The sequence below is a fragment of the Electrona antarctica genome, assembly GCF_951216825.1.
Source record: "Electrona antarctica genome assembly, chromosome: 1".
In the NCBI taxonomy this organism is placed as follows: Eukaryota; Metazoa; Chordata; class Actinopteri; order Myctophiformes; family Myctophidae; genus Electrona; species Electrona antarctica.
This window is the reverse complement of record NC_136806.1, coordinates 26,817,734-26,878,681: the sequence shown is the minus strand read 5'-3', so window position 1 is coordinate 26,878,681 and position 60,948 is coordinate 26,817,734. Positions and strand designations below refer to the sequence as shown.

The 60,948-nt window shown below is 40.9% G+C and overlaps 4 protein-coding genes across 6 annotated transcripts in view; 2 read left to right on the top strand and 2 right to left on the bottom strand.

Moving 5' to 3' along the window:
- Positions 1–10,930: 10,930 nt before the first annotated feature.
- gabra4 (gamma-aminobutyric acid type A receptor subunit alpha4) lies at positions 10,931–24,866 on the bottom strand. The gene is made up of 9 exons (XM_079501454.1): positions 24,670–24,866; positions 24,317–24,435; positions 23,364–23,431; positions 22,877–23,097; positions 21,873–21,955; positions 19,503–19,646; positions 16,865–17,017; positions 13,843–14,099; positions 10,931–12,721 (listed from the first exon to the last, which is right to left on the bottom strand). Exons 1-9 carry the CDS (start codon positions 24,753–24,755, stop codon positions 12,161–12,163), a joined length of 1,692 nt encoding a protein of 563 aa, XP_079357580.1. The 5' UTR covers positions 24,756–24,866; the 3' UTR covers positions 10,931–12,160.
- A 5,396-nt stretch (positions 24,867–30,262) lies between these two features.
- Positions 30,263–30,761, bottom strand: LOC306919889 (large ribosomal subunit protein eL24-like; the record flags this gene model as incomplete). The annotated part of the gene is made up of 1 exon (XM_079496437.1): positions 30,263–30,761. The coding sequence occupies one exon, from the start codon at positions 30,759–30,761 to the stop codon at positions 30,285–30,287; it is 477 nt and encodes a 158-aa protein (XP_079352563.1). The 3' UTR covers positions 30,263–30,284.
- Positions 30,762–42,514: 11,753 nt separating this feature from the next.
- On the top strand, positions 42,515–54,608 carry ap1ar (adaptor related protein complex 1 associated regulatory protein). 2 transcript variants are annotated; one of them, XM_079509923.1, is made up of 10 exons: positions 42,515–42,749; positions 43,549–43,597; positions 43,693–43,719; positions 43,890–43,912; positions 44,009–44,105; positions 44,689–44,790; positions 46,547–46,611; positions 47,028–47,101; positions 47,362–47,484; positions 51,738–54,608. In XM_079509923.1, the coding sequence occupies exons 1-10, from the start codon at positions 42,679–42,681 to the stop codon at positions 52,007–52,009; spliced, it is 903 nt and encodes a 300-aa protein (XP_079366049.1). In that variant the 5' UTR covers positions 42,515–42,678; the 3' UTR covers positions 52,010–54,608. The 2 variants fall into 2 exon arrangements, with proteins under 2 accessions (XP_079366049.1, XP_079366048.1); XM_079509922.1 differs by having other exon boundaries at positions 46,544–46,611.
- Positions 54,609–59,285: 4,677 nt separating this feature from the next.
- The window catches only part of smad5 (SMAD family member 5), a 22,228-nt gene continuing 20,565 nt past the window's right edge, over positions 59,286–60,948 (top strand). Inside the window, exon 1 of one of the 2 annotated variants that reach the window (XM_079505567.1) lies at positions 59,286–59,524. The gene's annotated coding sequence lies outside the window, so the exon portion shown is untranslated. Of the gene's footprint in view, positions 59,525–60,267; positions 60,433–60,948 lie in introns of those variants that run through there. The other variant, XM_079505566.1, reaches the window with a different exon arrangement.

The following is a 60,948-nucleotide window of genomic DNA, read 5'->3' as shown; positions in this document are numbered from 1 at the left end:
AGCTTTGGAGAGGAGGGAGAAGAGGACACTTGGAGCATTGTCCTCAGTTTATAGGGGGAGGACAGATGTCCTGCGTTAGCTGATCTAAGTGTCCGGTAATGGGTGTAGGGGTGGAACGTCATGAACGTAGGGCGGTGTCATGCTCTTGATCACCTTTACGTCATCACCGAATGAATGAATATTTAATTTTTGTGTCAGGACAATTTCTTATAGGCTACATACATGTATGTATACATGCTGCACATTGTCACCTTGCTAAAATAATGGCCTATTGAAGTTTTTTTTTTTTTGCCATATCCTTATTGAAAAGATCATGCTGTTCCCACCCAGTAATGATAGCACATCTCAAGAGCCTAGAACAGCGGTTCCCAAACCTTTTTGGCCGTGCACCCCCCGTTACCTCCCAACCTAGCTGACGCACCCCCCACATGGAAATATAAATTGCATATCCACATATATGAACCTGAATATGGCATATACTGTATATGCAGCATAGGCTATATTCTGCATATACTTGCCATATATTGGCATAATATGTTAATATATTTAAAATAAAACCGTAGCACCACCATTAGCCTTTTTATTTTGCGCACCCCCTAGGAGGTGCTCGTGCACCACAAGGGGTGCATGCACCCCCTAGGAGGTGCTCGTGCACCACAGTTTGGGAACCACTGGCATACCCCCTTTTTGAAACTAGCTCCTCGCCACTCGCCCTACACACTTCCAATTGTTTTGAGCATAGATATATGAATAATAGAGACGGCACTGGAGGCGAGGGGAATCCCGGTGCCGTCTCTATTATTTATATATCTATGCTCAAACCAAGTGGAAGGGTGTAGGGCGAGTGGCGAGGGCTTAGTTTAAAAAAGGGCCCTAGAGTACAATGTGACTTTGCTAAAATGATTAGCCTAGTCTGGAGTAAGATACTTACTCTGGAGTAAGATACTTACTCTGGAGTAAGATACTTACTCTGGAGTCAGATACTTACTCTGGAGTCAGATACTTACTCTGGAGTCAGATACATACTCTGGAGTAAGATACATACTCTGGAGTAAGATACTTACTCTGGAGTAAGATACTTACTCTGGAGTCAGATACTTACTCTGGAGTAAGATACATACTCTGGAGTAAGATACATACTCTGGAGTAAGATACTTACTCTGGAGTCAGATACTTACTCTGGAGTAAGATACTTACTCTGGAGTAAGATACTTACTCTGGAGTAAGATACTTACTCTGGAGTAAGATTCTTACTCTGGAGTAAGATACTTACTCTGCAGTAAGATACTTACTCTGGAGTAAGATACACTTACTCTGGAGTAAGATACTTACGAGTAAGATACTTACTCTGGAGTAAGATACTTACTCCATTAATAATTTGGCCTAAGTCAGGTTTGCAATTGCCTATAAGTCAAAACACAAATTGGCCTTTTATAACTGGCAGGCGTTATTTGAGTACCACAGACGAAAAACAGTCTAAGGGCCGATTCATACTCCTATTTTAGAGCCGAATAAAAGTCGGTTCGGCTCTGGAGAGCCTACAATGTGACGTAATTTGAGGTCCGGGGGGGCGGGTACCGTCCTAAAGTCGGCTCTTCGGTGCTACTGAAAATTTCTGACGAGCCGAAATCATTTCGGCACTACAGCGCCGAAACAGCGGTAAAATAGGAGTATGAATCGGCCCTTAGTCCAAATTTCATTCTGACCCCTCCATGAAAAGGCCTCGTTGTCCTGAACCCTTATCTATCATTTATACATTATAGATCAATAGTGTGGACTTAGACTGTTATTCGTCTGTGGCATTTTGTATGTCAATAGTCATATATTGCTATAAATGTTTTGGGTGAAATAATTAAGAAATTGTTTGTTTTGGTTTGTTTTTTTATGTATTCTTAAAAAGAAAAGTGTTCTCCAGGCATCAATCATGCAAGAAGGATGTTCTGAAAATGCAAAATGCAAAAATTTGTATGGACTTCAAAACAATGATGTAAGGGTGATACGAAGGACAATAAAATGAATTCCCCACCTTGTTCAAATCACAATATTGTCACAGACATCTTTTATAACTCTGCTACCCATGTCTTCCTGTTTCAATATGGAATGGCAGAATACCCTCTGTCTTCCTGTTTCAATATGGAATGGCAGAACAAAACATTTCACATTTATAATCTTTTTTTAATTGAATATAGGCTATTCATGAAATTGGCTTTTGGCAAATTCTTTCAGCACAAACCGGATTTGGTTTTAAACACCTCCACATTCACAGTTATTGTTTAAAAATGATGTTCTTCCAGACCACATTCCTGTAATAAATAATTACATTTCAGAAACCCATTCCTCCAATAAACAGATCCCAATAAAAACCATAGAGTCTAAAAATCCACTAGGTGGTGTTGTATTATAAGATATGTCACTTGACTTGGGGGATGGCATTCAGGCATATGAAGAATGATGGACAATTCTTAAAGAGCTAAATGATTTTCTGTATACAGCCTCAGTGTGAGATGAATGGATCATTTAATTTTTTTTTTTTTACGAATTGTTATAGTTTATAGTGTATAGAGAATCCATAACAAAATAGACTGTTGGTAGAGCCTTAACTGCTCCACTCCACACCCCCACAGGGAGTGCAGTGCCCACTGCCCAGTGGTCGGACCCACGGTTGTCCAGAACCGCCACAAAAGGCCTCTGCCTGGGCTCTAGACAGGGCCCCTGCCCAGGTATCCATATATGGAGCTGGCCTGTTCTGACATCACAACACTCCATATTTGGGCATGCCTGACACAGAACTCCATATACATATATAATAGGAATATAGGAACACAGAAAGACAGATACAGAAATCTCCATATATAGGGCATAAAAGGGACACAGACAGATGGGTGTAACGGGTACTCTGACATGGGTACAATCCATAGCCGGGTGGGGCATGGATAATAATCTCCAACTTCCATCGTTACCGACTCTGTGCTCTACAGCCGGGCACAGGTCTAGTTCAGGCCAGAGGTCATCGCCATGTTGCATGGCTTGTGGTGGACCTTTGTCAACATTTCATTTTTGCCACGGACATACAATATGAGTGGACAATAATATTACCAGAAACACATTGATAGCCCTGAATGAACATAACAGGTCTGTAACTTACAGGTCCATTTGGTTCAATTTGAACACTCTCAGAGTTAAGGAGGTCTTTGCAAATAAAACATTTGAGAACCATTAGTACTAGTTGGACTCCTAATGTGCCATAGAGTTGTAGTAGTGTCAAACATATTCTGAAGAAAACCTGGAGACTTGACATTCAGTAAGTGGGTCAAAATAAGAACATTATAATGGTGTGTAAAACAGAAAAAAGACCACAGACACATTTGTACGGACATGTTGGTGACCCCTGGTCTAGTTGTTATTAATGTGAAGAGGCTTGTTATAGTGTTATCAACCTGTTATAGCGCCAGCATATAAGGCTGATTTGAAAAATGCGTATAGGTGGCATGTGGGAAAGTCCAAAATTGGCTCCACCTATCGTTACATCACAGAGAGAAAATGCTGTGTTCACCTGGGAGAAAGTGTGTCCAGAAAAGATACTATCTATCCCCTTAATGGTATCACTCAAGGAAGTATAACCTTGCTCCTCCCTCTAGGAGAGATCATCAGGAAACACAATGTCAGTTTGCATTCATAAGCAGACTACACACAATTATAAATGTCCGTGGAACCCCACAACTCAGATGCAGTAAACGCCCTCACCTCCTCTGACATAACTGAACGAATGAACGCAAACCTATACTAAAACTAAATGAAAATCAAACAGAGGTGCTAAACCTAAAAGGGATGAACTTTTGAACTGGAAACAAGGAAACACCGGCACTCAATAAATGTCCTTTTCACATGTCACTCTAACGAATGACCAAGAAACGCATTTCGGCCAGATGGGACTTCCTCAACGTTGTCAATCTGGCCGAAACACGTTTGTTGGTAATAAAGGTAATAAATCATGTGAAAAGGACATTTATTGAGTGCTGGCGTTTCCTTGTTTCCATTTGAATTTCTGAGCCTTGCACTTAGAAGAATACTCTTCGAATTTGGAGTGTTGCGGGTTGTCTGCTTTTACAGCCTTTCTACCTCTCAGATGAACTGTTGAACTCCCTATAGGAGTCAGGACATCTACTGTAGTTGCATGGGTCAAACCACAAGTACGTAACCCTCAGAGTCACTTGACTCAGATCTTAATTTTACATCTTATATCAATAAAGTAACCAAAAAGATTTTTTTTCCCATCTCAGATAGTCCCCTCCCTTGTCACAACCAGATGCAGAAGAAATTATACATGACTTCATCACCAGCCGCTTATAGTTCACTGTAATGCTTTACTCACAGTACTACCAAAATAAGCTGCAGACTAAAGTCACTAGACAGACTACAATTCATACACAACGCTGCTGCCAGATTATTAACCATAAAGAGAACACATCACTATAGTCCTGTACACCGTCCATTGGCTCCCAGTCTCCCATTGAATAGATTTCAAGGTCCTACTCATAGTCAACAAAGCACTCAATGGCCTATAGGCCCCGCATACATTACAGACAGACTTCATAGTTACACTCCATCCAGAGCACTGAGATCCTTGACACAAATCGGCACACACAAAATAAAATATAATAGGAGAGGCAGCTTTTTCTTTCTATATGCACCAAAATTATGGAACATACTTCCTGGGGAAGCTATAGAGAGGCTAATCACCAAAATGCAAGCACATTATTAATAATATGTTTCCTGTTATTTCCAGGATTTGTTATTATTTTACCCTATATGCCATTATTATGTTTTATTATGAAAAGTTCTGCGGCAATTGGGTCCAATCAGGATGGAATATGAAAAATCAGACACGTGTTGATCACATGATGATGGAGATGGATATAAACTCAGCGATTTGCCTGATCTTTGGACAACGTCTCTAGAAGTAAAAAAATATATATATTTTTGCAAAAATTGGGCTCCTAGTGGCGCTATGAACGGTTTGTGTGAAAAATCCAGGGCAGAGGTTCTGCTGCATTGGACTCGAGTCATGATGACTCGACTCGAGTCTGATTTGACGACTTGAAACTCGACTTGGACTTGGAAGACAATGACTCCAGACTCGACTCGACTTGAGACAAGCTGACTCGGACAACTTCACTGTTATAAATGCAGGTTTCATGTAATCATGTTGGGTCAAATTGATAAACTGCGTGAGCCACGCATGTTTTACACAGTTGAACAATAAGCTTGTCCGTCGGGTGCAAACTTCCTTTCCTACTTTCCTCTTACCTGTCTTGTTTTATTGTTCCAAATAAATTATTCCATTTGAAAAGTCCTTAATTCAGCAACAGCTTCCAACAACAACAACAACAACACAAGACGCTAACTTAAGTTGTGATCATCAAAAAAAAAAGGAAAAGAAAAACATCCACAGCTGAACATGGGGAGTTGACGACGCGTCGCGTTGTCTCTCACTCTATCGCCTGTAGTCAATTAAACATCGTTAAGCTTCCCAACCCAACGTCTTTAACCAACTACACTACAAGTACAACAGAACATTTTGATTTACAGAGCTTAAAATGAACTGAGACAAAATGTGTGGCAGTGAGTGACATGAGGTATTTATTTTTTCCTTAAGACAATTTAATGCAGACACAGGCCTGTACTTCTGTGTCTGAATGGGAAAGTCTTATTTCTTTATTTTTCCTTTTTAATTGTCATAATAATAATAATATATTATTATTATTATTATTTTTTATTTTTTTGTATTCTTTTTGTACTTGCTTTAGGCCTGTCTGTGCATGGGCAGCCAGGCAGGGCATCAGTATTATATTCATAAAATTAGACTGGATATTGTGATTTTACATATTGTAAATTGGCATTCGTTTGATATTGGCATAAGTGTTCTTTTCCTGTTTTTTGAGTGGTGCAACCACTATAGACAGCTATGTGTGACTTGTGTTTGTCCCTGTGTCCCTGTATCCGAGCACGGAAATAGCATAATTATTGTCACCACCATCAAGTGTCACTGTTGTGCAGCCTAACACACAGACAGAGGCCAGGGAGGAGAGCTTGTACAGTACAGTACAGTACAGTACAGTACAGTACAGTACAGTACAGTACAGTACAGTACAGTACAGTACAGTACAGTACAGTACAGTACAGTACAGTACTCGACAATCTTGTGACTCGACCCGACTTGACTTGACATAACCTTGTGACTCGACCCGACTTGACTCGACAACCTTGTGACTCGACACGACTTGACATAACCTTGTGACTCGACCCGACTTGACTCGACAACCTTGTGACTCGACCCGACTTGACATAACCTTGTGACTCGACTTGACTTGACTTGCCCACAACAGAAAAACTTGAGACTTGCTTGAGACTTGGACCAAATTACTTGCTACTCGACTCGGACTCGGATCGGAGGGATTCGTGCAATTGTCTGGAAGTACTGTTTCATGTCGATCAGGCCAAGGCTACTGTAGATTAGCTGTCCACAGACTGACTGAATTTTAACCCATTTAGGCCTGACCTCGAAATTAAAAAAAAAAATCTAAATCTGTTTTCTAAACCAAGTTTTCTGAAATAAATATTTTCACGATTTTTCAAAAATAGCAGACCTACAAGCTCGTAGCGCGCCACTCGGTGGCGCGCTATGAGCTTGTAGATCTGCTATTGTTCAATAGCTAAATTATAACATAATGTTTAAAACACCAAAAGGGGTTCCCGCCCAAAATGGGTTGCAAAATGCTCATTATGCTGAATTGGTTTAGATGAAACTATGATAGGCTCTTCGAGGATCACTGTTGAAAGATTTAATTGATTTGTGCTCCCCTTTAATCTAATTGATATTGATTCCTGATATGATGAATGGCATATAATTTCCTATTATTTTTCCTGTGTAGGCTACAGTATATACTGACTGCCACTGTGTAGGCTACAGTATAATTTATACTGACTGCCACTGAGTAGGCCTATGCTTCAAGTCAACATTGGTTTACTTTTGCCGTTCATGTTGCATTACCTTAGTTGTAACGTTGGTGGCGGATGAGGTGAAGCATAATTCTGCTATTGTACACAAAAGTGTCATAATGTGTGGAGATTGGTATTATTTGAACTGAATAATCACTGCAAATGTATTATGATAAAAATCTACATGCTTCTCTCATTCAGTCAAAGGCTATAGGTATCTTTTTCACCTCATAGGAATATGATGTGCTTGTTTTTTACTCAAAATCCTATACAAGCTGATCAGGAATGTGATCACGCTTTTGGCACACAGCTGCACACATGTAGCTTAACTGAGTTCTACTCATGGCAGGCAACTGATTTCATTGAATCATCAGACTAAAAAGTAATGCTGTGCAGCCTTCCAGGCTAGTTCCTGTTAGCATTTTATGGAAACTGACAAACTACAAACTTTGCAAGACTTGCCGGGCAACATAAGATTTTGATACAAAATATTTTATTGAGCATGTAATGTATGAAATGTCACCATAATCAAAATTTGTATGGTCATGATTCACAAGGAGCCTGGATGGCTTGATTCTTGGCTTAGAATAATTGATTGATTTTTGGAAATCTCTGGAAAAAATGAATGGGCTTTGTATCGGTGGAACCACAAAATGGCCACTACTGCTATGCCCTGGCCTGCATATCAGTCAGATCGGCAGTTCTGGACAATCACCTATCCGGTCCTCACCCTTCATCCCCACAACCTACTTCTGGTCTCCAGTAGCCTAAGTCACACAGATACAGAAAGTAATGTGAGATGGGCAGTCTTAGTTTTCTAATGTTGGTTTTGGATTTTAAGGAAGTACAGAGCTTGCTGACCCCCAGTGGAAGAATGTGAAAAGAACGCTCTGGTGGCAAGTTCTTTGCATATACAGTAACAATCTGTATAGTCAAAGTCATGCTTCCAAGAGCAGTTAACTGTAGAATAAATCTGTTTTTTAATTGAAGGGGAATTTTACTGCTGAATTGTCAGATGCAGACACTAGCCAATTATCACATTCTCACCCTGAACTGGAAATGGACTGAGATCTGTTCTAAGACACTGTGGATATATGTTTGGACATGCTATAAAAATGTAGTGCAAATTGCACTACATTGCACTACAAAATGCACATTTTAGATTTTACTTTATACACACTATTATAATGTTCTTATTTTGATCATAAGAGATAAGACCCAATTACTGAATGTCAAGTCACCTGGTTTTCTTCAGAATAGGCATGACTATGGCACATAGGAGTCCAACTAGTATACTAGTGGTTCTCAGATGTTTTATTTGCAGGGACCCCCATAACTCTCAGAGTTGCAGACCTGTTATAGTCATTCAGGGCTATAGTCCGGCAGTCAGGGTTGTGGAGTGGGAAATTTGGTATGTAGTATTTTTTTATTGGCCTAAAATATTGTCTATATACATACATTCATGAATCCACTTGCTGACCGGCTGTCGGTATTGAGCAATTTGTTTTATAGGGGTTTATATGTGATCCTATACATCCTATAAAAGGCAAGATTTTCAAAATGTCATTATGCAAACTAGGGGGTTTTCATGATTCTGAAATCTGAATCCATTCCAACCATTAGTTTTGCACAAAAACACCCCTTGGGCTAAAAACGGCCATAACCACTTGCCCAAATGTGCCCAAAATGAGCTGACCTTATCACATTTCATCACATTTGTGATGACGGCTATGGCCGTTTTTAGCCCAAGGAGTGTTTTTTATGTATGGTTGTAATGGTTGTAATGGATTCAGAATCATGAAAACACTCTAGTTTGACATGTCACATGCTATATAAAGCATAATGACATTTAGAAAATCTTGCCTTATAGGATGTTCTTCATATATGTATATAAACCCCTATAAAACAAATTGCTCAATACCGACAGCCGGTCAGCAAGTGGATTAATGAATGTATAGACAATATTTTAGGCTAATTAAAAAGACTATACCAAATTTCCCACTTTAAACAAAAGAAGCATGTTGGCTGCCGGACTACTATAGCTCTGTATGTGTTTCTGGTAATATTATTGTCCTCTCATTTTGTGTCCGCAAAAAACAGAATTTTGACATAAATGTCCACCACAAGCCATGATTCCTGCCTGCACATCACTGGACCACAGCATGGAAGGGAGTAATTAACCTCCCCTTATCCGCCCTGCATTTCTATCTTCTATAGTGCCTTACATTCACCTATTTACACACACCTTCACACACCGACTGCAAAGGCAACCATGCTAGGCACCAACCAGCTCATCGGGAGCAGTTAGGGTTCAGTGTCTTGCTTGAGGACACCTCAACACGAATTCAGGAAGAGCTGGGGATTGAACCCAGACGGTCACCCTATACCTCCTGAGCCCCGCCGCCCCTACCAGACTACTAGGCTGTATTTGTATCCTGACAAAAGTGCTGCATTAATTCCACCTAAGTACGTTTCCTTAAATTGAATGCTTTCACATAAGACACATAACTATCCTTCAAAAGGCTAACATCAGACATATAATAAACACAGATAACGGCATGAATCTAGATACTTTTACCAGGGATGTTCATTGTATGATTTATCCACTGATCCACATTAGACCAGAGAGATTGTGGTACACTTTTTACATCATGTTGACATAGATGAGCTGATATGCGATGTACACAGGTAACAGTAGTGTAGGGCAGGCAGAAGTTGAACGAGAAGCTGAACAGCTTGTCATTCAACGTCTGCCTATAAAAATGGTCAATGTTTACACTGAGTTAATACTCAGTATTCAATTTGTGTGGTTAAGCTGAAGGTTAGACAGTCTGTTTGACATGCAGTAACAAGCACAATTAGAGGAGTATGCCAACATTTCTGCACTAAAACCTAAAATGATGTCATATGCAGCCACATGCTGAAGTTTATTATGTTTTAATTTAATCAAATAATGTTAATATGTTATAGTAATGTCTGCAAATGATTATGAATAGTATGAATTATGAAAAGTTGGATAAAAAATAAAGCTAAAGTTTTCATCGCTACCAACCTGAGCTGTTTAATTTGACAAAATAGCATGTTGAGTTTGACAGGTCTGTCTCTCATGTTGCTCAGGATTGCTGAAAAACACAAGACCACCCCACCAATGGCATACCTCAATCATACACTGATATTTAGAGGATTTAGGATGAAAAAGAACAGAAATCTGTTGGTTGACCAGGTCCTCATCAGTATGCGAATGTCACACCATCATGTGTCTGCTTTGTACACACAAAAGATGTGTGTATAGAAGAGAGCAGGGGGGGGAGAATAAAGGGAGAGAGAGAGAGAGAGAGAGAGCAGAGACCAAATGGAGGTAACAAGAGCAAATTCAATTTCACACATGAGTGCGTTTGGAAGAGGTGAATGGCGGTGGCGTACACCACTGACTTGTCCATCAGCCTGTGTTTCTGGCTGCTGTAGTAGAAACATAACTCCTGATAGACAAACAGAGCAGCTAGCAAGGGAACAACAATGACCTGTGTGGATGATACGGCTATTAGAGCAGGAAACAAGGCCTCTCCATCGTGACTCAAGAAAGACACCCACATGTATTGACAAGACAGCTCCCTGCGCAGATGGAGTATTGCCTAGTAGAAATGCTCAAATCATGGAGATGGAAATATAAGAAAGGCAATGGGACAATGGATGCTAGCGGGAGTAGCGGCGGGAGTGTAACGTTTCAGGTGAGTCAGGGAAGAAGAGGAGATAATAACTGACTTTGATGTTGTTGTCACTTCCCAACGCCAAACACTCCATGACAGGACTCCCTCAAATTGATGTTTGAGCTCTTCATTCATCACTATGCTCATTTAGCCCGTTAATCCTCAAACATTACTCAACACAACTCCAATGGCAATTACTGAGGGTAAATGGTTCCCAACTTCAGTAGTGATGCATTGAAACAAAACATAATACAATTAGATTTTAACATAAAGGGATATGGGAAGTCCCAAAGTAGATTTATGCTATTATCTGCATAATACAAACAGCCCAGTCATAATCTTGTATTGTTCATGCCGGCATAATTTCAATCACGACACACAGCCCTTGTCAGCGCCTGCTGCAATTCTGACAGTAAACTAATTTTAATTGTCTCTTTAAAGTATTTTATTCTATTGAACAATCTCGGTCTACATTTTGGTAACCCATCTTGGCAGGAAAGCTTAAGACCTAACATCAAAAAAATAAAATATTCTGTCATTACCAGTCTGTTAATACTAAATTGAGTCTCCAAATGTCTCAGTTTTAGTATTTCAATTCAGGATACATTGTTGCGATAATATATTGTGTATATGCAGGATGATTTGACAAGTTATGTACAGTACATGAGAGACTGTTCAAAGTTACCATGCACATGGTAGAACTGACACCACTTTATAGTAAAAGATTTGCACCATACAGTTGGCTTCTGAATGCTCAGTCCAACCATAAACTACAGTATTAACTATTTAATTATTGTGACTTAAATAGGTTTTAATGTCGAATATTCAACTATTATAACTTTGCCATTTCTAAATTCCTTCCAAACAGAATGCGTCTTTATATTTAGATTGTTAGATTGTAGAGTTGTTACATACCAGAGACTTTCAAATTCATAATTATTTCCATCCTGGGTTACTTACTGGAATAAAGCAGCTGGCTTCCATGTAAGTAGAACTATGATAGTCAATATAAACTTTTAACCTAAGAAAATGAGACGTAACAAAACAGACCAAACAAACTTTCAGGAGATCAGTGTGTACCCGCCAAACCTCTTGCCAGGTGCAAGGTACAAAAATAGGAAAATGATTTATTTCGGTGGTGGGCCAGAAGTGCTCATCAGGTAGTTGAAGCCTTGATGTTGTGGTTAAAGTCAGTAGTAGCATGACTATAAAGAGGAAAGGGACATATTCCATTGTATTCCATTGTGAATTGTCAGATTCCATTGTCAGATGTTTTTAGTTTTAGCTGATTTTGTTCCGATGCTTGCTGTCTGAGGACCTTAAGAAAGTGAAATAAATGTATTATTGTTGTGTTTTCCAGGATGTGGAAGAACTTGTGCACAGATAATAGTTTCCTGTTTGTCTTCCGTCAAGATCAAGAAAATTATCGTTCATCCGTGCTCCCGGACCGTGAATTAACCACCTTTCGCCACCATTGTGTCTTTTGATAAGTAAACTACCCAGTAGACCATATTAAATGCCCCAAATGACACTGGGAATAGGATTCTTGCATACTTGTCAATTTTACTGGTTCCTCCCATGCCGGCAGTGCTGGGCTGAGAACACGGCGACTGCTTCGGCTCTCTTTTCCCCCCTGGCGTCTGGATCTGGATGCGCTCCAGCCTGGGCCCTATGAGGTACTGGAGGGAAGTGGAGCTTGCGTGCTGTTTGGACGGCGTGTCCACTGTCACGTCTGGCGTGGAAGGTGGAGGTGGGGGTGTGTTAGTGTCCAACAGGTTGGAGGAGGAGCCGGCCACGCTGAGCACACTGAGTTGGCTTTCAGATTTCTCTGGGCTGGAGTGCGAGAGTGTAGACAGGCTGCCATTATTGGTCCCTGTGGCGGAGGACCGCAGCCGCCTCAGTCCCCCTCCTGTGCTGTAAGTGCCATACTGGGCTCTCGGGGTGGTGTCACGTAGTTCTGGCTGAGACATGTAATTCATCCTTTTCCTCAAGTTGCCATTTGTGTCTGGATTTATCTGTAATGGAAGAAAAAAGGACAGGAATGTAGTTACAGGAAACGTGTCAAAACTTTTCTTTATCACCGATTCTTCTTCACCTTGACTATCCACATAGCATGCATGGAGAAGGCCTGGGCCTATAATCACAACCAAATGTAGTGATATTTCAAGTACACCTAATTTGGATTAATTCTTATTAAAAGTCACACTTCAGGAAACTGTGTTATTGTAAAAACTAGGTAAGGTCATACAAAGCTCATCATATTGATCTGATTACAGACTTATTCTCAACACAGATGGCCCTTATCTGGAAGCATACCGTACTGTGTGCAATACAGATGTCACTTACCAAGGATTTCATACAAGCTTAAGATATAAAGTAGGTAGAACTGTATCAGGCGGTAATGCAGTATAGCATCAAAGGGGCTTAGCCTTTGAAAGCTGATGTTTTCAAGCAGGGCAAGTGAGATGCTGGTACAGTACCACCGCATTTGCACAGAAATAATCCCCCCTCAAAGCCCACTGAAAGGACTCAATGTTATTGTGTCCCATGTGCAACAGGGGAAATAGTGGGCCTGCTTTTTATGACACGCTGTGAGGGGGTAAGGCTTAGAATCTGGAAGCACCAGCACACTGACCCCTGTTGCCATGCTCTGCAGTAGCTCCAACAGGGCATTGCTCTTGAGGAAAAAAGTGTATTAATCCCCCGAGCACCAGAGTCATACTGAAACCTATAATGTACAGTACAGATGTGCGAGGGTTCCGTTGCCGTGGCAACCTGCTAATCCACTGAAATGCTGTTGTCACTAAACTGTATTCAGGCACGATTACTCCACACTGGGATTTGTACTTGAGGGCAACTTAAAGTAGTCAGGATAAAACTGACATATATGCATTGCATTGAGTTTAATTTACCACTGGTCAGCTGACAGAATGTATTTTATTAAGAAGCATTAATTTGGTTTTAAAAAGCAAATGATTATGGCTACATGCAGTACTATAGATACAATCGCACATGCACGGTTTAATGAGTTTAATGAGTTCTTGTTATGATCGTGTACTTTAGAACAGGGCTCTAGTCTAGACCAAAGTATTGTCTCTCATGATTAGATAACACTGGGTTCAATGAAAATCTTCACCTGCAGTGCTTCTCCTATGTCCTTGTCCTTGACAGGAGTGCATCGGGGGGCGTTTGGACACCTGGCAGGTTTCTTTTTGTCCCTCTCAGTCTGTGCATTGGTGAAGTAGTTAACAGCTGCAAATTCAATGAGGGCAGAGAAGACGAAGGCGAAGCACACGGCGATGAACCAGTCCATGGCGGTGGCATAGGACACCTTGGGGAGGGAGTGGCGGGCACTGATGCTAAGTGTGGTCATTGTCAGGACAGTAGTAATGCCTTCAGAGAAAAGAAAACACTGCAATTAGTATAGATTATCACCCAGACATTTGTTGTTGCCTATGGTTATCACACATACCCATAGGCTTTTTATTTAGCTCAAAGGCAACACAAAATTGCATTATATTATATCAGTAAAGCAACCATGTTTGACATATCGCACACAGTGACAGTTTCAGCACGCGGTGGCACTTGCACTGATTATTCCATTGCATGCTGTATCAGCTCTAGGGCTGATAACAGTTACCAGCCCTAGGGGCTGATACGGCTTATTACCCTCTCAGTATTTTTCCGTCATTCCTGTAATGTCCCGTATGGGGAAATAAAGGCTAGGTATGTGATAACATCATAAAAAGTGAAGAATCTATTATTATTATTGTCCATGGCTGTTATTAGCCTTTTGCTAAGTGGATAGATCTGGGAATCGGAAGATTGCTGGTTCGCACAAAATAAATGTATGTAAAGGTCTTTCACAATGCATAATGTAAAACCTGTGTTCAACCTGGTCTGAGCAGAAGTCACGTGGAGCAACAATAACAGAAGGTGATAAGCTTCCACCAACACAATGCATCTTTGGAATTATTATTAATAGAAATACCGGTAATATGATTTGCAGAAAATCTCCCTCATGTGCAATTCTAGAACAATCTGTGTGTCAGAGTCCTCGACCAACAGGAATTTATCCCCTGTGCCCTTATGTGACCGTCACATAATTACCTGTCAATCAAAAAGGTGCAGCATGATGTTGACAAGTGAGCTGCTATAGGGCTTGAGGCTTCCCATCTAGAATATTAACCATCCAACCTGGCAGCCCTATTTTAGGCATGTCATTTGCAGACAACAATTTTTCAAAAAAAATACATTTACAAAAAAAAACAGTTTAAAATAGAGCTTAAGTGGTTAACCTCAAATACAAGGCAGTTTCATTAGGTTAATTGTCCAAATCAGGCATGCAGTCCGTCCAATCGTCATATGAGATGATTGGTCTCTAAGCCAACTAATCTGGGAATCATTTTAATGACGCTATTAGAGATGGACATGCAAGCTTTCTCTCATCTGTGGTGCTAATGTGTCTGGTATGAAGCCCTCTGGCATTAAATAGAGTTTTATTCCAAAATGAGATATTCACCATTTGGAAAAAGTGACAGCCACAAGCTGCATGTTATGTACCATCGGCAGCTGAACTTTTTAACAAGTGATGATGGTACTTCTTAAAGGCTAATAGAACAGCTGTGTCTTTAGTGGAGAAAAGTATAACACTTCTAGACCAGTGGAGAAGAGTATAACACTCTAGACCGGGATGTTGAATTAATTTGATGAATATAAACCACAGTCTTCTTTCAGAATTGATATACCTATATAGCATCAATTTATCTCATCGCCTTCAATGTCTGGCAATGACAGATGTTTCACTTACCAGATTTAGAAAACAAATCTCACACTGCAATACTGAAAGAGCATCTTCAGAGTATCCTTTTCAATCCAAGCCAGCAGAGGGACCCCTCCAAATGGTCCCACCATAAGCCTATTTCTATTCCTGTTCATCTTCCTAACAAAGTGCCTCTTCCCTGCTCATTTCACACACACACACACACACACACACACACACACACACACACACACACACACACACACACACACACACACACACACACACACACACACACACAGCACTCTGCCACACTCCATCCGTCACAACCCCACACATTCACACGCAGAGAACAGCACAAATTCCAATGCCACACATGCTCGCCTGATATAGCAATGTTTACGCTGCCACGGCGTCCCTGTCAGATACTGTAGTGTAGTAGGCAGTTTAGCCTTGATAAGAAAATATATAGAGCCTGCATTTGGGAGAAGGAATCGCGTCTGAGTCACTGCTAAACACAATACATGTTACTCACTGTGGCAGAGCAGCAGTGATTCCTTAATGCTTGTACATGCCAAGTACCCTGAAGGCATTTGACTATTTAGTTTGGGTCCCAGGGTCCCTGGGACCCAAACTAGTGAAAATAGCAGAACTACAAGCTCACAACATGCCGCAATGCGATGTGTTGTGAGCTTGTAGATCCCATTAATCGTTTTATTATTCTTTTTTACGTTTATATGGAATTATTTTAATAAAAGATCTTTAAAAGAAAATCGAATCAAACATTAAAGGGGTATTCACTCACTAACGACCCATAAAAATCGCGACCCACCCACATGGGTCCTAGGGAGACCTAAAATGTATCTTTTGGGTCGCAAGCTAAAAGGTTTGGGAACCACTGCTGTATTGCTACTATATATAGTGGGACTACTTAAAATGTAAACAAGAATGTAACTGTGTCAAATATACTGTAGATTGAAAAGTGACTAACATTACAAATGTCTGTCATCAGCAACATAAGTGTTATAAATCTTCCCAATAAGACAAGAACAATGATTTCAAGGAAATCATTGGAATTATAATTTCCACACATCTAATTTTGCACATTTTGTACATTCCCCTAATCAATAAACCATATGTGGGTTTTTTTGTCAATTGTTCCTTGTAAAATGCATTGTACTACAACACTGTAAGCTGTTCCTCTAGTCTACGTCCTTAACTAACCATTTTTAAAACATTGAGCTGAATTTCATGTAATGCTGATTTAATAGGAACAAAACCAGCATCCTTCCACGCAATCAGCCAACCACCACATTGGTTCCGGAGGGTTTAGACACAGCAACGCTGATAGCTCTGTCAACCTGAAGCCATGAAAGGATTTGTGGGTTATACGTACCGAAAACGGTTCGCGCTGGGACCGATTCTTTATTTATCCAGAAGGACACTTGTGAGAGGATTACTGTCATTATGCAGGGGATATAAGTCTGTATCATGAAGTAGCCCATTTTACGTTTCAAGTGGAAGTACACTGTCATCACCACATATTCACCTGGGGGAGAAACAAAAATAGAATTAGTCAAATGAACAAAGACACACAATAAAATCCTGTGTAAAAAGGGAACCAAATGGACCCATGGTTTATTCGGTAAAATGAACACTAAATATTTGACTGTGTATTGTGTTGAAAGGCATATACGTATAGCCAGAAGTAAAGTGTTCAAAAATGTACTAAAAAACAAAAATACATTGTTCAAAAACACCTTTTTGTTATTAAGTTTTATCGGTCCAGTAGTGCCCGAGATTAGCTGCTGCACACACAGACAGACGGACGAACAGACAGAGAGACGGACAGACAGACAGTCGTGTCTCAGATTAATTGTGAAACTCGGAGCCCGCCTTTGACGTGGATCTACGTCATTTGAATTAATCTGACCCACCGCCAATGTCAATCTTTCTTCCTATGTGCGACTCTGGATTCTGTGTGATCAAATCTGTCTTCTCCTGTTGTGTCTTTCTATTTTTGCTGAATTTATTTCCCTTTTGTCCTTTGTTTTTCCTGTTAGTTTTATGCCCCCCCCCCCCCCCACCCCCTTGGGATAGGCACAATAAACCATTGGCTTCAGCCTAAACCCTTTTGTTCTCTACAAAGAAAATGTAAAGAATATGACGAAATGAATACATGTAATGTTTATTCTATTACCAAAATAAAACTGAACTGAACTGAACTGAACTGAAATCTACGTCTTTTATATCGATTGTGATCGATCAGGTCGTGATACTATTTACATTAGCATTGGGTTGCTAGCTGATGTTCACTGGAGCACAAGATGGCACACTGGAGCGTCCCATCTTGAATTTCTCGTGCACCCGCGCAAACTCTATCTGTTTCTTTCAATCGCCTTTATCTCCAATTCCCTCGATCACGAGACCGGAAGTGGATGCGACAACACACACACAGTAGTAGTAACATTTGTAACATCCGGTCACGGGTTTTGGCACTTTGGTTGAAAGGGGGAAAATCCTGGCAATACGAGGTGAATTAATTAATTAATACTGGCGGGTAAAGTTAACTACAGTTTCCATTGGCACGCCTCCCATAACAATTGTGATTTGCAGTGTTAGAATTGACACCCTTTGCACCCACTGGCCAAGTGGTCCAGGCGCATGCCACATATAGGCTTTGGTCTGACATTGTGTCGCGTGTTCGAGTCCCGTTCATGATGACCTTTGCTGCCATGTCTCTGCCCTTCTCTCTCTCCCTCTTTCCTGTCCATCTTCACTTGATACTATCAATAAAGGCAGAAAAGCCAAAAACAAATCTTAAAACAAAAAAAACAAAAAAAGAATTGACACCCTTATTGGCTCCAGTCATTATGTCCGCAATGATTGAATTCATGGGGCTGGTACAGTCTGCCAATCAGAACACAGTATTACTCTGACTAGTGTTTGTACAGCCTGTTCTCAGAGAAAACGTTGGCATGTACGTTACATTTCTGAAAATCACAAAATATGTAATAGTGATGTGTCTTTCTTGTCTTTCACATTTTTTTTGTTCCAAGTCAAAACACAAGTACAATTTTGAAGTACATCATACAGTTGGGTGCGACCGATATTGTCCCTTATCATTTGACCCATTTAGGCCTGACCTCAACATTTAAAAAAATCCTTCTAAATCCTCCAGTTTTCTGAAATAAATATTTTCACGATTTTTCAAAAATAGCAGACCTACAAGCTCGTAGCGCGCCACTCGGTGGCGCGCTACGAGCTTGTAGATCTGCTATTTTTCAATAGCTAAATTATAACAATGTTTAAAACACCAAAAGGGGTTCCCACACAAAATGGGTTAACTGTCCTTTTGCGCAGATCACGCAAACCTCAGCAAAAAGAAAAGGACAATATCGATGGCCTCCAACTGTAAGCGATTTGAATGCAGCTGAAATGGCAGCAGCAGGGGTGAGCCCCGGGAGGCACAACCGAGCCAGTGCCACTGCCCACACCATGTGGTGCGACTGCTCTGAAATGGCGTGATTCAGACAAATATCGGTGGTTTGCAGAAACTGGCGATTGGGTTACAGTAATATTGGCTTGTATGAGAGCTTATACTACAGCCATTTCTGACAAAGCTATATGAAAGCTTGATTGTTGTATGTATCCTGAAATGGACTTGCACACATTTTTTATTTTTTCAATAGTGGTTAGGAGCATCTATGCGAACACAATTGGCCCGTGTTCGGGGAAGGAAGCCGCAGGTGCCGGGTGGGGAGGTGATTTTTGTCACTGCATGTACTCCTATGGGCTGGGGTGGAGCCTGTGAGCAGGGACTGTTAGGCAGGAGGAGTAGGACGAAGCTGGCTCTACGTCCTCCCGTTGGGGGCTCCTCACTGGCAGATGAGCCAGTATAGGATACAGTGACAGACAGTCAGGAATGTGTGTGGGGAGGAATTAATTGGCACAACGAATTAATTGGGCAGAAAAAGAGTTAAGTTTTAAATGGATAAATGAACACAGAGGATTTTACTGTGTAGTCATCCTACCTGTGATGGATTTAATCGTTTCGCTGGAGACTGTCTGGCCAATGAGATCATACTGAACGAGGCTGGAGGATTCTGGGGGGACTTCCACTGAATGCTGCGGTCCTTTGGTCCAAGTATAGATCATCTCTGTTTTCGGATATGCATCTGTAGGCAGATAGGAAAGCCATATGGGAGTTGCATAATCACTGGGGTGATTTTCGTTATAAACAGCAAAAGTTCAAATACAATGCTGTTTATATACTGCATGTAATCGGTTCTTTTATCATGGCAGCAGAGCTTTTTACACAGCCTATTTTAGAGTGTTATGGGGCACACACATAAAAAATAGGTTTTGAATACTTAAAAGCACCCTTCGAAGAAAGAAAATAAATATCTCAGATAGTATAAATAAATATCTATACTATCTAAGTATTTTGTACAAACTGGAACCAATGCTGTGTAAGTGGAATCAAAAATAAAACTTTGTCAGCTGCCTAAACCCCAGTCAAGTGATATCTTCTATAATGAAAAGTCTCGTTATTTCAGCCTAAAAGGTAACACAGTTGTTTTGAGAAGAGAGAGGAAGCTAAGATGCCCATTGTTTCTGCTTGCCACTCCCAATAGGACTCCACATCGGCAAGACACCAACTGCGCAAGGGAAATGAAATGACTATGGTGTGCTGTGGAGTGGAACGCAAAGCCTGCGTGCACACAGATGGAGGAACAGAAAGAGAACGCAAGATAGAGAGAACATGATTAGAGAGAGGTAGAGAATGAGAAAAGAAGAGAGAGAGAGAGAGAGAGAGAGAGAGAGAGAGAGAGAGAGAGAGACACACAGGAATAGTGCATGAGAAAACGGAAAGACAAAGCAGACACAAAATAGGCTCACACACATACTGTACAGCACGCACACATTCACGTAACACACTTATACTCACCCACCCACCCACACAAACACATACACACAATAGGTCTTAGCTATCCCGAGGCAAAGGAAGGGACGCTGACCTTTCCTTTGCTCCAGGATAGCTCAGATCCATGGCTGCATCCCCTGACTGGAGGCCAGGAGCAAAGTGGGATGAGAGAAGCAGGAGGAGGGGATGGGAGGGGGGATGGGCTCCACACCATTAGCAGAATGATGATAACTGAGAAATCACAATTTGTCCTCTGCAATGTCACAATGGTGGAACATTATGGAGAACCGAGGGAGTGCGATGCCCCCCCCCCCATCCCCACTTTGTGGATACAATCTATAAATCGTTGCTCTTTCCAGATAAGATGGAGCAGTTTCATTTGAGGATCTCCTTTATTTAAGATTTTTGCTGAACAGCTGTCTCACTGCTGCTAAATTAGGGTTACAGCATATTTGTTTAAGTTTTCGGTGCAGAAATTCATAATTCTGTGTTAAATCTTTTCCATTTTGTATCATGCTCATTGCTGTTTAGTGCAGGTTTAATTTCAGTACCAAAAAGTAAACATGCCCGTGTAATGTAGCTTTTGGGAAACCAAGCTAGAATTGTCCTGGGTTCGATTCCCGATGGGGCCACTGTGGGTGCTGGGGGCGTGTTCTCTCCTGTGCATCATCAGTGCCCATACCCTAGGACCTAGGTGGTGGGGTTGGAAAAAGGGCCTTTCTGTGTGGAGTTTGCCCAGTGTCCCCTACCCTCACAAAAAACATGCAGTAATCCTGGTCTCTATACAGGGTATTCCTGGCCACGCCCCCTACTACCTTTTTAGGAGCTTCCGTGTCTAGTGTTCCGGTAGCTGTCATAATAGTGATTGATAGACGCTTGATCCTACGTGTTTGTTTTACTTCGTAAAACCAGCCTGATGGAGGGGAAAGGAACTAGTTGGAACTCGGTTTCACCCCTGTCAGGTGAAAGGAAGCGGCTTGGACTCTTCCGCATTGAAGGAAGCGTGGTTGGCAGAGGGAGTGTAGCGCCCAGGATTTCATTAGACAATTGACACTGGGTGAAAAAAAAGGGTTACAAAAATTGTGGGATAAAGAAATTAAAGAAAAAATATAGAGAGAGATTACAGTAGAACTATAATTGTATTAGTTTTATCCCTTTTTATTAGAACCTAAGAGAGTTAGTCAATTAGAGTTTCTTTAATAAGTAATACATGAAAAAATAAAAACAGTGTTACCTAGATGTAGTGGCCATTTTATACAAAGTTATTGAAATGGAATGTATCTGTTTATAACTCTCACAGATTTTTGAGTAAATGTATTCCCACTTTGAGATTAGCGCGCGCGCACGCACGCACGCACGCACGCACGCACGCACGCACGCACGCACGCACGCACGCACGCACGCACGCACGCACGCACGCACGCACGCACGCACGCACGCACGCACACACACACACACACACACACACAGGACTTACAGCTTCCAAACTTGAGGGGGCATGCATGGCCATCCATGGGGAAGTCCATCAGCTTCATCGGGCATTCAGCACATATAGTCAACCTGTCACAGCACAGTAAAATGTGTTACAAAAAGCATCAATAGGTGACACACCTGCACACAAATTCTCTCTCGTCACACACACACACACACACACACACACACACACACACACACACACACACACACACACACACACACACACACACACACACACACACACACACACACACACACACACACACACACACACACACACACTTGCTCAATTACAACAGCCTATATACATCACAGACAAGTGAGACCTGAGATTATTACATGTTGCAGGGACAGTCCTCCATACATTCTACTGTCACAGGTGATAAATAAAGAACATGTATAAAACACGTAAGACTTCGACTTCATCCTTGCCACCTTTCTGTCACAGCCAATGAATAAAGACCATAATGTGCTTATTGCGGCTGTATGCCTGTCTGTTCTTTTGTTCATCACATCATGAACACATATACAGTATCTCAGCTCAGTACAGGCATGGTGGAACCAAAATGGATGCCAGGTTGTTGTAACTGACAGAGGTCCTTATAATACAAAGGCCTTATATCTAAATGCACTTAAATCATATATGTAATTCTGTTGGTTTGGTCCCTTTTATTATAACTTGAGAGAGGTATAGCATGACTATGTTTTGACTGAGTTGCTTAAATCCTGGGGTCTTTCTTTGCGGACAATAACCGTTTTGGAAGCTCACAACACGCGACTCGTTGTGAGGTTGTAGCTCTGCTAATGGTCAACCCAGAATAGGGATGCTATGGGTTCATGTGGTCAAGTTGTCTTGTCTGGGACCGTGTTTGAAAATGGACTATTATCTGTGCCTCGCATGTAGATATTGTACTTGGTCCATGAAGTGACACTTCTGAATAGAAAGAATGAATCAAAAATAGTACTACCCAGACAGCCAGACTACATACAAGTACACAGTTGTACCTCATGGTGTAGAGGATGGTTCCGTTCTTCATGATACGGAACAGCTTATTGGGGGCGGTCATGTTGTGGGCTACAGACCGCTTGCCATTCCTGAAGAAGGTGTCTGGGGTCCACACCTTGGCCACCATCAGGTTGTTGAGCCTCAGAATCTCTATGGGTCCCTCATACCTCAACCTCCGGTCCACCCATGTCTGTCTGAAGAATACATCCATTGTGTACTCCTATAAGATTGTGAAACAGACCAAAGAAATGATAACTATAAAACCACAAATACAGTGTTTTAGGGTAGATTTTAAAAAGAGCACATCATTAAGTATAAATATTCATCAGATGAAATTGAATGATTAAAGAAAATAATTCTAGCAAGTAAAAGAAAGAATTCAACAAATAGTACTGTTCCAGGGGTAAATGTACTATGTAGTCCTAACAACATCTGGATTACAGTTTGTACATCATTATTCATTATCATTGCTAATGTGTCACCTACCATTTCAACATCAGAGACAGGTCCAAAACTTGTCACATAAATGTCTGTTTTGACCTCAGTTACGGAACCTATTCAGACAGTAAGACGTTACACAGGCAAACTGCATAAATAAAAACGTTTCATAGGATATATGCATTTAGTCTCTCATTCTGAGGTTGACATTATTCATCATTGATCTCACCTGTAAATGAGCAACCTTTGATTACACCCAATTGCAAGAAGGCCAGACTTATTCAATATTCACACTGCACAGAGTTTGAACTAAAGACTAGGCTTAACCTTCAGGATGGAATCAAATAGCTGCTGTAAACCTATACACAGTACATGACTTTATCTAATACAGCCTGCTTATGCTATGGTGCATTAACATAATGAAATGAGGGGACAAAATGCTTAAGAGGATTAAAACATAATCCTGTTTGAACACTTTAAAAGGTGTGGGGAGTAGTAAAGTTTGTTAAAAGACAATTGTTTTTTAAGTGCTGAGTGTAATTATGCCTATGTCTTTGTCTTTATGTCTTTGTGTCGGTAATGGCTCTACACTGCACTGTAAACCTATTTGGGTTTTACTTTTTAGAATAATGGTTGGCTCAACTTGGCTGGAAATTACTGACACTGTGGTTTCAGACAGACATTAAAGTGAGATCTGTACTCCTACCACTTAAACTGCACATTAAGCGTTTGCAAGACATGAAGACATCAAGTATTCGCTTAAACGTGTATAAGATTAGAGGTCACTTTCCAGGAGATAAGCTTCCATGGATAGTTTTAAAAACCATATAGCATCATTATCTGTGGAAATCTTTTCCTATGCAGCAACATGTTTCTGGTATAAGACGTGCACTGAGCTGTCATGAATGCGAGGTCTTTATATATAAAACACTTTCAATTCTCAGTCTCGCAAGAGACACAAGGCTTAAGCGTGGAAAACTGCAGGTGGCTACATTACATACCCCCAAATCCAGGTCGCAGTCTGCTGTCATAGCCATCCAAAAGTCGGTCTAAAATACGTGTGAAATTCTCCGGATATATCCTCTCATCCTTTCTTGTCTGTGCGGAGATTTTCTTTACACTAAAATAACAACACAACATCTTAATGTGTTTACAGTGTCTTTAGCCTCAACAGCAAAGTAATATAGGCGACTGGTAGTAATTACCATATTAGTGCCATGGTTAACCAAGTATTTTAGCCAACCAACACAATTGGTCTATGCCACTTAAATAGACTTCAGCACCATGGACAGAGACACTCAACACTGGAGAATCTGAGGGCAGAAATCAGCCCCCCATTATCATTGGAACTCACCAAGTAGTCAAGCAAAAAAAGTAGAAGATAGTCAAAATGTAACTGGGGCACATCGCTGTCACCATCTCCTTCTTGGCAGAAACCATCTTTGCATGCCATACTTCATTCCTCTTCACATTTCACTACGCCAGTCCCGGTCCCGTGGAAGGAGAAATGCCGCGACAGAGAGAGCAGAACAGCGCAAAAGAGAAGTTCAGCATTTTCCACAGTGAGACAGAAAAAGGCATTAAACTGAACAAACCCGCCCGACACGTTGGTCCAGCCCGATTATCAGTTGTTGTTGGCATACACTCGTCAAAGAAATAAACATCCTGCGCGCGTGTGTGTACGCGCGCGCGCGTGTTTGTATATGCATGTGAGTGTCTTTGACTCTGTCTCTCTTTATCTGCCTCTCTTAGTTCCCTCTCCCCCCCTCTCTCTCTCTCGCTCTATCTCTCTCTCTCCGGGCTCTCTCTCTCTCACACACGCATGCGCGCGCGCACACACACACACACACACACACACACACACACACACACAGTGTCCCTGTGTTCTTCTCCTCTCGGCTCTCGCTGACTCTCACACTCGCGCAGTCTCGCACCTGCCAGTGTCAGGGCAAAGAATGGACGTGCGTTGCTCCGAAACGACTTTAAGAACCGCGCGCGGTACTTTAAGACAGACCCACCAGCTGCTCAACCGGCACAATCCATCATAAGTTGAAAAGGAGGGCGCAACAACTAACTTGGCACAGGCCCGCATGCGTGGCCTAGGATGAAGCCTAGTATTTATTTACCTCGCAGCTCAACATTTTGGTTTTGTTCGCAACCAATTCGGCTTTGAAACGATATAAGCATAACAGACAGCGTACAGCAGTTAACGTTCAAGGCCTTATTCAACTTGTTCCAAAAATGTCATAGAATCAAATGATTGGAGCGCAATGCAACGTGCCAACATTGACGACGTCCTTTAAGGACGCCAATTGGCATGTTGAGTAACAGCTGTTAACTGCTCATGGGAACATGTTGAATTTAGCCTACATAGTGAACCAGATTCAGAAATGCATTGGTGAATGCCTGTATTATGATTCAAATGGGTCAGCCTTGTCGCAATACGCAGTCATACACGCGCACACGTACACACACAAAAAACGTACACATACGCACGCAGGTAGCTACTGTAAAAGGAACTGGGACAAGCCACATGCTGTTTCACAGATTTCTCTGCACCTGGGACAGGCACAGGACCTTCAGCATGTGTACTGTACGCGTGTACCTTCCTCCTGTGTATGTGTGTGTGTGTGTGTGTGTGTGTGTGTGTGTGTGTGTGTGTGTGTGTGTGTGTGTGTGTGTGTGTGTGTGGTGTGGTGTGTGTGTGTGTGTGTGAGAGAGAGAGAGAGAGAGAGAGAGAGAGAGAGAGAGTGAGTGAGAAAGAGAGAGATAGAGAGAGGGGGGAGAGGAAGAGAAGAGAGAGAGAACTCTTGTGTGGCTCTGAAGGTGAAGGTGCGGGTAAATCTCACAGGATAAACAAGATGTCTGGGTTCCACCACACTGGCTTTCCTGATTGGTTTTTAAGTGCATCATCCAGCCACACTCTTTGCAGAAATGTCTAAAGACAATTAAGGTGAAGACTGGTTTGATTGAAGGGAAGCATTTGTGTAGACACAGCACATACAAGCTGACATCATGTAGTGCTCTCAATCCCCTGTACAACCACCCACCTCCCCAGTCCACCTATAAGCACCGGAGCAAGGCTTGGTTGTGGGGGATGATGAGTTATGTGCGCTTTGTTGGGACAGGCTTTGGTCCAAATTACATTTTTCAATGTCATTTGATTACAAATTGCTCTTTTAAACGAAGCAAGTTTAAAAAGAGCAAGCACGTTAGGCATACTGTACTATTACGGTTGAAGATTTTTTTCATTCAATAGCAGTGTCTTGAAATGTCAGGATGTAGCAATAGTTTTAGGATATAGCATGTAACCTATGTTAACCTTTCAGTGTGGTTGCCCTATGCTTAAATCAGATGATGTATGCACATTGTGTTTACATTCATGGCCTACAGGAAGTACAGTATAGTGTCAAGTGAGGTTCACAAGAATGTTCCACAATAGAGGGAGGCAGAAATCTACCATTCATTGCTCTAGTTTTTGAATTAAGTGTTCTTATTTGAGTTATTGTGCGCAATAGTGGGTAAATTATGACTGTGTGTGTGTGTGTGTGTGTGTGTGTGTGTGTGTGTGTGTGTGTGTGTGTGTGTGTGTGTGTGTGTGTGTGTGTGTATGTATGTGCGTGCGCGCACGTGTGACTGTGTGCCTGTGTGCGTGCAAGTGTGCAAGTGTGTGTACTGTATGTCCCATTACTCCTCTAAGCAACTTCTTGCTCTGTAAGTTATATATACCTGCAGTGGAAAATAAGTTATAACAAACTAAGATGTAACCTAGTTAGTTTTTTTTCTTTACCAGCATGCATATGAATGCTTCCGTGTTTAGAGGGGTTAAGTATTGTGTGGCACAAGTTTATTTTGGTGTGTTGGTGACGAGGATGGTGTTGAAGGGCTGTTACATTACATTCCTGTCACAGTAAAAAAAAGAAGAAGTGATAATTCAAGTTTCTTTTCACACAGTTAAATAAACACTCCGGATGTTACTGTGCTTGTGACTTTAATCTTGGGAACGGGCTCTGGGCATCCTCCTGACTGAGTTTCCAGAAGGTGGCATACCCATTTCCTGTTCCAATTAATTTCCAATAGCTTTGTTTGATTAGCTCGGCAGCAGAGTTGAACTGGTCACATCCGCTGCAGAGCCAATGAAATGAAGCTGCTTGTAGCATAGCATAGCATCTGTTGAGATGTAGCTGCAGCTGGGTCATCCCTATGTTCCTCGCTTACCAAAGAGGTCAGGGTTGTCATATCATAATAAAGTGTGACTGTGGATTAGGCTTCAGAGGTTGGCAGACAAATTATGCCATGGATGTGTGGATACCGGAATCACTAGTATAGACCATTACTCAAATGATAGGCACTCGGATGAAGCCTGTAATGAAATGTTTTCGAGATAAGTTCCCAGTCCCAGACTCTTCTCCCTTCTGGCTCCCAAACTATGGAATTAAACTCCCCATTGCAATTAGAACTGCAGACTCACTCCCAATCTTCCACCGCAGTCTGAAGAGTGAAGACTCACCTCTTCAGACTTGGCACTTGACCTAGCCTCGACGAGTCGACAACCTTGCAGGCTTAATTATGCAGAGGCTAAAAATTTAATTTAGATAGCATGTTATGTAGACAGCTGCCAGGTCATTATTGACCTGGCATCCTATATAGTCTTTATTTCAGTTTCAACGTATAGATTATTGATTTTCTTTGGATAGTCTACTGTTAGACTGATAATACGTTCTTGGTTTACTTATGATCCTAGATGACTATTTCTATGCATTTGATGTATTACCTTGTGTTAATTGTCCTTGCTTACTGTAAATCACTCTGGATTAAGAGCGTCTGCTAAATGCCTAAATTGTAAACTGTAATTGCATTCATATTGCAGGTGATTCATATACCATGGGATGTAGCCACAAGTTTCATAGGGGGAAGTTACGGTGGGAAAGTGGTGAATTATGGACATCACTTCCTGTTGTCAGTCATTCAATCTGTGACAGTCAATAATAATGTGGGAATACAATTTAACAGAAATCAAAAAGGGTCAGTCTACTCCTACTACAAGATCTCCCTTCCACACAGCAGCTGATTGATTCAAATTGATGATCAGTATTATCAAGTGCTGAAGTCACTTCTGCATGTAGAGATTCAGGTGTCACAGCAACATGAAACACAGGACAGGAGTTAAAGGCTATACTGCTAAGAGTAAGTGTCAAGAGTCGTTGATCACAGCTGTGTGGAGGGACGGGAGATCTAGTAATACTAATGTGACCCTTTCTGATTTGACTGACACAGATCTCTCAAATGAATTGAATGACTGACAACAGGAAGTGATGCCCATAATTCATGCAAGGCCTCATAGGACACTGGAAACTGTACAGGTTTCCATTCCAATTAACTACAGATTTAGCTAATTAGCAGCACACTTTCAACCAGAGAGGGGGAGATGTAATGAGTGGAACAGCTGTTGTATTGTTGGTTGCAAACCTGTGCAGACTCTCTCATGGCACATGATTGGACACCACTGGTTTGGAAGGTAATTAGCAGTGGGGACACGTGATATTGCTGAAGGAGAGTAGAACAACCTTTTCTGTACTGAAAAGAACATCCTGCACTGAAAGGTTTGTTTTGTCAGGAATTATCTTTTTTTTCTGTCACTTTACTCCAATATGTCCAAACATTCATATTAAATTGTTGTTTGACTTTTGTTTGACCAAAGTGAATTATGTCCCTTTATTGCTTCTGAAGTTTCTGTATTTTTTCAATGGCCAATGAATGAATGGTAGGCAAAGGTCTTGTGGTCTCACCAATATAGGCTCTATGCACACTTGCACAGCATCCATATTGGAAAGAAATTGGGCCTCTTACTAAGGAAGGCTAAGTTCCTTCCTTGTATCATAGTGGTTATATTTCATATTACTCACTTAATGTCACATCTCCCTCATAATACTCATAATATTCGTGACCTTTTACTTTCAAGGACCACCATACCTCTGAGAGTGTACAAATGAAACCAAATGGACCCATTGAAAACCCCTCAAGGAACCATGAGGGACCTTGGACCCCAATTTGAGACCTACACAATATCAGCACCCTGACTGTTTGACAAGAAGAATGGAACATTGCATTGGAATCAATCAATCTTTTTTTTTTTCTTACTTTCTTGTGTCAATTTTTTTTGTTTTGTTAGTTTGTTCTGTATTTTTTATTTGTTTTGTAAGCATTGAATAAAACAAATTTGCAGAAATGCTGGATTGTGCAACTATTTTGCTTGTCCTGCAATTAATGGGCAACTGTTGCTTCCATCACTGCACCTTATATTGGAATACATTACCATTCCACTTATATACTTACAAACACAAGTGTTTACACATAAATTAAAGACAAAATAAGCCGTCCCTTTTAATATGAATTCATTAAACGACTTGAGTCAGCAATAACTCCTCAACATTTTAAACCTTGGTTCACAAAACATGGATACCTCCTGCTGTGTGCCCTTGGTTTGCTAGCATTGAGTAAAGCTGTGCTGTTTCTAGGTCATGTTACAAGAGCAAGAAGAAGCATAATGGCCAGGTAGGGAGATGACTGGGGGTGCGATTGATGAGGCTCATTGTGGCAGTGTCGACACATGAAGCTAATGAGTCAGAACTGCGAGTCAAGCTGTCGAGTGATCACACATAACTCCCCTCCCTAAAAGGGGGGAAAAAACAAAGGCAGAGTGGTAGAGAGGAAGCAGAGAGAGAGAGAGAGAGAGAGAGAGAGAAAGCAGACTGACTGAAAATGAGCCAGCTGCTTCACTTGAGTTCAGAATGTCATTATACCGATGTTATACTGTACTAGATATAAAATCAAGACCAAAGGAGTCTAAAAAGCCCCGCTAACTACCCTCAATTGGACTAAAGTGTTTAATTGTTAAAAATGAATGAATATTTTTTTTTTGTTTTTTGTTTTTTTTTGTTTTTTTTTCACAACCAAAATAAAGAGCTTCTAGCGTTTTCCTCCAACACGAGGTGCATTCACCTTCATAGGCTTTGCAATCTTGGGTTTTGGGGCAGTCTTGGCTGGGGCCTTAGCACTGGTTGCAGAGGGATTCTTTGTTGCCTGCTTTGCCTTCTTGGCCTCCTTGGCAGCCTTGATGGCCTGCTCACGCTGGGCCTTACGGACCTCAGGCTTCTGGTTCTTCTTGGCCATGATTTCAGCCAGAGAGGCCCCAGTGATGGCTCTCGTGAACTTCACTGTGCGGCGCGTACGCCTCTTTGACACCTCTTCAGACAGGCCCTTCTTGTGCTTGCGTCTGTACAAGACAGTCCAGCTGATCTGTCTTGGGTTCCTCTTGGCCAGGAAAGCAGCCTCACACTTGGCATTCAAGAATTGGAACACCTTTCCATCTATCCTGGCGTATCGGCTGCCATGGCCAGGGTATATTTTAAACCCGCTGAAACTGCACAACTCAAACTTGATCATGGTGGCTATGAGAGAGCACAAAATCGTGAAGTGAAAATATTATTGTTAGCTCCTGTATTAAATATTGGCTTGAGGGAGGACATTTGACATCATGCTCATGTCACCACAACACCACGTCAGCCATAACCATATAAAGAGTTCCCAATGCAGCTATGCCCAAATATGGAGTGTTTGTCTAACTCGTCATGGCGCAAACAGCTCTATATATGGGCATAAATGGACAAGGACTGACATACAGTATAGAGAAATCTCCATATATGAGGATATCACACCATTCCCAATTTCCCATATATGGGCACATACTAATGACATCAGGGATCATATGGGCCTAAAATGAGCATAGACTTGGATCGGTGGTACGAGGGTTCCGTAGCAGCCCAAACCTCTAGTAGTAGTATATTCTCTGAAGAATTCACATATTGTAAACACCAACAGCAAAGTGAAACTAGAAAAGTTGCTATTTTGAAAAATTGCAAAGTGTGGTTTACACCGCTTACAATTACAATTTCAAGTCACCCCTGTGATCATGTGTAAGTAATCATTTGCAACAAATACATTTTTACAATAGTCTAGTTGCCACACTAATTAAATAAATGTGGTGTCCCAATTTATGAATGCACTCGGCATGTAGATTTAGAGAAGTGGAAGTGAAAATTTGGGCCTAATGGTGACACTGAATGAAAGGCTATGTAATCAGTAGGGGTTCTCTGAACTACCATGAGAGAATCATCGCTGCGAGCAGAGTGGGTAAGCAAAACAACTTTATTTTCTATTTCATTATTTAGTCATTTTCCCTGAAGGCCCACACAAATAAAATACAAGCTGTTGTTTGTTTCTCAGGGGAAGGATGATCAGCGAGAAGGAGAAGGTTGCAGACCTGAGTAATGGCAGATATACGGCCCAGGCAGTTTTACGACCCTGCTGATGTATGAGCAAGCGGACCGGTAGCCTATATATCCTATATTTATATTGGCTTAAGGGAGGACCGGCCTGAGTTCCATATAGGGAGGGGGCAGCAACATGAGAAGGCCCTGTCACCCCAGGTTTGTTTCTTTGTCTTGGGGGTGTCCAGAAGCTTGGCATCACTTGACCTGAGGGAGTGGGAGGTGGTGTTGAGTTGGAGGAGGTATCGAGGAGCCTGGTTGTTGGGGGGCCTTGTACTGTATAGGTGGTGATCAGTATCTTGGAATCTATTCTTTGACTGGAAGCCAGTGAAGGTCACGGTAGGACTGGTGTGATGTGTTCCCTGGATTGGGTTCTGGTGAGCAGGCGGGTGGCATAGGATGATTTCCCTTCCTGATAACACCTTGAGTTGCGGTGTTATGTAGGACGCCAGTATGTAGTACAAATGGGCATTGTGGAGAAAATGACCCCCATGCAGGAATGAGAAACAGAGCAGGAATGCATTTTCCTTTTCTTTTTCATTTAGGGAAGCCAATTACGCCCCCCACCCCCCACCCCAAGTTAGTCAATTAAGGATTGAGCCAATTAATTTCTCCCCACACATTTCTGTGTTGCCACTGCTTAATTGTACGATGTATGATGGCTCAGCTGCTAGTGAGAAGTGAGGATGTCCTATTCCTCTGTTCAACACCCCCCATGCACTGACAGGTGCCATTCCAGCCCAAAGGGCTGCAGGGCGCTAGCCCCTCCTATGCCCAGCTTTGAGGGTTTGTGTGAACACAGGCATTGGCTGATCACCCCATAGCGATGATTTGATTGGCTGAGCAAAGTACATATTGAGGAGAAAAGTGAGGGGAGAAAAGTGAAAGACGCCAAAAGTGATTGGCTGGAATGACATTTGTGATGATTTGATTGGCTGAGGCGGAATGTGATGTATGATGATAAGAGCGCCCCTGACTTCACATGAGTGTGATTTTTTATATCATATTAACGTTCGTTCCCTGTGCTCCAAACATGGACCACATCTTCTGTACTTTTTATATTAGGATATCTTCTGGAAGATTGCTTGGAAACACAGACCCAGTGGGTCACTGCACAGCTCCTTTAGTCAGTGCCATGGCAGCCCGGCCCCCTACCAGTAGCAGCAGATGTAGCCACAACACTTTACTGAGCTGTTTTTGCTGAGCCATGACAATTTGCAACATCAGATAACCTTGCTATCATTGACACACACACACACACACGCGCACGCACGCACGCACGCACGCACGCACGCACGCACGCACGCACGCACGCACAGAACCAAGGACGACGACTTGGCATGTTATTACTGTATGGCAACTGTGTCATCTTCTTAATCTCTGCAGACAATGTGAAATCACGGAGTTAAGCATGGAGGCCAATTTTTGTATTTCTTTTTTATTTCATAAACAGCACAGTACAGAGAGAAGAGCAAAGAGAGAGGAGACAGAGTCATGACTGAGACAAGACAAGTGCTGGGATTCGAACCTCTGCATATGGTCTGCATCATTAACTGGTAGAGCCCCCAGGTACATACACCATACACCAAAAGCTGGACTGGACATAGAAGGGGCGAATCGCCCCTCAAAAAAATACGCATGGGTTCCCAAGGATACTGTAGATATAGCATTTGTCTTTATCAACTTTATACTGCAAGCTGTTGTGTATTTACAACTCTTTGCTGTAGACAGTGAATTGCCCCCTCAAGGTTATGGACTCTAATGAGGTTTGGAAGGACAGTGCCTCATGAATGAATGATTTGAGAAATGATTTACTTAATCCTTTTTACTCTCCATCTTGATTATTGTTTTGGTCTTTCTTTTTCTTTTGTAATTTGATTCCAATATTTGAGTTTTAATAATTTTACATTGGTCTCACTATGCCAATAAACACCATACTAAACTACAATATGTGTGGTGAGCCTATTGCCAATGAATAATTACGTTCATATTTAAGTATTTGAACAAATACCATAATTACCATAATACATATTATTATAATAATAGATTGCAGATAATTTGTTAAGCCTGAAATAAGATCTGTTTAAAGTCCCCCATGTGTATGCCTGGGGTTTGTTAACCACATTTCACAGTGCTGGAGAGTCCCCAGACATTGCAAACAGTATAGCCTGAAGCAGACATACGTATATCCAGCAGTTTGAGACTGAAATGGGGAGAAAAGGCAAGTGCACCCTACCCAGAAGATTAAGATTAAGCTAATGAATTCAGCTGCTTGAAGGATCTCGATCCTCCTCTGGTGCCCATGCATGTTTCCTTTAGCCTCTACTTGAGGAGATGATGATGAAGATAGAGTGGATAAACACCTGGTTTTGTCTTATTTTGGTTTATTTAGGCTTTTTTAATTGTGACGATTGTTATGGTTGGTTTGAGAAAAGTATTTCAAGTCAACATAATACAATGGTAAAATAATATTGAGAACAATGAGAGAATAACTAGCCTATGAGTGTAAGGTTGGCACTCGATCAGCATGCTTAAACTTGAATATAGAAGCGCTTATGGAGTAAGCTGTTTAGATGTCCTAATCACAAAAATAAAGAGGGAAGGCTGCACTTGATAATACCCCCCCCCCCCCCTTCCCACACTCACCTGATTCAAAACATTTCTGAGACAACTCAACTCAAGGTAGATGCCGCCTCCGATTCTGCATGGGCATGTGTATCTGCTGTGGGCGCCATAGTGGGAAGGGAGAGTTCATCAGAGGCAGCTGCGCAGCAGCTTGGAACTCAGCAGCACTCCACTGATTCAGATGGAAGATGTGTTTGTGCTCAAAGGAGCAAATTGAGGATACCCAATTTGGTATTGACAGCCATCACGTTATGCGTAATTAGTTGTGTCTCTAACCCTAACCCTTTACACATTGAGGTTTCACCATATCGCAAAACTATTAAATACATGTGGCAACACGGCAAAAGTAGTGCAAAACAGTTATCTTCCAGGGATCTTTGTCATTGTACTTTATTTATCTATTTACTTACATACTTACTTACTTACTTGCATAATTATTTCTGTGACTGACTTATGAAAATGTGCATTTTAGATGTAACAAAGTATACGGGATCCATGTCTGGCATTATTACAAATTTAACCGTTTGAAAATCGGTTGAGAATTCAGGGAGCTATGATGATTTTAATATAGATAATTTCTACACACAGGTTATGTTGCTTGCAAGTTCAGACTGAAAGATGGAATACTTACTGTACATATATCTCAACTACTCCCAAGGTGTGCATTAATAAATGTAGGCTACTCCAACTCTGAACCTTGATTTTAAGCACACATGTGCAGCATCCCCCCCACAACATCCTACAACGCAAATGTGCCATGTCACACAAACTGCATTGAACGTCAAAAATGCCTTGCAATGAAAATATAGGATTCATTGAAGCCCATAGTCCAACAGATTTCCTGGCCTGATTACTGTGAAGATCTTGCTTCAATTTTGCCTCTCTACCCAGGCAGGCACTGTATAAATAGGCACACTGGAAATAGCCCTTCATTCTCAGAGGAGTCTCTCAGGAGAGCGCCTGGACCAATGGCCTAATGCTGAGATGCTGAGATATAGGCCAAAAGGAGACATCTGGAGAATAATGATGTTTTGTGGAATCCCTTCACCTGTCTTTAATGCCACAAAGATCTCGAAAGCATCGTTTCATAATTTTTATGAATCACTGTGTTTGAGAGCTTGTACAGTCATAATAAGAAAGGTCTCAAATTAAATTAAAGTATATTTAGTCTTGAAAAAGGGGAGAGATCCGAGCACTGAAAAATAACGGAGAAGAGGGCGTAAAATCAAGGTAATTTAACCATCTCTACAAAAAGTCGAATATTTCGACTAGCACCTGTCATTCTAGCACCTGACAAAGAAACACATGTCCATAAATAATGTCAGAACATGTGAGAGATGCAGAAGCACCGCTAGTCAAAAACCATTAGTATACCAAACACACCCAGAATTACACAAGTGTGTGCCTGAGCACCACACTGATAGGGACCTGAGAATAACACACAGAGAATATCAAGAGAAAGAAAAATGCTAGCAGTGCTTCCGCATCTGTTCTGACATTATTTAAGGACCCGAGTTTGTTTGTCAGTTATATACTTGCGCTGAAGACCAGTTACTGCATGGTCGAAACATGTTGGTTTTTAAAACTTTTTGTAGAGATGATTAAAGTACCTTGATTTTCTTGGAGTGCTTTCAGTGCTCGGATCTCTCCGCTTTTTCAAGTTGTTCTCGTTGATCCTAGAAGCACCAATCTGTTTTTAACTCAACGTTTATCTCCATTGAGCACGTGGTTGATCTCTCTCACTGTATATTTGTCTATCGAACAAAAAGGCTCTGACATCAGTGATGTTTACCCATATGAGATGCTTTCAATTGAGAAAATTATTTTTTTCTAATTTAATGAACTGTGTGTGTGTGTGTGTGTGTGTGTGTGTGTGTGTGTGTGTGTGTGTGTGTGTGTGTGTGTGTGTGTGTGTGTGTGTGTGTGTGTGTGTGTGTGCATGTGTGTACATGCATGCACGCACGCTCATGTTTTAGATAAATGAGGAGGAACATGTCAACACTCTGAGGTGCTAATGAATGCTTATTTAAAATTCCCTGCCTTCCTGATGACTGTGTAACTTCTGGCAATTAAATCTGAAAAAGTATTTTCTGCTTCACTCTTCCACAGAGCTACCCTTTTCCTTCTTTTTCTGAGACTTCACTTGAAACTCTTGTCTCCCTCTGACCACAACTGTCCTGCCTGTGCATGTGAAGTGTTTAAATTGAACCTCTAGAGAAGGTTTTCTAGATGGAATCTTTACACAGGGGAAGGCATGGATAAACAAATCAGGGTGCCAAGTAGAAGCAGTGGACTCAGTGCACATACTAACTTGCTCATGTTGTACTGTTGCCACCAGGTGTGCTTCCTCCACACATCCTAAGACCATGATCTCCGACCTTCTAACCTAACTCATACGTCACTCACTCTTGATAAGAGTGTCAGCTTATTCACTGCACAAACCCATAATAGTAAGACATGTTAGTGTAATGTAATGGTGATTTACAATAGTCAACAATAGCACTATGGCTTAATGTGAGGAAATAGAGAGAAAGGAAAAAAAGAAAAGTAAATCCCAGTGGGGTAGAATTGCTGCTGAACAGATCATCTAACCCAAATCTCCCTCATTTCCATCCCCTGTGTGGCACAGCACATCAAGGGAAACTGATTTGCATGCAATTGTCCTCTGATTAAATCCTAATCTATTTTTATACCTAACTGATGAGACAGTCATTGTTATAAGTCCTCTTTTAAGTAGAGCTGGAGGACTTTCAGTGCCAATCCATATAACTGAGGGATGACGACTGTAACAGTGCCTAGAGGCGGACAGAGCGAGGCAGCCAAATCTAGAGTTCACTGTTCACAGAGACCAGTGGAATCAGATGACTGGAATAGATCCAAAGCCAGATGACCAGAGACAAATTACTCAAATTAATTCAGCAAACTTTGACCATATTCACACGTCATAAGTCATATAATCAGTTGCCCAGCATTCACTAAGATGCCAAAAGTGTATGGTAAATGAATAACCTTGAAATGAAACACCTTTCTGTTCCCTATAATGAAACTACATGTAAGGTAGGTGGGGACCCCTAAAACATAATTATCCACCCTTGGGCAAGCTATTTTGAGTTGTTAGTTAGTTTAAATGAAGTGAATTTGTGGGCCAAGGTGAAATAGCTCATTATCCTGTTCAGCATAAGTCGTTTTTCGTCAGATTGGTGATTTGAACAGCTCTCAGTAGTCTCAATGGCAATTAATTTCCCTGGCATGGAACTCTGGTAAGTATACTGTTGTATAACCTTGGTAGTTAAACTGTGTGCTTCCTGTTCAATGATACATTTGAATGCCACTTCAGTGAGGTTAACCTGAAACCTATGGTAGTCATGTGTTGCTGCTTGGAATTAACTGTAACTGTCTGAATGTATGTTCTGAAAAATACAGTATTTGAGTCTAGAACACTCATTGACCATATTCAAACATATTCGACCTGACTTTGTTTGCCATTGTTGTTCTTGTTCTGCTGTATGTTTAAGTGTGTAAGTTCACTGAGAGGAAGGGTGCTTGGCCAATGTCACAATCACTAAAAGTCAAAGCAAAAAAAGGAATGTATTCAATAATAACACTTCAAAGGGCAACTTTCCAGATTTTGCACCCAAACCATATTCTAATGAAGTTGAGGACAAACATGATGCTGGAGTGTGTTTTGTGTTTTTCTGTGATTTTGGCAAATGTGACATCATTATACAGAAGGTCAGTTCTTTCTGAACTACAATGGACTACATCCCATTCTGGAGTAGGCAGGTCATTAGATACTTTACCTGTCTCAGTAAGGTCATCATCAATATCCAGTTGGGGCTCAGACAGTGTACGGAACGTGGTTTAATAGTGCAGTTAAAAAAATAATATAACTGAGATTTAGCATGCTTATTAAGTTGATAATTATGTGAAGATATCACAGATGTCTCTTGGACATGAGGAGACATATACAGTAGGTTACAAGAGGAAGGCGTGATTCTGACGGCAGCAGCACAGCCTGTGTCTCCTGACATCTGTATACCACATTACTAGTGCTACTCCCATAGATGGCAGAATGCACATTTTCTCAGTAGAAATTTGTTTGCATTTCCTTCCAATTGCCATCATTTAAATAGCAATAGACGCACCAAATGACTAAGTCAATGACCCATGACTAATTCGGACTCTAAATACAACCCCTTTAAGCTGTGCACATCACTCTGTGCTCAGGTAACGTGCTGTTTAACAACCTTAATCAGAGTTGAACCCCCCCTCCCAATTGGACACTGTGTTATATCATGCACCATAGATCGTCTAAATAGGGCCTAACGATTTCAAATACCTGGGCTTATGGGGAAAGTGCAAGTATGTAGAGCTTTGAAAGGCCTGGCCAGTGTGTTGAAGAACACCCCGCCCCCAGACAGATGTTTAAAGGCTCGAGAAGACTGGAAATGTCACTGGGGGTCTTGTTGGATGACATAGAGAGACAGAAGTTGAAGGAAAGAAGAGTTGGTGGTGGCAGAACAAGGATAGCGTGGCTGGTAAGTGTGCTGTGGGACGAAGCCAGCTGGCAGGCAGGCCAGGAAGACACAGTAGGGAAGCAGGCAGGCAGAGACCAGAGGTACTAAGACAGAGGGAATAGATTGTGAATAGCTTGGCAGAAGGAACTGAGAATGTTATGCAAGAGAAATAACTTGGAGTATAGTTACTAGGAGTAACTAGGAGTTCAATAGGAGAGATAAATCAATGTGACAGCTGGCCTAAAGTGAGATACTGACATGGAAGTGATTCTGAATAATGCCAGGAGAGTGTTTATGCAGAACTTTATGATGTCATGTAAAGTTGACTGTTGGCTTTTTGGATATAAAGTGTCATAATTATGTTATTGTATCATACAATCCTATTTGAAATTCCGTCATAGTTGGCGTATGAATTTCTGAGTTAAAACGTCTTTTGAGGTCAAACTGACCGTGACCTTTGACCACCAAATTCTAATCAGTTCATCCTACAGTCCAAGTGAACGTTTGTGCCAGATGTAATTCCCTCCAGGCGTTCCTGAGATATCACGTTTATGAGAATGGGATGGAGGCTAGGTCACAGTGACCTTGACTGTTGACCATTGACCATCACAATAAAATCTGTTCATCCTTGAGTCCAAGTGGAATTTTGTTCCAAATAAGAAAAAAGCGGTCCCGAGATACTGTGTTCATGAGAGTGGGATGGACGGCAGGACGGATGGACAGACAATCAAACTAATTCCAAATTTGACTGTTTTCCTTTTTTCAGTCCTGATCAAATAGATTTGTAAAAGCAAAAACATTTGAAGTTGCTATAAGCAATAATATGTCAAAATTGAATGACCATTTTTTTATTTATTTTTTCAGACAGCCAGCAATGGGTAAAACGCTCCCAAACAAAATGTAGTCTCTGTGACACATCTAGGGGCCACAATCTGCATTCAAAGATGTTCCTAGAAGCTTTGTCATTGGTCGATTTGCCTGTCTACTTCCTGATTGGTTAGTCATTTCGACCAGGTTTTTTTCGACCAATGACAAAGCTTCTAGGAACATCTTTGAATGCAGATTGTGGCCCCTAGATGTGTCAGAGACAAAAAATTGTTTGGGATCGTCATTAAAATGTTGACATATTATTGCTTATAGCCACTTTAAATTATTTGAATGTGGGACCTTGTGAGTACTTTGAATTATTTTTTTTAAGTGCATAAACTGTACTGCTGTACTGCTGATGTGATGGATTTATATGCTGTATGTAGGCCTATGTCATTGTCAAGTTGAAGATTTTCTCATTTCCACTAAATAATTCACTCTAAACTGGTATTAAGCATGGTATTCAATACACTATATTTAGAGGCCTTATTGAAACATGCGCATTGCCCTGTGCACTTGTTGATTTAATTAAATTGTTTAATTGTGAGTACAGAAAAAGACACTAATAACACCATATCTAATTAGTTAAGCAAATCAAATTCTGTTTTGTCACTTTGCCAACCTCTCTTCCTCACAACAATTCTGTTTTTCACAAAATATGAATAACTAGCTTTATTATTAGTTGCAACACTGTATGAAAATAAAGTGTAAATGTCCTCAAACATGCAAGAGTATGGAGGGGGTGCGGGTTGTTATGGTTACCTCTATTTATAAACTAGGGCCGGGAAATATAACTTCAAATCAATTATTAAAATACGTGAAAATAGCATCTACAAGCTCCCAATGCATCGCATCAGCTATTCACTATTTTTGTATTGTACAACATTGTACAACAAACTATAATAAAGTGTTTATATAAAACTATGAACTATGAACCCCTGAACCCCTAACTGCTCCTGTTGAGCAGGTTGGCCTTACATGGTTTACTCTGCCGTTGGTGTGTGAATTGTGAATGTAAAGTGCTTTGGATAAAAGCGCTCTATATAAATGTACCATTTACCAATTACACAGTTATTATTGCGACAACATACACAGTATACTAGTAGCTTACAAATGTAAGGAGCCACATGGACCCATAAGGGGATGATGTGTGCCACATGTGCATGCAGATAACACACAGAAACTGTGTCTGTTCCAAAGTAAAACAATACTGTAATACTGCTTGAAATAACAAGCAAAAAGAGAATTATGTGCTCTATGTGCCAGTTCTCATGCATATATGAGACACAGCAGTCAGTCTTACAGCCTATGATTAAATGTAAATGCTTCTGCTTTGTTTTGTTCTCTAGAACAAAACAAAGAAGCTACATAAGGTTTCTGATGGTTCCAGTATCTGGCTTCCTAAATTCAAAGAGTATTAAAGACACTTCTTGCATTGCCAAGAATGCTTCTTAGTTTGGATCTATATTTGAAGATATGAGATAACGAAGGACAAGTCTTGTGGTAAGTTAAATGGCATTTTGTAATTATCCTGTCAAATGACAATTTGCTGCTTGGGCTCTGCTGTGTAGAAGGAGACATTATAATGCATACACTCAATGTTTCTTCTTTTACAGGTGATCCAGGGCAGTGGTGACATATTAGATTTAATACACAGTAGACAGACCTATAGATGATTAGCCTTCATCTAAAACAAACAGCATACACATAATATGTGTGCCAGCATACTATGGCGAAAACATATGATGAACATATGATGAAAACACAGCTGGTTTGATATGGATATGACAGTTTCAAGCTCAAGGTCACATTTGCCTTTATGTCACACTAAATGAGACAGTCAAGACCTGCATGGTCACGTGATCAACTGTATTATTATTATTTCCTCCAGAGAGTGGTTGGGAAGTGTTTACATTAGTAAGTAAAAGTATCAAATACTGCAATGTAAAACTCGTACACGTAAATGTCTGGAATTAAAAATGTCTTTGAGTAAAATACAAATGTATATTGGTTAATTGGTATCAAAATGCACACGAAAGTACCAAAAGTAGAAAGAAATAGAGCTGAGCAAGTTTCTTCGTCATTTTTGTGTTTGTCATTTACTCAACCCTGCTCAATAGGCTACTCACCAAATGACGATAGGCCTATCTGTAGAAGCCACATTAAACATGTAACATTCTGGATGACGCCTTGGCCGTATTCGAGCCAATTTAGAGTTAATATATTTGGGAGAGAGAGCAATATTTGGGAATGATTGATGCCATTTCCAAACGAATCACATTAGGAGGAATGTTATAATCTGCGTCTGCCCTCTAGTGGAGGTTGAATGTGAATGCAAACATTTCGGAGCAAGGGGGGGGGGGGGGGGGGGGGGGGCAGTAATCTGAGTTCCCAGACGATTTCGCCAATCGCCACTATTGATTGATTGAAATATTTATTGCAATTTGCAGAATTACAGTACATTTCAAGCACAAACTCAAACTAGGGCCCAGGGGGACGAGAAAAACAGGGGGGGCGAGAAAAACAGGGGGGGCAGTAGGCCTACTTGAACTCTTGAATGGTTGTTGGTTTAGGTGCATCAGGACAGGACTGTGCAACTGGTCAGTGGTCACATGTGGGCAACTGGACGAGTGGGCTGCGCATCTGAATTAGGATTCGTGTCCACATTTTTTTTTCTTTTTAACTTTACTTAGCAATGCATGCTGCTTTGCTGTTGGTACAGTACAGTACAGTACAGTACAGTACAGTACAGTACAGTACAGTACAGTACAGTACAGTAAATTCGCTTGAGACGGGTAACTCATCGTCAGTAGGGGGCAGTATACGTACATTCACCCAAGCATAGAAGAAGAACAGAAACAAGGAAGTAAGAAAAGTGGACTGACTGTAATAATTATTTTGACTTGTGGATAGATGTTAAACAACAACTACACCCTCAACCCTAGATCGCAACCAACATTTGCCTTCCTAAGATTAGATAGCTGGCCCAGGCAGCTATAGATCATAGTGATATTTGACAATGCGATGGGTAATTGCTGGGCATTCTGTGCTGGATTGTTTAGAAGAGAAGTCAACAGGATCCAGAGAGGAGGCGGGTGAGTGAAACAGATCATCATCATCATTAGCTTGGTAAAGTGAGCTAGCCTGCAGCCTGGCTGTCTGTAACAAGCAGCATCCACCCGAGCCTGTTCTCCACTTGCTGCCTACGTGTAAGTTGCTAGTGCTGCTTCATGCTTCGTTCGTTGCGCCGCGACCGTGTCGCTAGCCGAGAGAGGAAAAAGGCAGATCATTTTGGGGTGAAAGTGTGCTAGCTGTGCCACCTTATTAATAATAGCTGTCACGACTCACCAGAGGGACGGCCGTGGCAGTTCCCTTAGGTGACGTCACGTGAGCTTGTATTTGGGCATTGTGTGTGTGTGTGTGTGTGTTGGGGGTGTGCTGGTGGTGGTGGGGGGGCATTCAGCATCAAGGAAATCAAGAAAAGACCCCACCCATATATATTGACATACAGTACAGGGCTGTAGTAGACACACGAGAATCAAAGGCTTCTTAAAGCTATTTGTTTTGTATAGCAGGCAGGTTGACCTTGGATAAGTCTATTTTGATATTTGATCATGAGGAGTTTGGGTTTCATTTCAGTTGCCATTTGCAGTCTGCACTTCAGTTAAAATGAGTAGTAAAGGTTGGCTGTCTAAATTGGCCTTTATTGGCCCATTAGCCAATGCCAGCCTAATGATACTTAGTCTGTTACATGCATTTTATTTTATTAGTTTTCTACCGACATAACTGTACACTTTATTATTATAATTTGGTCGCAGTGTAATCCTGAAAAGTGAAAGGGTTTTAAAAGCTCCTTTAAGATCATTTTGACAGTCTTGTCCTCTCATATTACAGGTCAAAATACTTTAGAAGTAGCACCACTGGAGAACATTATACTATTGAGGTAGGAATTAATAATAATTATTATATATTCTTTTGTAACTTTTTGTCATTATGCCTCATTTTATTTAACTAATTAATTTCTCTTTGACTTTGCAGTTTGAAAACCTTGTAGAAAGCGATGAGGTAAGTCTGGAAGTCCTTATATCAGAGAATAACTTCTGAATACTGTCAGAGAGGTTGAATACCTACAGTAGTAGCATATCAATCAAAAGACAGCAGTAACATATTTTATAATATATTTATTCATTGATAACAAAAAAACTTTAAATATTGTATTTTTTGTTTCATTTCAGGAGAGTCCTCAACCCTGTCCAAGGTATGTAAATTGTGAAGATTTATATTTGTGGCATTTCTGTAGATCCATCATCATGGCCAATCTTTAACATGTCATTTATTTTATTATTTTTGATAGACCAATCAGTGAAGATGAGCTCAAGAACCTCAGAGAACAACGTTATGCTGCAATTACAGACGAGCAAGTCTTGATAGACCAGAAGATACAAGCAGAGGTAACCAACCAACCATGTGCAATAAAAGAGTGTTCTACTAGCTCAGTGGTTCCCAGAACATGTGCCGTGACTCATGTCCACTGTCCAGGTGTTCCTTGGGACTTCATGACAACCACAGATTATTTTAGTAATATTCAGTATACAACCATAAAATAAATTATGGATTCTGTTTTACTATAATCATACTTTGTGCGCACTCATTTCCCAAAACGGATAAAATACATATAATTCGTTTTTGTGTTTTTTTGACAAAATGTTAAACAGATCTACAAGCTCACAATGAGCTTGTAGATACACTATTTTTGCTACAGGGGTGACTTGAAATTATGACTTTCCCATTGGTGTACCTTGGAAAACCACTGAGTTAGCTCGTATGTTTCTCTCTGTATGATTCAATGCATGCATTTTGAAAGCTATGTAATTAGACAAGTATCACGAGAAATTAGTCCCCATAATTTTCTTTTTGTGTTTGACCTATTTCGCTTTATTTTATTTTATTTTTAGTTTGCAGCATTGTTTCTTTCAGTTTCTTAATATTTATGTTCTATTTTTGTTTTGTATTTGTTTTGTTATTTCTGCTCAGTTAGAGGCACAAGAGGAGAAGTTAAGGATAGAAGAGGAGGCTAGAAATGCCGCCCAGCGTGAAGCAGCCAGGTTGGCACGTGAGCAAAGGTTGAAGGAGGAGGTGAGGCAGCACCACCAACCTACTGCTTGACTAAAACAGCTGCTCTTAACTAGCCTTGTCACGATCATGAACTTGGTGATTAATTGTCATACAAATAATTGTGATTTAATACTATTTAATTGTGTATTTGTCATTGAACATTGGGATATGTTCCCAAAAATTGCATTTCTGTTTGGCTTTTAGGATTTGTAAACAGAAAATCCACAGCAGGGCAGATTACTTACATTTACAAAGAAATGAGTGGCATATTTAATAACTTTATGCTTTCAATATTAAAACCAAAATAGCACACAATGCGTTGTGAGCTTGTAGATCAGCTATTGTTTTTGTATCGTTGATGTTTGAAAATGTATGAACATTTTTCAACATATGACGTGTCGATTATGCAAAAATCATTGTGATTATGTAATAATTGTGATGGGCTTAACTCTAACTCACTTGGCCTCTGTCTGGTCTATCCAAAGTCCTCGCATCCTCAGACCAGTCTAGCATAACATAGCATATTCTGTCTTAAATGGCTTAAATTCATCTTTTTTCCCCTTTCTTTTTGAGGGGTGCTAGCCCCTCCTATATACAGCTTTTGTCCTCACACGTCTCAATATTTGCCATTTGACAATGAAAGGAGAAATTAGGTCAACTTTCTGCCAAATATGACATAAATTAAACATCAAAACATTAAACGCCGATCCCGACGGCCTTTACTGCATGTCTTCCCCCCCATCTCTCTCCCCATTTCCTGTCAGCCTACTGTCTGTCCCTCCATAAAATATATAAAATAAAGGCGAAAGCCACAAAAACATAAAAAAAAAAAAAAAACATTAAACGTCATTGACAATGAAGGGACAATTTACGTCATGTAGACGAGCAAATCGGCTAACCAATCAGATCTTGGTGGAAACGCTTGGCCAATAAGGGACCACCATTCTTGATGTATAATGATGATGAGCGCCCCTCACTTCACACGGGTGTGATTCTTTAACCTTTAAATCCCTAATATTGCATTGAGGTTTAATTCATTAATTAAGATTAATTAAATCTTGGCAGTTTTTATCATGACTTGTATGCCTGTTTCATAATAAGCACCTTTTTGGAAGCTACTTTTAAATGAAGTTGCTCACTGTGTTGGAAATAAAAACGTCTGGGTTTCCGAGGCTACTCACCGTGTGACCGGTGACACAATAGGGAAATAAAGAAAATGCTTAAATTCCACTTTTTCTGATTCAGCCTCAAACCATCTATCCCAAAATGTTATTTACAGTCCAATGTGGAAATAAAGTGTATTAGCAAAACTGTGATGCCAAGTTGACCGCATTATTATAATTTGTTTTTTTATAGTTTTTCTTTTTTCAGTCCCAAACGTATTTATTTATGCTTTAAGCTTTATGCATTACTACTACTATGCAGTATTATTATTTGATGGTAGCGGATGAGGACCTTTATTGTTTGTTGTTTTCCTGCTTTCCACTGCTTCTCTCCCACTGCTTTGTTTTGCTGAGCACATTTGCTTACATGTTGATGTTAAAAAGCCTTCATATTGGGGTGGCTCAGCCAGTTAGTGCTCCTTGTGAGCACAGGGACCCACATTTTAATCTGACATCTGCATCCTTCTCTTGCATGTCTCTCTTTCTCTGCCCTTGATTTCCTTTCTCACTACCCTGACATAAAATAAAGCATAAACATCTGAATGGTGTTAGTTTTAGAAATTGATACATTTTTCATTCTCTGATTTGAATGATGTTTTTCTTCTTCATAGCAGCTTGTCACCCAAAGGACCAGGGGCAAAGCAGATGGTATAGCTGGCAGTGAAAGTCAACAAAACAAGTATGTTTTACTACAACACCTCACATATTATTTTACAGTTTCATATTGAATTGTTGAGTGTCATCTAGAAATCTCCTGACTAAAGCCTAAATTGACTTCAATACTGAAAATGTGTGTTGCTTGCATTTGATCAGAGCATACTGCAAAGTGTAAACTGAAAAGCAAAACCAGATTTTGAACAGTTTTCAAAACATCTATGTTGTCAAAGTAAACAGTTTCAAATAAGATTATTACTAAATTCAAAAGAAAAATGATTAGGTAGAGTTATAGAATGATAGCTAGAATTTGCTAAATTGTTAGATGCAATTCTGTTTGCCCAACCCATCTAGGACAATAGATTGGTCCATTGCTGAATGGAGCAGGTTTGTTCATTCCGTGTTAATTCTCATCATGGTATGTGGTAACCCGTTTCCCAGACAACCTCGTGGAGAAGATTTTGATGTCTACCTTCAGAATGTGAAAGCCCAATCAGAAGCCTTCAGGAGTAACAGTGAGTGAGCCACAGAGGCCTAATTACAGTCAATGCAACCATGATTAGTGTATGCAGTGTTTGGTTTGTAATATGATTGTGTATTAACTTAACATCATTATGGAACCTTTTTGACTGTCTATCCAGTATTAAGATTCACAAATGTACAATAGTTGAAAACATAATTTATTTAAAAAGAAATATATATATATATAAGCTGATGTGATGTGTAGCTTTCTTTGCAAACGTACAATACAAATAAAGTCAATTACAATTATCAGGGCTGTCATCCGAGACAAACGTGGTCACTCCCAACACGGAGAGCAGCTGGGACTTCAACACAAAGACCCGCTCCACCAACGATGATGGAACCTCACTAGATCTAGAGTGGGAGGATGAAGAAGGTGGGTTGTTTCTCTTACTCGGGGAAAGTTTCCTAACTCCGTTGTTGATTCTACTGCTCTCCTTGAGTGTCGCCCAACCCTTTCAACGTTTTTGTAACCCATGGCTAAATCTTTGAATTAAATACCAAGCTTATTTGCAGATGTGAGAGTGACAAGATTCAGCCCTATCCCCTTCATCTGTCTGTCTGTCTGGGTCATGTGATGTCAATGTTTTACTTTTGGAGTTGTGAGTGAATATAAAAAGGCATGAGGCAAAGGAAGTTTTAAAATAAATAACTGTAACATTACATTGTTACAGTGCAACCAGAGTATACAGGCTATATGGAGACAAATCTTTGGACAGTGAACACTTCAAAAAGTACCGTGCCATGTTATCACTAGGACAAACATGATGTTAGCTTACACTAGCGTCAACAAAAGCTGACCAAGTTTTTCTTTTTATGTAAGGGAGCAGGAATTGTGGGGACTAGGGAGAGAGGAGTGGAAATGGAGGGAAAGAAACAAGATATTGATTGACACTTCACTGCGTCATTGGAACACTGTTAAAGCCAGCTCAACATTGTTTGTAATTGGTAGCACATCATGCCTGTCAGGCATCAGTTTCTAGTATGACTTGTAGCCTGTTGCTTTGTCGCTGCTACTTTGAACGCTGCATAATATATTGCAATATGTGTACACAACCCTCCCCAGCTCCAATGTGATTAAGAACAGATCAGAGATCACTCTCATTCAATGTTCAATCTACATGTGTGAACTACATGTGTGATTGTTCATTCCGTTTCAATTATGCATGTATCATCAGTCAATCAATAGTTGCGATTTGAAATGTAATTGTCTTCTTAGTCTTTAGATTGGGGGTAAGCCCTGCGACATACTAGCATCATGTCCATGGGGGATACTACTGACTGATAGGTCAGGCGATGGACTCCTGACCTATGGGTCACATGATGACCATTGGTTCCCAAGGCTATTTAGTATTTACTTATAGCTGCTTAATGCTTTATGATCACTTTGCATAAGTAAGCATTGTGATAGCATTGCTAAGTTGACAAGATTGTACCTGAAACTGAAAAGTAATGGCATGTAGGAGTTGTACACGGCTACAGTATGTCTACAAAGTGTCTGAGCATGCCAGCGTAGTCTCAGGAAAGCTAGATCAGACCTGTGTGTGCATGTGTGGAGAGATAAGAGACTGATGTGTCTCTCAACCCATATACACATTAAAACTGCAACTCTGTATCTTTCATGTACTACCAGGCTGAGATTCGAACCGGTTCCCTCCCACACAAGTGCTGAAATGTTGACCATTGAGAAACTGAAGATTTTCTTCAGGCAGTACCACTTGTCAACCAGTAGTGGTCATATCAGGGAGACTGGAAATGCTTATGCAATTCTAATAAACAGAAGCACATAAACACTACTCCCTTAATATTGAAACCCAACTGCTAATGTTCAATTCACCTGAACTGATTCAGCCTGTACTATACTATAACTAGAAAAAAATGCCCTTCTGGGCACAGGTCTTCACCAGGAGAGTGTGTGTGTGTGTGTGTGTGTGTGTGTGTGTGTGTGTGTGTGTGTGTGTGTGTGTGTGTGTGTGTGTGTGTGTGTGTGTGTGTGTGTGTGTGTGTGTGTGTGTGTGTGTGTGTGTGTGTGTGTGTGTGTGTGTGTGTGTGTGTGTGTGTGTGTGTGTGTACCATGATGCTGATTTGAAAACTGTCAAGTGGCATTTCATCCTCACCCTAGTGGGAATATGCTAGCCTGGTTAATAAACCAGACCGAATCAGCCGTTGGCAAAAAAAAGTTGCCTACCAGCGGATTACGGTCTGGCGAGGCTCAGTAGCACGCCTCTTTCCTACAGCAGAGAACAGGTCGGACCAATCGGGACACAGTATGCAATATAGGCGGGATTTGGTACAGTGACGTTCAATGCTTGAGACCTTTGACTGACAGTAGCTCTGACCAATTGCGTCGAAAAGAAAATGTTCCCCGGGAAATGAAATCCAAGTGGAGCCAGCCCAGACTGATATACCGCGACAGTGTTGTGTGATATTAGTCTGGCTTATTAGCCAGGCTAGGAATATGCATGCACAGTTTCACCGCAATCGGACGCTGTGATGAGGAGTTGTGGCCATTTGTACAAAGCGGGCTACTCCTGAAAACTTTAGAAGCCAATCAGGATGGATTATGAGAAATCAAACAAACCCGTCTTGATCGCATGACTATAGAGAGCATGTGTACCGATTTGCGTGAAATTTGGATTAAAATCTGAAGGAGTAATATTAGAAAATGTGTTTTACATATGTCAGCCTCCTGGTGGCGCTATAAAGAGCAGATGTGAAATATTCCAGGCAAAGGTTTTTCCTTGGCCTCTAGGGAGTGTGCATACAAAGTTTTACACCGATCTGTGCAGTTAGAGGTAAAAACACTAATTGGCCAGTTATAGCGCCACCATGAGGCTGAGTTGAAAATGTTCCAGTGGCATTTCTTCCTCGGGAATGTGCGTGCACAAATTCACGGAAATCACACGATGTGTTCATGATTTGCGCCATTTTGTTTGAAAAATCTGAAAGACCCGTTTTGTTGAATGGCTCTAGAGAGACTGTGTAGCAATTTGCGTGATGTTTGGACAAAATCTGTAGGTGTAATGTCCAAAAAAGTGTTTTGCACAAAGCGGCCTCCTGGTGGCGCTATAAGAGGCCAATGTGAAAACCTTGGGGCAGAGGTTCAGCTGTGGCATTCAGGGAGTGTGTGCAGAGTATGGCTGCGATCAAGCCAATGGTGCCGGAGATTAGACGGATGGACACACACACACGCACACACGGACGGACGGACGGACGGACGGACGGAGTGCGAGAATAACCCCCTTCACTTGGTTTGGACCAATGATGTCAGCCATGACACCATCAATCCAACAAATCAGTGGTTTTCAACCAGTGGTCCGGGGACCACCAGTGGTCTTTGAGGGGGCTCCAGGTGGTCCCCAGCTAAATGATGGAGAGTTGGAAACCAAATCCAAAAAACCAAACCTTATTAGATCTTTAACTCTTGAGAGTCCATTTGGTTTCATGGTATGCTCTCTCAAGAGTTAAATTATTGTTGAACACCTGTATTATTCTACTTAATTTACAAGAAGTCTACACAATTGGAGCATGTCAAATAATTCTTATTTTGATCAACGTCTACCTTGTCTCTCCTATGGTACCATACAGCATAGAATTGTGGACAAAATCTTATCCAATGACAACAAAACATTCTATAGTTTTGGGTCTGCGAGGCTAAATCTCATGAAATGGTCCGTGGCTTAAATAATGGGCCTTGATATGAAATACGTTGAAAACCACTGCAATAAATGATGGGCAGCGCCCTCCCAAACATTTGTCCTGCATGGTAAGTCTGGTCAAAACAAAACATGATTCAGATTTAAACCTATAACCAATGCAGCCGTGCAGATAACCGTGTTTGCTTTTGAAGTGAAACTGTAAAATAAAAGCAAAAAGCACATACAGAATCATTGGAAAACAAAACTGTTGAAGCCTCAGTTGAAACCATAAAAGGACAAAGGGTGTAACTGCATCACTTACTCACAGAGACCAAATACAACCACTATGCAGTGGTTATCCTTTTTAAGGGGCGAGTCAAGTCTATGAAAAAATAATAATAATCACACCCGTGTGAAGTGAGGGGCGCTCTTATCATCATACATCACATTCAGACACACAGACAGGGACAAATCATGATCTCCTAGTGGAGATAGCAAATTAATATACACAGCCAGGTAACATAAACAACATGGGATCAATATGCAAAACAAATAAAAGGTTGAAAGAGACCACAAGATGGAGAAGCGTGAGTTCTCTCTCTGGCAATCCACCATGAAGGCTGGGGTTATTTACAACCCCCCCCCCCCCCCCCCCCCCCCCCAACAGGCCACATGTTGACAGAGATAGGGAGGCATGGCAGACCATCTGTACACATTGCACAATGCACATTCAAATATGTATCTCATATGCGTAAGCCCTTTGCATGCATCTCACGTTGTGATATAATCACAAGCTCTGAAAGGAGCCAATGGAACAGGCATCTATGGTTGCTAAAAACGTGTATTCCTATTGACATATGACTAATGGCAGATTAAATGACAAGCCATTGTCCGGCAATATGTATTAGCCTCTTCACACAAGTGCATTTCTCGCCCTGTGTATTTTAGGTTTTAAAATGAACTGTCCTCAACCATACCTGTCTTTTTATAGGAATGAACCGAGCAGTTCCACCATGGGAAAGGTCTCGCACAGAAGAGGACATCCTGCGAGCGGCCCTGAGGCCTGGCAGCAAACAGATGACCAGCGGTCCTCCCTCAGCCTCTGAGGACTCAAACGCACTGGAGTGGGAGAATGACTTTGTAAGTACCCACATGGAGGACAATGCTGACTCCGAGTTTGAGGGGTTCGTCAATCCTGTCCTTGACACACCCTCCGAAGAGGCGCTGGACAGTGGCCTCAGGTTAGACACTCAAGACAGATAGTGTCTGGTACCAAAGAATCCATGACCTAGTGCCCTCTTCATAGCAAAGCCCACCAGCTTTTTGCCTCATCCAACAGAAATGTTTTCATTGCTTTGGGACTCTGGTACTGTGTGAATATGAGGACAGACACAACAATGTAGTGACATAATGACAGAGATAACTCCTTTTTTTCAGTGCCTTTATTTGCTAAACTAACCTACCATTTTACAGATGGCAACTTAATTGATCAGTTTGCCGTTGTATGCTTCATAACTGCAAGTAGTAATTGCTGCAATACAAAACATCCAGGTTAATCAATGCTTATAAACAATTCACCATTTGCAATTGCAAGGCTAGTTCAAAATAAATTGTCTATCATGCAAGCATGAAGATCCTATAAACGGTGCAATGTACTAGGTTTTGGAAATGGCTATTTGGCCTTCATGTTCTGTAGTCATTGGTCAAATATACCCATTACATAATGAACTTGATTAATGTCGAATCAATTATTTAGATTTAATTTTAGCAGGACCATTTAAATTTGTATAGTTATTACATGATCTCTATCATAATAACTGAGCACAGCATCTGTTCAGAAGGTGAAGAGAGGGGAGTAAGATCTTTTTTTTTGTTTTTAAGTTATGTAAATGTACATCACAAATGTACATTAAATAAGTTAATCATAATAGCTGCTGTGTATCCTTTTGTGTCTTTATGTTGGTTTGTATAAAGCCCATTGTGTTGTGTTAGCTTGGAAATCAGTTACTTTCAACAAGCGACATGCAACATATAATTTAGATTTAGGGGTATTACGTGCACGCCTCATGCATATCATCTTGCACTATCTCTGCTCTTTTTTTATTTTTTTATTTCTTGCCATGACATTCCCTGTTGTCCTTTTAAAACAAATAACTTATTTTTCCTAGATCAACTTTGTTGTATTACCCCATGTATAGTAGTCCCTGTTACTGCAAACCTATTGTTGGTCCAGGAAGAGTTTAGGCTTCCACACGTCTTCTCCACTACACATGAAGGGGGGGGGGGGGGGTAAAGCTCACTGCATACTAGCTGACGTCAAGTATGTAGCTGACTGTGATAACAATGTTGGGGCGTTCTTGCACCTCGGATGTTTTACTAACCGAAGAAGAAGGTTTGGACAGAACATTCTGTATGATTTTGCATGTGTTCAAGGTGGGCTTGATGTTGTTTCCACATTAGTTTTGAAGAAACATTGGCTCAGGGGGCTAGGAGGTGCTAGTCTCACGAGCGAACCTCTGGTGTAGTAGGTACAAACGCCTCTGTAATCCCTCTCTGAGTGACCATGCTTAATCCAACCTGTCACTGGAAATGGCAAAACCTCTGTGACAAAATTTCCACAGCACATAGATAGATTAGATAGATATCCAGTTAGTAAAACCACTTGTTCCAGCCCTGGCTGTACACTGCTTCAGTGGCTCGAGTGGACGGAGTGTTGCTAGGCAGATTCATTGAGCTATATGGGCAGATTACTGAGTGGACGGGGTCTGGCGCACTCAGTACTCTGAACTCCGTTCTGACTGAGGCAGTAGAAAAAACATTCAACCTCTCCGAACTTTCTTTGCATCATCAAGACCTTCCAAAAAAGGAAAAAAGTTCATGCTATTGCTATCTCTCCCAGTCCCTGCTGACCAACCTGTAGGATTCTCTATTGCAAACACGGCCAATTTTATTCATTGGAGTGCCTGGGGCAAGCCGAAGGCACTGTGAAGGAATCTAACTCCAGTCTCCATGGTACCACCCCGCAAATTACAAATACTGAGGTAAATTACATTACGTGGCTGTCTCCATCACGTGCATCTCATTTGCGCTGAAGCAAAGATCTAGACAAAAAACATTCTGTGTACTTTCCCTTTCTGCTTTTTCTCTGTGAACACAATTTTGTTATGACTTTTATATCACCATTATCATCATTCCAGCCCTGACCAAAACTGTAATGAGAAAAGTATTACTCAACAAAAGCATCGCTGTGACACTGGACAAACGTTGTGACTGTTTATGGTAAACATTTAAATCCAAGACTTTTCACCATATTTAGTGACACTGTACTTTCGCATCATATAGCTGTATCAAATGGAACCTTCGGTCCCATACTTTGTATTGTATGTGAACTAGTAATGCTGGATCTAATGCTTCTCTACCCAGGGATATATTTTCACTGTAACATACTGTACTGTATTAACATGAGTTTTAGCAGCATTTTTTCAAAGCAAACTTGTTCTGCTCTGTATTAAATGGGTGCAGATTTCTGTTGCATTTGAATGTGTTGTTTTCGATAGATGACATTTATTGACAACCTCAACAGTTTCTCATGCATTGTTATGATGCCAATGAGAAGAAAGGCTTTCTGAAATATTACTTGTACATTACTGTTGGACACTGTGGAGGATTCATGCATTATTTTACTAAGTTATCCATCTCTGTTTCATAGCATGTTACGTCAAAATGAAGTATACCTTTAGGATTTTGAATAGTCTCTTCATCGATTTTTGCAGTGATTTTTATGATTTCTGGTCAATCATAATTTTGTTCTAAAATAAACTACATTCCTTGTCAAAATGACTCTGAGATGGAATACAATGTTTGTCTTGGGTATCTCTGCGATATTTATGATATAATGTAATTGTTTTATGTTTACTGATAATCTAGATTCTAGAACATAACATGGCGTTTTAGTGACAGTGGGTGCTGGGTTCAGAGCAAGGTGTAGTGTAGGTGTAGTTTGAGAATATGTATAGAGAGCCAAATTCAGACATATTTTATTGGTACAAAACAAGACAATGGTGGATTTATCAGGTCGGGTCCATCATGGATAAATGTTAAAGTTGTGGAAAAATCATGTCTCCTCACGCATGATTTTTCCATTACTTTTTTTTCCATTTTTTGTGTGTGTGTGTGTGTGTGTGTGTGTGTGTGTGTGTGTGTGTGTGTGTGTGTGTGTGTGTGTGTGTGTGTGTGTGTGTGTGTGTGTGTGTGTGTGTGTGTGTGTGTGTGTGTGTGTGTGTGTGTGTGTGTGTGTGTGTGTGTGTGAGTGTGAGTGAGTGAGTGAGAACTATCAGGCCTTTACTATATCACAGATAATGAGAGAGTAGACAGCTAGGCCTGATTTGGGAATTAATTTGCCGATTTGGGAATTAATTTTCTCAGAGGTGTTAAAGAGCTGGAGAGACAGGGAGACCCCTGTTACTGAACAAACACTCTAGCAATGATTACTATCAGAATATAGAAAATACTTTCAACAGAAATATTGTTTTAACCATAAAATATCACTTACAGGAAGTTACAGCTAACTTTAGAAGTGGTACCTTGCATGGTTGTACCCTGCAAAGCCATGTGGGCCGAGTGGCCACATAGAGCAGGGGTTCTCAACCCGTGGGTCGCGACCCCTCGAGGGGTCGCCAAATTATTTTGGGGGGTCCCCAAATTATTTAAAAAAAAAAGAAGGGGGGGGGGGGGGGGGGGGGGGGTTATTATTTATTTTTTTGCAACTGAATGGCTGTAAAGTGGAAATGAAGAGTTTACATATAGTACACATAGTACATGCAGTCATGCATACACCTTCCCTAATGATGATGGTTTCAGTATTTATTTATGGTGTATTGTCTCTATTATTAAGGTTATTGTAGCAGTCAATTTATATTGGGGGTCGGGAGGGGGCGGGGCGGGGGTCCCAAGACGTTGCCAAAGCATTTTCGGGGGTCCCCGGCCAAAAAGGTTGAGAACCCCTGACAGAGTGATCTCATAAAGGAACATTTAATTTGAAGTGATATCATTATATTACTCAAACCTGCACTTGGACTTGGCCACTAAACATCTTTCTCTCCCCATTTTCTTGTAAAATTCTTATGGAATATTTACAGTTTAGGCTGTTGCTGAACCTGAACAAACAAAAACAAAACGCACCAATTAAACCTTTGTTAGGCCCCTTAATTGCTGTTTTTGTTCGACACTAAATATATTTCATGAAGGAGTCAAGATTGTTTTCAAAAAAGTGTACAGAAAGTGTTAAAATGATCGAGTGGCCACATCCACCAGTACAAGTATACCTGGTTTTCACAGTAGCACCACCCATCTGAGCCAAAGCCATGCCCACAGGCCCCACAGCTGTTATGTGGTGATAATGGGGAGGTGTTAGGCGAGAGGATGATTTTAGTGTTTCACTAAAGTGGTGTATTTCGATTGGGCCTTTTGACTCAAAGGCTTTCAGCTTTCAGGAAGAAACCAAAAATACATAGGGAAGACATATTTGAATATTTTAACCACAACAGGGGGTATATTATAGAGTATTGTTAACTCCATAGACACATGGAGACCATAGATATTTCCCGTCCCTAATTGTATAATAATCTGTTCATTATGTAATCGTTTATCCCCCAAAATCATGAGGGCTGGTTTGACATGGAGCATCAACATTCTTATAAAGAAGTTAATATTCTCAATGTGTTGCAAATGATTGGCAGGCCATGGGCAGTTCTTCTCACGGTATTGAAGAGAGACATATTTCTGTTGGAGTTTACACATACAGATAACAGCATAACCACTTACCACACCTGCACACATACTGTTTTTTGATTATTTTACCTGTAGTGCACATGCTCTCTAGCCCTGCTACAAAATGACTGTGAAATCCAAAAGCCTGAGAATCACTGATTTGATACATTTGTTTCACCAGATCTCTGTGAGTGATTGGGATTCAAGGTCTCAAAATGTCCGTACACCTGTCCTGAATGCTGCTGAGAGCAGCAACGCACTTGAACAACCCATAGTGTGTGTGTGTGTGTGTCCTCGAGTCTGGTTCAAATCTGGTTCCGTCCTTATACTCGTAATCAATGGACTATTTATGGTGTTCTGAGCTGTGCTATCCTGACCATCCTACCACTGGTTTTAGTATGCAGTGCCTCTGTGCCGGCCGGCCACTGGGGAAAAAGGTGAACATGGAGTAATACAATTCTACTCATATTGTACAGTTGTTGCAGAGAGAGGGGGAGGAGGCCAAACCTAACGATTGGCCTTGACAGGTAAGATTTTGCAGTTTGACTCCATTTGTACACTGTGATTAATTTATTTGTGTAGCCTACATTCCATCCCAACGCACATGTACACACGCACACAACCTTGTCGATCAGCTATATTCACTAGTCCCGGGCAAACGTCTAATCTCTGTTTTGGCTCTCGACCTGAAAAGTTTGGGAACCACTTCGTTAGAGTGATCTCATAAAGGAACATTTAATTTGAAGTGATATCATTATATTACTCAAACCTACACTTGGCCACTAAACATCTTTCTCTCCCCATTTTCTTAAAATTCTTACGGAATAATAAACTATGGTCAGGTCTATTACTGGATTATTACATATTGCCTTTCTGTTTCCAGACCACAGACTAAGGAGGAGAAGAAACAGATCACAAAAACCAGCTCGACGTCTGCAACTCCATTATTAATATGTCTCTTCAATACCGTGATGTGTCTAATCACTGGATCATTGTTTTTAAATGTATTGTCCACATTTGGAGTTACATCAACCCAAACCTCTAAAAAAGTGGTCTTACCGTTTAAGGGGCTTTGATGTGCTGTGGTACCAAGAGGTGCATGCATAGTCGAAGAAACCTTGTACGAGGGCTCCTGTTAGGGTCTTCAAGGTGTTTTTGTCGACCAGTGAGGAGATCCTGTATAGGAATCTTTGGTTGACTTTGTTGACATGCAAATCAAACCCTACATTTGGAGAGAAGAAAGCGGGTAATATGCTCTAGTAGTGTATACCCAGAATGGCTTAATTTGATTGGCTCTGCAAATTTGAAGGAGAAACACAAAGGTCAGGCGTCATTTGTGTTTCCTGTGCAAATCACACAGCCTATATATTATACCACACACAATGTAGAAATACTTTCAATTGTCCTCTAGAGGGAGTGCTAGTTAAACAAATAACTGCTGAATTTGTGTACCCTCTCAGGGAAACATACATTATCTATTAAAGAGATTTTAACTCTTACATTGGATATTGTCTGTAGTGTCAAATTATATCACTTTGTTTTCATTTGAAGAAGACAATGATATTTCTGTTGCTGCATACTTTCTTTATCCCACAATTTTGTAACACATTTTTCACCCGGTGGCAATCCTGGGCGGACCTGGGGAGAGCCCAGAACTGAACTCATGCTTCCTTCATGCACGAGGAGGAGTGAGCAGGCCGCTTCCTGTCACTTGACAGGGAGTTTCCCACGCATATCGCGTGGCAGGAACACGTTATTCCAACCAGTTCCTCTCCCCTCCATCAGGCACCCCGGCTGACCAGGGGGAGGCAGTATAGAGACCACGATTACTGCATGTTTTTTATGAGGATATCATCTACCCTTAGCCTGGCATGGCGAGACTAGGGGACACGGGGAGAACATGCAAATTCCATGCAGAAAGGCCCTTTCTGAAAAAAAATGAAAAACGTGCAACATCGCGTTTTGGCATTTCTAGCAATGAAAAACGCGCATCATCGCGTTTTGGCATTTCTAGCAATGAAAAACGCGCATCACCGCGTTTTGGCATTTCTAGCAATGAAAAACGTGCATCATTATTCATATTTTTTTTATTAAGTCTTTGCTACTCAAATTATACTGAATGGCCTTTAATTTGCATGTACATACTCATTTAAGAGAAGTTTTCAATATTGTATTAACAATATTGCAAATATAAGGTTCTGAATAACAAACTTTATTGAATTGACTTAATATTGTTTAAATAATAAATAAACAAATAAATAAGACTATTTGCAAAAGGGAAAACTGTTATTATATTATTATCGATAAGTGAATACATTATCTGTTCAACTTTAAGCTTTTAACATTAAAATATCATGTGGTTCAACTTACCCCTCGACTTGGATCAACTTACCCCTTACCTGGGGCAAATTGAGCCAGACAACTTAAGCAAAAAGTGGTTCATCTTACCCCGTTCTCCCCTACCTGTCCTGACCTGGCGGAGACCTGTGCTTCGAGGAGCACTTTTTCTAGTTCTATACTGTAATAACTTTATCTCTGCAAGACAGATCAAATCGGAAGAAGAAAACAACAAAAAAATATATAAAACAAAACAACAACAACTCAGAAGCAACAAATTCAACAATGCACACTGATAGCTGAAACATATGAAACGGATGCACACTTTCCTCTAAATGTGAAGGTTGATTGCCCACTAGTGGTTCAATCCCAGCGACACACACTGGCTTTTCACATGGGTAACTAAAGACCTAGACCGATGGAAGAACGCTATCCTGCTGCCGCTGCTGGACTAGATGGACCGTATCTTCGTTGAACAAAGAATGGATCATGACTCTGAAGTCTAATAACTTGTGTTTGATAACTGAACGACATGCAAGTCCAATGAAGGCGATTTTGGAACAATCGACAACAACAGCGGACAACAGTACTATACAACAACGCCGCAACGGTCCAGACAGTGTGGAGCCAACAACTTGTGTGACGTTCCCGTGCCGCAGCACAACCTAGGCTGTGAGAACTCCAACTTTGTTATACACCTTGAAACGTTTAAAAGGCCTTAAAAACAACATCTCTATCAATATTTAATCGCGAATCTACTCTACTGTTTACAGGAATTGATATTTGAGGAGGCGGAAATAAGTTAGTACTACTTATTGGTATGCAGTCGTGTTTTGAAAAGTAGGCCTTTCCTTTGCAGAACACTGCACTGCTGTTATTTTAACTGTTTGCAAAATAGTTGACAGTGGCACGTATTAACATTTTGACCAGCAAAAGACCAAAAGTCACAAGATCCATTCTTGTATTTCAACGCCAAAGCGAGTAATGGTACCACATTTTCTTTGATGCGGAGGGATATCATGCAACTCCTCCGCTTGTCTTAGTGTTGCCAGATTTTGTGAGAGAAATAAGCAACCAGGACTAGGAAAACTAGCCCAAAAGAAGCAAGTAGGTCACTGGGCCATGAGCACTCTACTGTATACATTGCAAATCTTGAATTAAAATGTGGAATATTGGAAGATTTTCAAATAGGGACAAATACATGCAAATATTTTAAAAATTGTGAAGCTAGCACAAACAAGCAGAACCCCCCCCCCCCCACACACACACACACACACACACACACACACACACACACACACAAGCACAAGCAACTTGCAAATACTATCAATAGAAAAGAAAAGCAAAAATAAGCCCAAAGTCGCTTATAATAAGCGGACATGGCAACCCTGGCTTGTCTCCGGGACCGACTGGGACATGGCCTGGCTGGGAATACCGAGGGGAGAGAGGAGGGCAGAGGACTGAGGGAGCAGCGGCAACAACTAGAAAAGAACGAGCTTTATTAAAGATCAAAATGCTCCAATGCGCCACAACCTAAAAAGCGCACCGGATCAAGAGACTGCTTTCGTGCATCCTTGGCGGTATGTAGTCAACTTGAGGTCCGCGTATCTGTTGGGGGAAAATTAGCTTTCAAACTGATAGAGATCCATCATCACTGTGAAAAGCTACGTCGGAGCAGAGGAGGCTCGACAGGCTTTGCCGTGCGCCGAAAATCGCAGATCTGCAAGCTCACAACTACACAGGGCGTCGCGGTGGCAATGTGCTGCGAGTTTGTATATCTGCTGTTTTCGTTGCGCCATACGGCCGTACGACGGAATATATACTTACATTAAGCATAAGAGAATTTAATTTTTGGCCGCACGAGCATGTCGTTCGATAAAAATAAAAAAAAACGTTTTCAACTGGGGCCAAAAAAAGTGTCGCCACGAAACGCTCGTGCGACCACATAAACGCCTTTTATTTCACCCATTTAGCTGGAAAAGAAAGTGATTGTAAAAGTTTGTGTGGAATGGTGGGAGAGAGAGGAGGGCTGAAGTTAGCCAGAAAACATGGCATTTATGTTAGAATAAAACGCCTTTAAACCTTCAACACACATG

What these genes read in the sequence shown, in the direction of transcription:
- gabra4 (XM_079501454.1), bottom strand. Translation starts at nt 24,755, where the DNA reads ATGGTTTCTGCCAAGAAGGAGATGGTGACAGCGATGTGCCCCAGTTAC. An exon ending in ACTGCGACCTGGATTTGGGG is followed by an intron (nt 23,432 to 24,316) that starts GTATGTAATGTA and finishes CTGTCTGAATAG; the next exon opens with GTTCCGTAACTGAGGTCAAA. An exon ending in ACATAGGAGAAGCACTGCAG is followed by an intron (nt 12,722 to 13,842) that starts GTGAAGATTTTC and finishes CTTCCATTACAG; the next exon opens with ATAAATCCAGACACAAATGG.
- ap1ar (XM_079509922.1), top strand. Translation starts at nt 42,679, where the DNA reads ATGGGTAATTGCTGGGCATTCTGTGCTGGATTGTTTAGAAGAGAAGTC. An exon ending in ACCTTGTAGAAAGCGATGAG is followed by an intron (nt 43,720 to 43,889) that starts GTAAGTCTGGAA and finishes GTTTCATTTCAG; the next exon opens with GAGAGTCCTCAACCCTGTCC. An exon ending in AGTGAAAGTCAACAAAACAA is followed by an intron (nt 46,612 to 47,027) that starts GTATGTTTTACT and finishes CCCGTTTCCCAG; the next exon opens with ACAACCTCGTGGAGAAGATT.